Here is a 58,447-nt window from a genome sequence, read left to right as displayed (position 1 = left end):
GGATTTATCAACTCTACAAGCAACACTAGATTATTATTGGTGGGAGATTTTAATACGGTGTTAAATACCTCTATGGACCAGAAAGGAAATCACACTACAAACTATTACCCTCAGGCTCTTAAGGAAATCACACTACAAACTATCACCCTCAGGCACTTAAGGAAATCACACTACAAACTATCACCCTCAGGCACTTAAGGAAATCACACTACACACTATCACCCTCAGGCACTTAAGGAAATCACACTACAAACTATCACCCTCAGGCTCTTAAGGAAATCACACTACAAACTATCACCCTCAGGCTCTTAAGGAAATCACACTACACACTATCACCCTCAGGCACTTAAGGAAATCACACTACACACTATCACCCTCGGCACTTAAGGAAATCACACTACAAACTATCACCCTCAGGCACTTAAGGAAATCACACTACAAACTATCACCCTCAGGCTCTTAAGGAAATCACACTACACACTATCACCCTCAGGCACTTAAGGAAATCACACTACAAACTATCACCCTCAGGCACTTAAGGAAATCACACTACAAACTATCACCCTCAGGCACTTAAGGAAATCACACTACAAACTATCACCCTCAGGCACTTAAGGAAATCACACTACAAACTATCACCCTCTGGCACTTAAGGAAATCATGGATATATTGGAATTAGTGGATATATGGAGACTTAAATACCCTGATCTAGTGAGATATACATGGCGGAGGATTAATCAAGCTAGTCATCTTCACTACTTTCTTATGCCATTCTCTCTGGCACTAAAAGTTTAAAAAGTGTTGATGGGGGGACAGAATGTGGTCGGATCGTCACATAATTGGCATATGTATTACTCTTACAGAATTTCCACGTGGGCGAGGATATTGGAAATTGAATCAAAGCCCACTAGATAAGTTGTTTAGAACAAGGACAGAATAATTTATAATTGCCTTTTTCAGACATAACATAGGTACAGCAGATCCCCTTACTGTATGGGACACTTTTAAATGTGCCTTTAGAGGCCATGCAATTCAGTACTCATCTATAAAACAAAATCAATTTAGATCAAGAGTCTATATTAATAAAAGAAATTGAAGGATGAACAGTACAGTTAGATAGCAATAAAATTGTACCATAGAGGCTCAGAATAAGTTAGAGGAAAAACAAAAAGAAGTGGAGGAACTGATTCCAGAAAGATCCAGTGTAATATATTATAAAAATAAAGCAACTGGATGGAATATGGGGAAAAATGAACCAAATTATATTTCAATCTTCAATATAGAAATGCTACAAAAATGTTTTTGTTGAAACTTGTTACAAATGGAGTCACACATGATTCACCAAATGATATTTTGAAAGAGGAAGTAAAGTTCTTTAAGAATATGTTTTCGTTTCAGTCTCCTCCATCTCCACTAACTGAAAGTAATTGCATGTTTTTCCCCTAATAATGTAAAATTAACATCTGTACAGAAAGACTAATGTGAAGGCCATATTACATAGGAGGAACTTTCTTGATGCAATTAAAGTATTTAAGTCTGGGAAAACTCCAGGGCTGGATGGCCTACCATTTTAAGTGTACAAAACTTTTTTTTGATATACTCAGAGAATCATTATTAGCATGTTTTAACCACGCTTATATAAATGGTAGATTATCAGACACGCAACAAGAAGGTCTGATATCATTATTACTGAAACAGGACCCAAGTGGTAAATATAAAGATCCAGTCCATTTTAAAACATTGGAGACCCTCTTACACTTCAGTGTTGTGATGCAAAATGCTTGGCACATAGAATTAAAGTATTGTCAGGTATTATTCATCCTAATCAGACAGGTTGTTTTACATGGACGATACATTGGAGATAATAGAAGACAAGTACTGGAAACAATAGAATACTATGAAATATCGGGGACACCAGGCCTGGTTTTCATAGCTGATTTTGAAAAGGCTTTTGATAAAGTACGACTGGAGTTTATATATAAATGCCTAGAATATTTCAATTTTGGGGAATCTCTTATAAAATGGGTTAAAGTTATGTATAGTAACCATAGGTGTAAAATAGTAAATAATGGCTACATCTCAGAAAGTTTTAAACTCTATAGAGGAGTAAAACAAGGTTGTCCACTATCGACATATCTATTTATTATTGCCATCGAATTGTTAGTTAAGATTAGATGAAACAATAATATTAAGGGATTAGAAATCAGTTTTTAAGCCACAAAGGTGTCATTGTACGCTGATGATTCATGTTTTCTTTTAAAACCACAATTAGAGTTTCTCCACGGCCTCATAGAGGATCTAGATACTTTTGCTATTTTCTCTGGATTAAAACCCAAATTATGATATTGGATCAGTAAAAAATGCAAATTTTACATTACCGTGTAGTTAACCAATTAAATGGTCTGATGGAGATGTGGACGTACTCGGTATACAAATCCCAAAAGAAAGAAATTATCTCACAACAATACATTTTTATAGAAAGTTAGCAAAAATAGGTAAGTTCTTGCTACCATGGAAAGGATAATACCTGTCTATTTGTGGAAAAATCACCCTGATTAACTCCTTAGTCATATAACAGTTTACCCTGATTAACTCCTTAGTCATATCACAGTTTACCCTGATTAACTCCTTAGTTATATCACAGTTTACCCTGATTTAACTCTTTGGTTATATCACAGTTGACCTATTTGCTTATGGTTTTGCCTACACCTAGTGACCTGCTTTTTAAATTATATCAACAAAAAATATTCAATTTTATTTGGAATGGCAAGCCAGACAAAATTAAAAGGGCCTTTTTTATATAACGAATATGAATTCGGAGGGCAGAAATTATTAAATATTAAAGCATTTGACCTCTCACTAAAGGCATCAGTCATACAAAAGTTATACTTAAATCCAAAATGGTTCTCTAGTAAATTAGTACGAATGTCTCATCCTATGTTCAGGAATGGCCTTTTTCCCTTTTCAGATTACACCGGCCCACTTTCGGTTGTTTGAAAAGGAAATAATCTCCAAAATATCTTTATTTTTTAAACAAGCCTCATTTTGTTGGTTGAAATTTCAGTTGAATCCACCTGAAAAGACAACAAATAATACAGCAAATATTGTGGTAAAACTCAAATATACTAATTGATTAAAAAAAATGTATTTTTCAAATACATTTTTAAAAAGGGTATATTTTTTTGTGAATGATATCATAAATAGGACTGATGGAGTTTTGTCACACATGCAGCTAACACAGACATATGGAAATGTCTGCTCTACCCAAAATTACAACCAACTAATTGCAGCATTACCACAAAAATGGAAGAGGCAAGTAGAAGGGGGAAAAGTAAGGAACTTGTATGTCGGCCCTGTATTAAAGAACATAAATGGTTAAAGAAAAGTGTGATAAATAAAAACATGCCAATTTCATTTAAGGACCAAAAAACTGACAGCTGTACCATATAAATTGCAATATAGTTGGGAAGAGATTTTCGATGTAGCCATTCCATGGCACGTGGTTTATGAATTGGTACGCAAAACAACGCAGGATTCAAAACTTCTAATTCTTCCATTTAAATTACTATACAAAATTATTGCAACCAATAGAATGTTATATATATGGGGGATACAATCTTCCCAGCTCTGCAGATTCTGCTGTGAGGAGGCAGAGTCATTAGATCATTTATTTTGGTATTGTCCATATGTAGCTCGTTTTCGGTCACAGGTCCAGTAATGGCTGAAGAATTGCAACATTTGCCTAGAACTAACGCTGCAGACAGCAATACTGGGTGATTTGAAAAGCCCTAGTCAATCAATCAATAATATAATAATTATTTTAGCAAAAAAATATATTTTTAATTTACAATCTGTAGAAGCTATGAGAATAGAAAGGTTCAGTACTTTTGTGAAGCATCACAGCACAGTTGAAAAATATATGGAAAATAGAAATCTGAAATGGATGATGTTAAGAGATAGATGGGAGGGGTTGAATGGAGCTGAAGGGTGGGACTAATAACAAGATAACTAATGTAAAACATACAGGGTCTGTAAAATGTATATAGGTTCAGAAATGTTGCGAAATAGCACAGTTACAAATCTAAATCAAACTGGATGGACATCAGAAATAGAGGAAGGACTAAGAACAAACAAGAGAGAACTATTGTAAAATAGATTGTCTGTTAAATGTGTATGTGTATATATGTGTATGTGTATAGATGTGTATGTGTATATACAGTGGGGCAAAAAAGTATTTAGTCATTATGTATATACAGTGGGGAGAACAGGCATTTGATACACTGCCGATTTTGCAGGTTTTCCTACTTACAAAGCATGTAGAGGTCTGTAATTTTTATCATAGGTACACTTCAACTGTGAGAGACGGAATCTAAAACAAGGCTGGCCCTTGGATCTTCACGCAGAGCTAACATTAATGATATGCATGTCAATCTCTCATGGCTCAAAGTGGAGGAGAGATTGACTTCACCATTTGTATTCAGGCCTCTTTCACTCAACAATGAGTTGTTTGCAATGAATCAGTGTTGAATGCACCAAGCTACTGGCACACAGCTCGGACACAAAAAGACATGCCACAAAAGGTCTCTTCACAATCCCAAAGTCCAGAACAGACTATGGGAGGCACACAGTACTACATAGAGCCATGACTACATGGAACTCTATTCCACAGTACTACATAGAGCCATGACTACATGGAACTCTATTCCACAGTACTACATAGAGCCATGACTACATGGAACTCTATTCCACAGTACTACATAGAGCCATGACTACATGGAACTCTATTCCCCATCAGGTAACTGATGCAGCAGTAGAATCAGATTTAAAAACCAGATGAAAATACACCTTAAGGAACAGCGGGGACTGTGAACACACACACACAGGTACAGACACAAATGCTAGCATTCTACACACATACATTAAAATAGCGTTGTATGGTGGCATTATACATTTTGTATTGTAGATATGTAGTGGTGTAATAATGTTATGATGTACTGTTTTATATGTAATGTAAGTGCCTTAATATGTTTGGACCCCAGGAAGTGTAGCTGCTGCTTTGGCAGGAACTAATGGAGATTCATAATACAAATGTACACATTTATGATTGCAATGTTGAGCATCCCCCAAAACACATACTTCCACCATCTTCTGCCTGCCTGTGTCCAACATTTAATAGCTCCCCGCCCATGTTCTTGTTGTAAACAGGCAGTGTAGCTGCTTTTGCAACAGCTTATGGGGATCCAACTAAAATACCACACCATTTTTTTTTATAAAACGTATCGGTGCTCATCGGCCATTGGACATAAACATTACACAACAAGTTGAAAATCGTAAATTCAACAATGAGTGGTTTGCAATGAATCAGTGGCTAACTGCAAGCATTGCAAAGCATCACCAGCCTGCTATTCAGTGGAGTGGGTGTGTGGTCCCAAGTCTGTGTTTAAGGGTCTCTTTTCCAAGCTTAAAATGATAAACATTCAACATTGGCCATGCTGTCAATCCAGCATGACTTCTGCCGACCTGAAGATCACTGACGTCATCATGATTCAAAACAACTGGAAACTTGGAACTAGGAAATCTGATTTCAAGACAACTGGGAACTCTAACAACAAAAAAAACGAGCTCCACTGGGAAAATACGTTTTGAACGGTCATCCAATTTGGGATTACAAGCTGAAGATCACTGACGTCATCATGATTCGACCTTGTTTTTCCTCAGAGTTCCCAGTTGTCTTGAAAGCACCATGAATCCAGAGAATGACAGACCACACCACCTTCCTGTTTAAGTGAGCACAGCACAAGGTGAGTCCAAAAATGCATTGTATGCTGCTGCATAAATTATGTAATATGCCAGGGAGATATGTAAACTGTAGTAAAGAAAGTAATACTAAGTGTATGTGGTGTAGTAAGCTGTTAGTAGCCCATGTGTCACACCCTAATCATTTGGTCCCTTTTCCCCTCTTAATTTCACCTATGTGCCAGCCTAGTAGTGAGGAGCCTATAAAACGTAGCTAGCTTCATAAACATATTTTGGGGAATTCTGTAGTGTGTTGGAATAAATTACCAAACTGTAAAACTAGCTAGCCAGCTATTTGGATCTGTAGCTAGCTACGTTAGCTTGATTGGTACAGTAATTAACATTTTTAAGCTCAACTTTAAGATTTTCACCGAGGACGTTGCCTCTCGAATCATCACTCCCTTCTTATTATTCTCCTGTAGGTTTTATGGCAGACTACACCCAAAAAGGTGTATTGCAGCTAACTGGATGGTTTGAAACCAAAATGTTTTAAAAATCCATACGTAATAGTGAAGCTAACTTAATCTACCCCAATAAAAATAGTACATTGCCAAAACAAACAAACTCCCACTTCTTCCTTTTAGTTCTCCATATCACCCTTCTCAGGCTCTAGAACCTGAGAGGGTGGTACGGCTCTAGAACCTGAGAGGGTGGTACGACTCTAGAACCTGAGAGGGGTGTACGGCTCTAGAACCTGAGAGGGTGGTACGGCTCTAGAACCTGAGAGGGTGGTACGACTCTAGAACCTGAGAGGGTGGTACGGCTCTAGAACCTGAGAGGGTGGTACGACTCTAGAACCTGAGAGGGTGGTACGGCTTGTGGCAATATTGCATGTAACTCCTTCGCTGAGAAATCTTTCAGCCCCAGGAACCGCTCTGCCACAGACACTATAAATTCTATCTTCCTGGACCTTCTCTCCACCTCGGCAGTGCCATTAATTACCACAGCTATACATGCCACAAAGTCCACCTTCTTAACATTTAAAATGTCAGGACCTGCTGGTGAAAGGCAACCCCTGCAGCCTGCAGTGTAGGCCAATCTACCACCATGGACTCTTCTGATGCACCATTCAAACCCTCAACCCTTTTCACAGCTGCTGCATACAGTATGAAATGCTCTGTATAACCCTGGCTTTGGCCACCTGATTCTCTTTCCCCCTTGTGGGGCATTCAGAAGACGTGGCTTCATGGTTCCCACCACAATTGCAATGTCACATATTCATCACTTTTATAACACATATGATCCTTTCCACAACTTGGACATCTCCGTTTCTTCCTTCTGCAAACACTTGCTACATGACCAAAAGCTTTACAATGATCACATTGCATTGGTCTTGGGATAAATGCTCGGACTCTGTAGTTCATATACCCTAACTGCACTTGAGTAGGGAGAGACTCCATATACATTTTTTTATAACTGACAGACTTCACTTTTCCACCATTTCATCGACACGATTCCACACGATTCATCGACATGCTTCAATCACGACATGCTTCATCTCTTCAATATCAACCCTGTCAACCCTGTTGAGGGGTGCCCTGTTCCGAAGAGACACACATGACACTTCAAACTTATGAAATCGGTTAAGATACAACGCACGTTCCTTCTGATCCGCAGAGGCACAACAACAACTACAAAAAAGCCTGCATCTCGTGATCCTCACAGCCTTCACTTTACCCAGCACTCTCTCTACCAGTTTGGATAACTCATGGTTTCTTCCAGATTGGTACTCTGCCCACTGCTCCTCATTTACAAACAGTATTCCTACTAGATACGAAGGGTCATTCTCATCACTGTAAACTATTTTTCTCCATTTTCCATTATTTTTGACAATATTCCAATTCTCCTTGGTTCTATCGCCATTGTATTCAGAATCCACTTCCATCATCCCTTTTCTTTCTTTCTTTTCTTTCTTTCTTTCTTTCTTTCTTTCTTTCTTTCTTTCTTTCTTTCTTTCTTTCTTTCTTTCTTTCGTACTCCTCATCACTCCCTTGCTTGGGGAAGGGACATTTATTACTCCCTACAATAGGTACACTGGGATGTGACGACGTAAAGCGTCATTGAAGCGACGTAAAGCGTCATTGAAGGGCCGAGGACAGCTGACTGGATTTCAGGGCTTCCTGCTGACCGCATCACGTTGTAGTTGTTAGCGGAGAGATACTGATGGCCTTTTGATTTTAAACCACAGAAATTAATGCTCTATTTGGCTTGTGTGTTTTAACGGTAGGAAGATTGTATTGGAATATTTCTTTGAGATAGGTTCTGTATTGTGTGTTATATCGTTAGAATATCTTGGCATTGATGCTAAATTAAGCTATCGTTAGCTTGCACCAGGGTATTGACATTAGCCAGTTAGCTCACTTAGCTGGCGAGACGACTCAAACGCATTCAGTAACAACACTAATTTCAGGATTTGTTGACAAGTGCTGTCGTTGTAACTAAATCATACACATGTTTGGTCAGTAACGTTACTGCACCAACATGACATTGCATTACATTAGCCAAGTTAGCTAGCTACTGGGTAATGTTGCGTTAGCTAAAGCAGCTGATCTGGTTACAGAGTTGGTCATGAGCTCTACCTGCAGAATTAGGTTATTATGAAAAATGAATGATGCGAAATCTCCCTATGTTTGTATGTATATATGTGTGTGTGTATCCCAATGACGTGTTGATTTATGACTATTATTATTGATTTATCAATCAAACCCACCTGTCTCCTTCCTTCCAGGTAGTTATTCATTCTTGTCCAGAGAGGTAAACTACAGGTGTATCAGGATGGATATCCGCGGGGCGGTGGACGCTGCAGTGCCCACCAACATCATCGCTGCCAAGGCAGCTGAAGTCCGAGCCAACAAGGTCAACTGGCAGTCATACCTGCAGTAAGTACACCTTCGCCCTACTCCTCTTCCTCCACCCCTCTTCATGGCATTTTTTGAGCTCCCTCATATTTTGTTCATAGGGCACTATGCCTGTTCGCCCTTTAAAGCTGCAATATGTAACGTTTTGGGTGACCTGACCTAAATTCACATAGAAATGTTTGTTATCGATCTGTCATTCTTATTGAAAGGAAGTCTCTAAGAAGCGGTAGATCTGTTCTGTGCGCTATTTATATGCTTCCCGGTCTGAAGTTGAGTTTTTGCGTCTTTTGGTTTTGTACACCAGTTTCAAACACTTAAAAATTCAATATTTTGGGTTATGGAAAATCTTCTTTTTTTTTTAGATGGTACAATGATTCTCTTCTCTATAGTGCACCTTTCATTTTGTAATTTTCATGCTGGACACTAGGCTTAGTACTAGTTGAAAGGTTATTTTGGTATTTCTCTGGGCTGTGAGTCACAGTCTTGTGGATATGAGATATTCATGGCTGTCCATTCATAGCACTACACTGATTCTTTTCTAATCATGGTATTTTAATAAGAAGTTGAATCAGCTTGTATAGTGCTGGGACAAAAGGCCACTTCACTCTGCTCTTGTAGTATTTCCAGGGGTAATGCCAGTGTTGTCAGCTACTGTAAGCTGCTTCTGTAATTAGGAAGGACTGTTAGTGTTAAACAGAAGTCAAAAAGACAGACAGAGAAGTGAATCACAGTGTCTTTATCTAAAGCAGAGCTAGGCCCATAACCCTGGGATTTACTGCTCCGTCTAAAGCAGAGCTAGGCCCATAACACTGGGATTCTAGTCTAATTATGTTTACCCCAGGAAGAGTAGATGATGCTTTTGCAGTGGCAAATATATACCAAATTAAATAATAAATACCAAATTAGATTTTTCTTTATATGTTCTCATTGTATGTCTAACATGTATTTTAATAGTCATCAATCATACTGTGTGTATCTTGTCTCAAAGGGGTCAATTGATTTCAGCAGAGGTCGGGGAAAAACTATGAATATCTATTATGTATATAATATAGGCCTATCAATTTGTATGTGTCTCAAGGTCATATGATGGGGGTCAGGTGACTTCAGGAGTGGATTACTGAATGAACATTTGTAGTTCAATAATCATGCTGTGTAGCCTATGTTTTATGGGTCAATCATTTAGCCAGATATTATGAGGATTATAAATATGTGAAGGAGTAAACTGTGAGCTTTGTCTGCGTAATCAAATATCATACAGCTCAGAACTCAAGCACGACTACAACACCATCATAAAGTTTGCTGACGACACAACAGTGATAGGTCTGATCATCGACAACGATGAGACATCCTATAGGGAGGAGGTCAGAGACCTGGCCGTGTGGTGCCAGGACAACATCCTCTCCCTCAACGTGATAAAGACAAAGGAGATGATCGTGGACTACAGAAAAAGGAGGGCAGAGCACGCCCCAATGCGGTAGTAGAGAGAACAGTCTATGACTGGGGTGACTGGAGTCTTCAGGGCCTTCCTCTGACACCGGCTGGTGTCGAGGTCCTGGATGGCAGGCAGCTTAGCCCCAGTGATGTACTGGGCCGTACCCACTACCCTCTGAAGTGCCTTGCGGTCGGAGGCCGAGCAGTTGCGTTACCAGGCAGTGATGCAACCGGTCAGAATGCTCTCGATGTTGCAGCTGTAGAACCTTTTAAAGATCTCAGGACCCATGCCAAGTCTTTTTAGTTTCCTGAGGGGGAATAGGCTTTGTCGTGCCCTCTTCACGACTGTCTTGGTGTGTTTGGACCATTCTAGTTTGTTGTTGATGTGGACACCAAGGAATTTGAAGCGCTCTCCCTGCTCCACTACAACCCCTGGGGTCTATGATAATTTTTAGGGCCTTCAACTGACACCGCCTTCACCGTAATGCACAGCCAAAGCCATGGATCGCAACAAATTCCTTTTCCTCTCCATTTATTCAAGTAACAGCAAAATTATCTTAAAACAACAAACCTCGTGGCACAATGGGGACTGAAATGACAGAGACACTGTCTCACACTCTTAACATGTTGTTCTTTAGCTGTTTTGTTTGTATTTGGTTGTTTTAAATGTGACTGTTCTTGTTGTCATGCTGTATTTTGTGTGGACCTCAGGAAGAGTAGCTGGGGATCCCAATAAACCTAGTAAATATTAAAGCTGATCCACCCCCTAGAAAAAACTTGTAATTGAACAACGTTTTGCAGTAGCTTGGTGGCAGTTGAACTACATTTAAATATAGGTAGTGTTTTCAGTTGTTAATTCCTTTTCTGCCATGTAGTAGTCTACTCAGGACTGATTTCTTCATCCCTCTCCCGCTGCCTGTCATCCCTCTCCCGCTGCCTGTCATCCCTCTCCCGCAAGAACTGGTCCCATACCCGACTGCAGCCCTTCAGTGTTATTTTAGGCTTATGTGACGCAGCTCACTTTGCAGCCCCAACCCCAGCTATTTATCCAGCCTAGTCAAGAAGAAAATGCACAAAAATATCCTAAGAAATAGGTAAAAATAACAGATTCTCACCTGGCCCATTTATATTAGGCTAAATTCAATTGTTTGGACATGATTTGAAAGGCACACACCTATCTACAGTATATAAGGTCCCACAGTTGGCAGTGCATGTCAGAGCAAAAACCAAACCATGAGGTTGAAAGAAATTATCTTAGAGCTCCGAGACAGGATTGTGTCGAGGCACAGATCTGGAGAAGGATACCAAAAAATGTCTGCAGCATTGAAGGTACCCAAGAACACATTTGCCTCCATCCAGAAGACATTTGGAACCACCAAGACTCTTCCTAGAACTGACCACCCGGCCAAACTGAGCAATCTGTGGAGAAGGGCCTTGGTCAGGGAGGAGACCAAGAACCCAATGGTCGGCCTCCCGAGTGGTGCAGCGGTCTAAGGGACTGCATCACAGTGTTTGAGGCATCACTACAGACACGGGTTCAATCCCAGGCTGTCACAACCGGCTCTGACCAGGAGTCCCATAGGGCGGTGCCCAATTGGCCCAGCACCCATTGGGGAGTTGCAGCGAGGAGACAAGATCGCAATTGGATATCATGAAAAAGGGATAAAAATATATGTGTGACACGTGTCACACAAGTGCTGTGAAATATACACTTTTTACACGTTCAGCCATAGTGGTACGTTGACCCTTGAGCAAATTGGGGTTAAGTGCTTTGCTCAAGGGCACATCGACAGATTTTTCACCTTGTTGGCTCGGGTATTCAAACCAGCAACCTTTTTGCTTACTTGCCCAACGCTCTAACCGCTAGGCTACCTGCGGCCATTTAATGGGCCTGCTTCTCCACCCATATAACCTAGTCTACAGGCTATTTAATTGCGACCACACATAGGCGCACTTGATCTGGCATGCCCAACAAAAGAGACGGAAGGTAGCCTACTCAATGTAAATCAGCAAGATTTAGGCTATTAATTTGTGAATATTGTGACAGAAGTGCTTTTAATACAACAAGGAATAGGCTACAAAACGGAACTGTTTTGAAAACCAACTTTGATAGGAGCGGGACAATTTGCAGACCGACAAATATTTTATCAATATTTCCAGTCAATGTCAGAGACTAGATTAGCCAATAATATTTAGGAAGTACATTTCCATGGAAAGACAACTTCTTCTCTACCCATGTGCCTGCAGGCTCCAGCATACAGCCTTTGAGACATTTGATCTGGCACGCCCAACACGAGAGGAGCGATAGGCTACTGAAGCTTTACTTCCCTATTAGAGTTTGTGAATAGTGTGATATGGGTGCTTTTAAGACAGTAGATAAAGCATACAAAACAGAAAGACAACCCTTTTAATTTGCTAAATTACTCATTCGGTTTTAACATATGATTCCAAAGTGTTCCTGCAATTTTTGTATATGATAATTTATCAACAAGTAGTTTGAATGTAGTGAACTTCCTTTTCAAAGTAACTTTAGTGTAGCGTCACTTCCAGTGGGAAGTAATTGACAGCTTTTAAAACTATTTTCAGAGTAGCTTCCCCAAGACTGTTGTATAATTATCATCCTGTGTGTCTCATAGACTGTTGTATAATTATCATGCTGTGTGTCTCATAGACTGTTGTATAATTATTATGCTGTGTGTCTCATAGGGGTCAGATGATCTCTGCCGAGGACTGTGAGTTCATTAAGAAGTTTGAAGTGGCTCATTCTGAGGAGAAACAGATCATCCTCACCAACGAAGGACATCAGGTACAACACACACACACAATAAACCAGCTAGCTGTTACTGCACAGTTGCATTTTAATGTAGCTTCAGATGAGATTCTCCATGACTAGGGTTGGGCATTATCCAGATTTTCATACAGTCATATCTTTTATCGTCAAGTTGTGAATGATGTTTGCTACGACAAACAGTACCTGTAATGGAGAATTACATCTGTAGCTACATTTACTGCTATATGCATATCTTCCAAGATTACTTTTCACATTAGCCGGTCTTCATTTAATGCATGACGTTTTCACAAGTATTCCTTGTGTGCTGTCTTCATGTGAACTGACTATCCTACCGATCCTCGACTTCGGCGACGTCATTTACAAAATAGCCTCCAACACTCTACTCAGCGAACTGGATGCAGTCTATCACAGTGGCATCCGTTTTGTCACCAAAGCCCCATATACCACCCACCACTGTGACCTGTATGCTCTCGTCGGCTGGCCCTCCAGGTCATCTACAAGTCTTTACTAGGTAAAGCCCCGCCTTATCTCAGCTCACTAGTCACCATGGCAACACCCACCCGTAGCACGCGCTCCAGCAGGTATATTTCACTGGTCACCCCCAAAGCCAACTCCTCCTTTTGGCCGCCTTTCCTTCCAGTTCTCTGCTGCCAATGACTGGAACTAATTGCAAAAAATCACTGAAGCTGGAGACTCATATCTCCCTCACTAACTTTAAGCATCAGCTGTCAGAGCAGCTCACAGATCATTGCACCTGTACATAGCCCATCTGTAAAAAGCCCATCCAACTTCCTACCTCATCCCCATATTGTTTTTATTGACTTTTTTTGCTCTTTTGCACACCGGTATCTCTACTTGCACATCATCATCTGCTCATCTATTACTCCAGTGTTAATCTGCTATATTGTAATTACTTTGCCACTATGGCCTATTTTTTGCCTTACCTCCTTACTCCATTTGCACACACTGTACATATATTTTTCTATTGTGTTATTGAATGTACGTTTAAGTGTAACTCTGTGTCGTTTGTGTCGCACTGCCATGCTTTATCTTGACCAGGTCGCAGTTGGAAATGAGAACTTGTTCTCAACTGGCTTACCTGGTTAAATAAAGGTGAAATAGATAACATATTTAAAACCCAGCTTCTGGGGGACAGGTTATATAATGTGTGTATAGTGTGTCTGTGGTGTTTCTTTTTGTTTCAGTGAATTCGGAAAGTATTCAGAGCAACTTTTTCCACGTTTTGTTACGTTATGTCCTTATTCTAAAATGGATTAAATTCATGTTTTTCCTCATTAATCTACACACCCCATAATGACAAAGCAGAAACAGGTTTTTAGACATTTTTGCAAATGTATTATAATCCAAAATAAAAAACACCAGAAGTATCAGACCCCTATGACACTCAAAATGGTGCTCAGGTGCGTCCTGTTTCCATTAATCATCATTTAGATGTTTCTATGGCCATCTATTGTATTTCATGAACACGTCTAGACAATAGTGACCCATCCACTTAGCTAGATGTGGCTGGGGGTGATTACGGCATTTCCTTCACATGACCCATCAATTTAGACAAGTGTGTCAGGTAAGCTTTGTCTAATAATTATAATTGACACGTTCTGCTTTTGATATTGCTACTATGCAAGCAACCATTTCACTGTACTGTTGTCACCTTCACAGGACACAGGTGTTATTTTATTTGATACAGTGCGTGTTTACCAGAGACGTTAATGTGAAGAACAACCTGACCTGCACCAAAGTCAGATGAAGTGTATTTTAGCCTGGAGTTTTTCCTTATTGTAGGCTACTACTTTTACCACTTTTAGTCCTGAAGTCTTTGGTTGTTTACTACACTACTCCCTCTGTTTAGCACATGGCCTCACATGTGAATCCTTAGAGATGGGTGGGGCTAAGGCTTAAGAGGGTGTGAACGATGCTGAATGGGTGAAGACAAAGAGCTCTCCAGTAGGTACCAAAACATTCAAGGGCCATTTTATCAAGTGGCATTACGAGTTTATCAATTGTCAAAGCAGTATTACATTCCCTTTGTTCTTAAACTGCATTGCATGATATACCATTTTCTAGCTCATTTCATAACATCGAGGCGGTCGGTCACATTTTGAGGGGCATGTCACCAGCAAAGTCATTTGTATCACTTTGCGTGTGAGATCCATTTAGCACAGGCAAGGCTGATTAGGCTTAGCCAGTCATTTATTTCTTAACCCAATGAGTCCCACCGTAATGCCGGATCCCGACGGGTCCCTCGGCCGGGTCTTTTTACAAAAACGTCTGAGCTACCTATTAAAAGCTATATATGAAAAGCGGAGACTCACGCACATGTACACGTTTTGCTCTATGAATCAAAATAAATACATAATTATTTAACCTTTTATTTAACCAGGTAGGCTAGTTGAGAACAAGGTAATAATCTCACATTTGTTGTCACAAACTCCATACAGTTGTCACTGACTGGTTGGATATTAATTTCCCACTGAGCGAACAATGTCAGTACTTACAGCATTCATATAAATAAATACAAAATCTGTTTTTTGCTTTGGCGGACAAAATTTATTTTGACATTTGGCAATAAAATAAAACATTCAACTTGTAACCCTGGTTTTCCTGAAAAGAAAATGGTAAAATCCTTAATATAAGGATTTTACCATAGTGAGCGACTTCTTCAACCACATGTTCTGGAGGTGGGGGGAATAGTGAGCGACTTCTTCAACCACATGTTCTGGAGGGGGGGGGGGGATAGTGAGCGACTTCTTCAACCACATGTTCTGGAGGGGGGGGGATAGTGAGCGACTTCTTCAACCACATGTTTTGGAGGGGGGGGAATAGTGAGCGACTTCTTCAACCACATGTTCGGGGGGGGGGGGGGAATAGTGAGCGACTTCTTCAACCACATGTTCTGGAGGGGGGGGGGGGATAGTGAGCGACTTCTTCAACCACATGTTCTGGAGGGGGGGGGGGATAGTGAGCGACTTCTTCAACCACATGTTTTGGAGGGGGGGGAATAGTGAGCGACTTCTTCAACCACATGTTTTGGAGGGGGGGGGGGGAATAGTGAGCGACTTCTTCAACCACATGTTTTGGGGGGGGGGTGAAATAGTGAGCGACTTCTTCAACCACATGTTTTGGGGGGGGGGGTGAAATAGTGAGCGACTTCTTCAACCACATGTTTTGGGGGGGGGGTGAAATAGTGAGCGACTTCTTCAACCACATGTTTTGGGGGGGGGGGGGGGGGGGGGGTGAAATAGTGAGCGACTTCTTCAACCACATGTTTTGGGGGGGGGGGGGGGGGGGGGGGGTGAAATAGTGAGCGATAGCATCGTATATCACTGTTTTAATCACTTCATAATCAATTTAGGATGACAGTTGACATCTCCCAACCCTAGTATGTCTGTATAGTGTTAGTAACGCGTATATATTGTGTATTTCCAGTGTGCCAAGACGTTCCTGAACCTGATGGCTCACATCTCTAAGGAGCAGACTGTCCAGTACATCCTCACTCTGATAGATGATACCCTGCAGGTAACACACGTGTTCACGCTTACCTAGAGATCCAAAGATACCGTAGCGCCCTTTTCTGAATCATCTGTTTTTACTTCCTCCCTGAATCACCCTGCGGTGGACAGATGTTACTGTTAGTTCTTCACTTTGGTCTGGGGATGTGAATGTAGAAGAACGGGTCCAAGAAGTTAATATAGAGACCTGTTCCGAAATGGACCCGAGGACAACTTGACCCATTCCGTATAGACCTGGTTGGGTCCAGACCCGGTCTGACTGAGGGAATCAGCAGAAAAGTAATTTTAAGCTACTTTGTCAGCTCCGGTTAATAAAGAGTGATGCCGCTCTAGGAGGGGGGGAGGAGGGGCCATACTCTGAGCTAGTGACATGGGGAGCAGGGTGGAGCGAGACAGTAACCAACCAAGCAAACTCGCACTGCAGTAGAGTAATGGCTGCCATAGCGAGGTTATTTATTATCAAATATGATTACGAAGTACTTGTCTTGACTGCATCATACCGGGAGAACCTAGTTAAGCTAGCTACCGTTAGCTAGCTAGGCTAACAGAGGCTGCAGTGCATGTTTTCTAATCCTACAGTTCCAGACAACAACAACAACTCCATTCAGAATATAAGGTAGCAGCCTGCCTGTTGGCTCTTGGTTGTAGCCCATCCTTCTCCTTTAACTTTTAATTCCATCTTCCATTGATTAGATATCTCCTAACTTTTAAAACGCGGAAGCTCTATCACTGTCGCCTACTGCAGCTCTGACTCATGATTGGAACAGTGGGTTAACTTCCTTGTTCAGGGACAGAATGACAGATTTTTAACTTGTCAGCTTGGGGATTCAATCTTTTCCCGTTGGGGAACTAGAGCTCTCCTAGCTGGGGCCGTTGGGAAACTAGAGCTCTCCTAGCTGGGGCCGTTGGGGAACTAGAGCTCTCCTAGCTGGGGCCGTTGGGGAACTAGAGCTCTCCTAGCTGGGGCCGTTGGGGAACTAGAGCTCTCCTAGCTGGGGCCGTTGGGGAACTAGAGCTCTCCTAGCTGGGGCCGTTGGGGAACTAGAGCTCTCCTAGCTGGGGCCGTTGGGGAACTAGAGCTCTCCTAGCTGGGGCCGTTGGGGAACTAGAGCTCTCCTAGCTTGGGGCCGTTGGGGAACTAGAGCTCTCCTAGCTTGGGGCCGTTGGGGAACTGTTCTGTTGTGTTCCTTTAGAACCACCGGAGGTTACAACACTGTATTGTTATATTTCTGTAGGAGAATCACCAGAGGGTGAACATCTTCTTCGACTACTCCAAAAAGACCAAGAACACCGCCTGGTCCTACTTTCTGCCCATGCTCAATCGCCAGGACCTGTTCACCGTCCACATGGTTAGTATGACTACGCCACACACTACCTTACAGTTAGCACTGAGGGAGAGCTGGAGGAGAATAAGAGATGGAGTGGAGGGAGAAAGGGAGAGATGGCGGAGAGAAGCAGAAAAAAGAGGACAAGAGACAATTCAAAGGCAGATTTCTCATGTCTTCAGAATGACCAGCAGGTTATTTGCATGTTGATTGGATTTCCATCTTGTGGCCTTTTTGTTTTAAAATATTATAAATGGAAGGATAGTTTTGGTCTCTCTCTGGGAGAGATGCATTTATATATAGTGGAATGTCTAATGCATTAACATGACTGTGGAAATGGGAAATGGAATTTGAACAATAAGCCATACCATCAGCATTGAATAGTGAGTGACTTTAATATTGAGCCTGGCTCAGGCTGGGCTTTAGGGTCTGACTTGTAGTCTCTCCCAGGCGGCCAGGATCATCGCTAAGCTAGCAGCCTGGGGTCGTGACCTGATGGAGGGAAGTGACCTCAACTACTACTTCAACTGGATCAAGACCCAGCTCAGCTCCCAGGTATATGACCCTTCAACCCTCTGAACTAAAACCACATGTATATCAGCCCCAGCTCAGCTCCCAGGTATTTAACCCTCTGAACTAAAACCTCATGTATATCAGCCCCAGCTCAGCTCCCAGGTATATGACCCTTCAACCCTCTGAACTAAAACCACATGTGCAGTGCCTTTGAAGTATTCAGACCACCCACAGGAGGTTGGTGGCACCTTCATTTGGGAGGATGGCCTCGTGGTTAAGGCTGGAGCAGAATTTGTGGGATGGTATCGAATACATAAAACATGGTTTCCATGTGTTTGATGCCTTTCCAGCTATTATGAGCCGTCCTCCCCTCAGCAGCCTCCACTGACACCACTGTCTTCAAAAATAATGTGGAGAACCCTGGGAGATCACACTGTTCCTTCCTGCTGTATACCGTGCATTCGGAAAGTATTCAGACCCTTTGACTTTTTCCACATTTAGGCTACAGACTTATTCTAAGATTAAATCAATCAATCTACAAACACTACCCCATAATGACAAAGCAAAAACAGGTTAGTAAAATTTAAACTGACTAGTGTTCTGTTATTTATATATATATAAATAATCTAGCTCTAGTTCCACTTATATATATATATATACACACACACACACACACAGTGGGGCAAAAAAGTATTTAGTTAGCCACCAATTGTGCAAGTTCTCCCACTTAAAAAGATTAGAGGCCTGTCATTTTCTTCATAGGTACACTTCAACTATGACCGACAAAATTAGGAAATAAAATACAGAAAATCACATTGTAGGATTTTTTTATGAATTTATTTGCAAATTATGGTGGAAAACAAGTATTTGGTCACCTACAAACAAGCAAGATTTCTGGCTCTCACAGACCTGTAACTTCTTTAAGAGGCTCCTCTGTCCTCCACTTGTTACCTGGTATTAATGGCACCTGTTTGAACTTGTTATCAGTATAAAAGACACCTGTCCACAACCTCAAACAGTCACACTCCAAACTCCACTATGGCCAAGACCAAAGAGCTGTCAAAGGACACCATAAACAAAATTGTAGACCTGCACCAGCAATAGGTAAGCAGCTTGGTTTGAAGAAATCAACTGTGGGAGCAATTATTAGGAAATGGAAGACATACAAGACCACTGATAATCTCCCTCGATCTGGGGCTCCACGCAAGATCTCACCCCGTGGAGTCAAAATGATCACAAGAACGGTGAGCAAAAATACCAGAACCACACGGGGGGACCTAGTGAATGACCTGCAGAGAGCTGGGACCAAAGTAACAAAGCCTACCATCAGCAAGGGCATTGAAGATCAAACATGGCTGGGTCTTTCAGCATGACAATGATCCCAAACACACCGCCCGGGCAACGAAGGTGTGGCTTCGTAAGAAGCATTTCAAGGTCCTGGAGTGGCCTAGCCAGTCTCCAGATCTCAACCCCATAGAAAATCTTTGGAGGGAGTTGAAAGTCCGTGTTGCCCAGCAACAGCCCCAAAACATCACTGCTTTAGAGGAGATCTGCATGGAGGAATGGGCCAAAATACCAGCAACAGTGTGTGAGAACCTTGTGAAGACTTACAGAAAACGTTTGACCTCTGTCATTGCCAACAAAGGGTATATAACAAAGTATTGAGAAACTTTTGTTATTGACCAAATACTTATTTTCCACCATAATTTGCAAATAAATTCATTAAAAATCCTACAATGTGATTTTCTGGATTTTTTTTTTCTCTCATTTTATCTGTCATAGTGTACCTATGATGAAAATGACAGGCCTCATCTTTTTAAGTGGAAGAACTTACACAGTTGGTAGCTGACTAAATACTTATTTGCTCCACTCTGTGTGTGTGTGTGTGTGTATATATATATATATATATATATATATCACACACACACACACACACACACACACACACACACACACACAGTTGACGTTTCCATACACTTAGGTTGGAGTCATTAACTTGTTTTTCAACCACTCCACAAATTTCTTGTTAACAAACTATAGTTTTGACAAGTCGGTTAGGACATCTACTTCGTGCATGACACAAGTAATTTTTCCAACAATTGTTTACAGACAGATTATTTCACTTATAATTCATTGTATCACAATTCCTGTGGGTCAGAAGTTTACATTAACTAAGTTGACTGTGCCTTTAAACAGCTTGGAAATTACAGAAAATGTCATGGCTTTAGAAGCTTCTGATAGGCTAATTGACATTTGAGTAAATTGGAGGTGTGGAGATGTATTTTAAGACTTACCTTCAGACTCAGTGCCTCTTTGCTTGACATCATGGGAAAATCAAAAGAAATCAGCCAAGACCTAAAAAAAAATATGTTTGTAGACCTCCACAAGTCTGGTTCATCCTTGGGAGCAATTTCCAAATTCCTGAAGGGACCACGTTCATCTGTACTAACAGTAGTATGCAAGTATAAACACCTTGGGACCACACAGCGGATGTGGATATACTGAAGCAACGTCTCAAAACATCAGTAAGTTAAAGCTTGGTCGCAAATGGGTCTTCCAAATGGACAATGACCCCAAACATACTTCCAAAGTATTGGCAAAATGGCTTAAGGACAACAAAGTCAAGGTATTGGAGTAGCCACACAAACCCCTTAACTCAATCCTATAGAAAACTTGTGGGCAGAACTGAAAAAGTGTGTGCGAGCAAGGAGGCCTACAATCCTGACTCAGTTACACCAGCTCTGTCAGGAGAAATGGGTCTCAATTCATCAATTTTTCCATTATTGAAGTGGCTGGAGTAACTGTTTAACAGTCTGATGGCCTTGAGATAGAAGCTGTTTTTCAGTCTCTCGGTCCCAGCTTTGATGCACCTGTACTGACCTCGCCTTCTGGATGATAGCGGGGCGAACAGGCAGTGGCTTGGGTGGTTGTTGTCCTTGATGATCTTTATGGCCTTCCTGTGACATCGGGTGTTATAGGTGTCCTGGAGGGCAGGTAGTTTACCCACAACCCTCTGGAGAGCCCTGTGGTTGTGGGTGGTGCAGTTGCCGTACCAGGCGGTGATACAACCCGACAGGATGCTCTCGATTGTGCATCTGTAAAACTTTGTGAAGGTCTTAAGGGCCAAGCCAGATTTCTTCAGCCTCCTGTGTGTTTGTGGACCATTTCAGATTGTCAGTGACGTGTACACAGAGGAACTTGAAGCTTTCCACCTTCTCCACTGTCGACGTGTATAGGGGCACGTGTTCACAGAGTCCATGCGAGAGTCCGTGCCCCTATCCACATCGACGGGCCGATCTGAAATGGTCCACCCACACAGACAGTGTGGTGAAGAAGGCACATCAGCATCTCTTCAACCTCAGGAGGCTGAAGAAATCCGGCTTGGCCCCTGAGTCTTTCTCTCTCTCTCACACACACACACACACACACACACACACACACACACACACACACACACAGTACTTCATCCAGAGCCCAGTCATCTAAGCCAGCCACATGGCTCCTTGTCTGTGTTTTGTCTTCCATTAGAAGCTTCATGGTACAGGTCCAGATTCCTCAGGACAAGGCACTATATCCCCCAGTGAAGTGAGTATGACAGAGTGATGAAGACGATGATGATTCATCTTAACGCTGCTATCTCTCTAATCAACTCTATTGGGCTCTTTGCTGTCTCTCTCTGCTGCTTCTGTTCTGTTATAATACTGTTACAATGGAGGTGCGGAGACATCAGCCAGTGAGGCTGGAAACGAGGCGTATGTCGCGTCACTAATTCACAGGAGAGAATTATTATATATATATTTTTTAATGCTTTTTTTTGGCATAAATGCCTTCTGGAGCATGTGAACTTCATGTGCCTTAATAACAAAATTGTATTATCCTTCAATACGAATAAAATTGTTAAATTACGAGCCTCGTTGGTATAGCCACGGAAAAAGTCAGGAACCTTCCCGCTAGCCATGATTGGCTGAGAAAATGGATGGGCTGGACATGCCTAGAGATGAGTTCGGATTGGTCTGCCATGTAGCATGTTTCTGTCTATAATATGAGTTGTTTAGCATGTGTAGGTAATCCTTTCTATAGCAGCTTTTTTGAAAGACAGGAAAACAGCAGTGTCCCTATCGAATCCAATTTCTGGAGGACCGAGTTTTGAAATCAGTGGAATGCCTGGTGGAAGCAGAGTTTGATGGCTAAAGAGATGGAGACAATTCAGGCGTTTGATTGTAAATGCGGATGGAGTCGAAAATAGAACAGAACGCTGTTAGCCCGTCTCCTGATTTTTTTTTTTTCTTCTTCAACCTAACGGCAACCGTGACAGAGAGGGAGAAGCATTCATCCAGAGTCGAGCGAGCTACATTTTTAGATATCATGCGTTAGCTAGCTAACGTTAGCTAGCGAGCCAACCAGCCAGCTAACGTTACGTTTATGATCTGTGTAGTAAAATTATTGGTATCTTCGAGCCATTTGCATTGCCAGTGACATTGAATTTAGCTACCTGTATATTCATGCACGGTAGTAACGTCATGAGTTGGGGATTATGGTTCATTGTTTAGCTAGCTAGCTACATGTCTAAACAGAAGACTCCACTATGCAAGTTACCATTTCACTCTAGCGTTTACACCTTCTGTATCCTCTGCATATGACAAACAAACTTAGATTTTATTTTATATAGTGTGTTTGCCAGAGACTGACATGGGAAGAACAACATGACCTGCACCAAAGTCAGATTTGGACATATCGTTAGACAGTGTCCAATTTCTAAAATTCTCTGGTAGAATGCCGTTTTTATTTTGTCTCACTCACATTCGTAAGCTATTTTCTCTAATTAGCTTGCCATTAACTTGTGAACATTGATCTTGTTGAGTTTCTTTTCCAGTAATAATGAATACAAATTAGCTAAGACATTGTCAGCTATATGATGTGGTCATTATTTGAACTGGTTAGCCAGCTAATGTAAGGTTAGCTACCTATCTAACACGCTAGAAACGAACCAAAACATTGTTGAGAAAGTTGCTTTTAGTTGCCTGGTTTTCTAGATTGACATATACTAAATACATTTTAAACTGATGGGTTTATTGCTGTTAAAATACACCAGTTATGCTATTTTGGACCACCAGGCTGCTGATGACAACGACAAGTTTGATGGCCAAAATCAAAATTGCACCTAACCTGGAATAGTACATTATGGCCTTTCTCTTGCATTTCAAAGATGATAAAAAAAAAAAAAAAATCTTTGCCCTCTTCTACCAGTTCTAATGTGTTATATTCTCTTGAATTTCACATTTCCAATAACTTCAATGTATTTCCTTTCAAATGGTATCAAGAATATGCATATCATTGCTTCAGGTTATGAGCTACTGAAAATGGGGGGGAAAAGGGTCAGATCCTTTTAAAGAGATGTGTCGGGAAAAGGCTTAATAGCCTTAACCCTTATCTTATGTACTACGACATCTACTATTATTGCTGCTATTAGTGCTGCTGCTATTATTACTACTATTGCTGCTATTTCTACTGCTTCTGTTGCTCTCAGGATGTCTCCTCAGTTTCTCACTCCCTTTCTTCCTGATTCTTTTTTTTGTGTTGCTTTTATGAAACGCCTCTAACAGATTAATTGGATCTATTTTCTCCTCAGCTTTCTTTGCTCAGGTCCTTGAGGGGACACGTCCTGTCTGTTCTGTGATGATACTCTCTTTGTCTAGCATGGTTCTGCATGGTGCTCGTGGTTGCAGATGCCAGTTACTGTTGAGCAGTTACTGTCAAGCACTGTGGCTGTTTTTGTTAAATGGGCTATATAAATAAAGATGGATTTGATTGAGGTTGGTGATGTTGAACACCTGTTTCAGAATGGAAGAGCAGGTACAGTGGGGCAAAAAAGTATTTAGTCAGCCACCAAAGTTCTCCCACATCAAAAGATGAGAGGCCTGTCATTTTCATCATAGGTACACTTCAACTATGACAGACAAAAGGAGAAAAAACATTCCAGAGAATCACATTGTAGGATTTTTAATGAATTTAGTTGCAAATTATGGTGGAAAATAAGTATTTGGACACCTACAAACAAGCAAGATTTCTGGCTCTCAAAGACCTGTAACATCTTTTTTAAGAGGCTCCTCTGTCCTCCACTCGTTACCTGTATTAATGGCACCTGTTTGAACTTGTTATCAGTATAAAAGACACCTGTCCACAACCTCAAACAGTCACACTCCAAACTCCACTATGGCCAAGACCAAAGAGCTGTCAAAGGACACCAGAAACAAAATTGTAGACCTGCACCAGGCTGGGAAGACTGAATCTGCAATAGGAAAGCAGCTTGGTTTGAAGAAATCAACTGTGGGAGCAATTATTAGGAAATGGAAGACATACAAGACCACTGATAATCTCCCTCGATCTGGGGCTCCACGCAAGATCTCACCCCGTGGGGTCAAAATGATCACAAGAACGGTGAGCAAAAATCCCAGAACCACACGGGGGACCTAGTAAATGACCTGCAGAGAGCTGGGACCAAAGTAACAAAGCCTACCATCAGCAAGGGCATTGAAGATCAAACATGGCTGGGTCTTTCAGCATGACAATGATCCCAAACACACCGCCCGGGCAACGAAGGAGTGGCTTCGTAAGAAGCATTTCAAGGTCCTGGAGTGGCCTAGCCAGTCTCCAGATCTCAACCGCATAGAAAATCTTTGGAGGGAGTTGAAAGTCCGTGTTGCCCATTAACAGCCCCAAAACATCACTGCTCTAGAGGAGATCTGCATGGAGGAATGGGCCAAAATACCAGCAACAGTGTGTGGAAACCTTGTGAAGACTTACAGAAAATGTTTGACCTCTGTCATTGCCAACAAAGGGTATATAACAAAGTATTGAGCAACTTTTGTATTGACCAAATACTTATTTTCCACCATAATTTGCAAATAAATTCATTAAAAATCCTACAATGTGATTTTCTGGATTTTTTTCTCTCATTTTGTCTGTCATAGTTGAAGTGTACCTATGATAAATTACAGGCCTCATCTTTTTAAGTGGGAGAACTTGCACAATTGGTGGCTGACTAAATACTTTTTTGCCCCACTGTATCTCCAAATCCCTGCCTGTGTTTCCCTGACCAGTCTTAATAAAAGTTTGTGTGTCTCTGTTCTCCCCCTGCAGAGTTCTCAGTATGTGCAGTGTGTAGCAGGCTGTCTCCAGCTGATGTTGAGGGTGAATGAGTACAGGTTTGCCTGGGTGGAGGCTGACGGGGTCAACTGGTGAGTCTCTGTATACTATTACTACATCTAATACTACTGACTACTAGTCTCTGGATACTATTACTACATCTAATACTGCGGACTACTAGTCTATGGATACCATTACTACATCTAATAATATTACTACATCTACTACTACTAGTCTATTCATACCATTACTACATCTAATAATATTACTACATCTAATACTACTGGTCTCTGGATACTATTACTACATTTAATACTACTGACTACTAGTCTCTGGATACTATTACTACATCTAATACTACTGACTATTAGGCTCTATTACTACATCTAATACTATTACTACATCTAATACTGCGGACTACTAGTCTCTGGATACTATTACTACATCTAATACTACTAGTCTCTGGATACTATTACTACATCTAATACTACTAGTCTCTGGATACTATTACTACATCTAATACTACTAGTCTCTGGATACTATTACTACATCTAATACTACTAGTCTCTGGATACTATTACTATATTTATTAACAAGGGTGGTTTCCTGTATCTCAAATCCAGGCTGTATCACAACCGGTTGTGATTGGGAGTCCCAAAGGGTGGCGCACAATTGGCCCAGCATCGTCAGTTTTGGCCGTCATTGTAAATAAGAATTTGTTCTTAACTGACTTGCCTAGTTAAGTAAAGGTTTAAAAAAAACTTTAGGAATCTGTGGCATGGCATTGTGACAAAACTGCACATATTAGTGACCTATTGTCCCCAGCACAAGGTGCACCTGTGTAATGATCATGCTGTTTAATCAGCTTCTTGATATGCCACACCTGTCAGGTCGATGGATTATCTTGGCAAAGGAGAAATACTCACTATCAGGGATGTAAACAAATTTGTGCACAACATTTTTGAGAAATAATAATTTTTATTCATATGGAACATTTCTGGCATCTTATTTCAGCTCATGAAACATGGGATCAACAGTTTACATGTTGCGTTTATATTTTTGATCAGTATACTTCTGTTAGTTATCATTGTTACAATCACTGGATACTTCTATTACTACTAACTTCTATCTGTTAGCATTACATCATTAGTGTGTTTGGGGTTGTCTGATGCTTTATGCTGCTTGACTACACTACAAGAGGAAGTTAGACTAACTGCTGTTATCTGTAACTCAAGCCATAAACTCCCTAACCAAAACCATGCAATGAAACCACGATGCACCATAAAACTGCTGTGATCGACAAGTGTGGTGTCCTGTACCACCTGACCCCTGACCCTGTTCTCTCTCCTCCCTCTAGCATTACCACCTGACCCTGTTCTCTCTCCTCCCTCTAGCATTACCACCTGACCCTGTTCTCTCTCCTCCCTCTAGCATTACCACCTGACCCTGTTCTCTCTCCTCTCTCTAGCATTACCACCTGACCCTGTTCTCTCTCCTCTCTCTAGCATTACCACCTGACCCTGTTCTCTCTCCTCTCTCTAGCATTACCACCTGACCCTGTTCTCTCTCCTCCCTCTAGCATCACGGCTGTGCTCAGTAACAAGTGTGGTTTCCAGCTGCAGTACCAGATGGGGTTTTGTGTGTGGCTGCTGGCCTTCAACTCTCAGCTCTGTGAGCAGCTACGCCGTTACAATGTGGTACCGGCCCTGTCTGACATCCTGCAGGAGTCTGTCAAGGAGAAGGTCACGCGCATCATCCTGGCTGCCTTCAGGGTACGTACTGCTAGTTAGTTACGGCACCCTGTTCCCTATAGGTTGTCTTCAGGGTACGTACTGCTAGTTACGGCACCCTGTTCCCTATAGGTTGTCTTAAATGATCTGTCAAAGGAATCTAAGCAAATGTACATAATATTGATGCTACCGTCTCTTATGACCGAAAAGAGCTTCAGGATATCAGAACAGCGATTACTCACCTCGAACTGGATGAAGATTTTATCTTTAATGAGTCTGACAGGAAGGATATAATGTTGTCCCCAGACAAGGCCCAAATCCCTGTCATCCACATGAAGGAGGCGATCATGTTGTCCCCAGACAAGGCCCAAATCCCTGTCATCCACATGGAGGAGATCATGTTGTCCCCAGACAAGGCCCAAATCCCTGTCATCCACATGAAGGAGGAGATCATGTTGTCCCCAGACAAGGACCAAATCCCTGTCATTCACATGAAGGAAATGCAAGGGGCGGAGGTCATGGTGCCTTGTGAAAATTTGTCGGTGAGTGGGTAACCTGCCTCTACCATTCGTTCTATTAGCCAAAGTCTAATCACTGGAGAATAAACTGGAAGAGCTCCGTTCGAGACTATCCTATCAACGAGACATTTAACGGTAATATCTTACGTTTCATGATTGAACGATGTCATAGATAATAATAGTTGGCTGTTTTTTTCCGTGCATCGGCAGGACAGAATAGCTACATCCAGGGGTGGGGGGTGTGTCTGTCAGTAACAGCTGGTGCGCAATGTCTAATATTAAGGTAATCTCGAGGCATTTGTGTTAATTATGGATCCCATAACTCTTCCTGGGGTCCAGAAAAATTAAGGCAGTTAATACAATTTTAAAAACATTACATTTCACAATACATTGTGTGCCCTCAGGCCCCTACTCCACCATTACTACATATCTACAGTACTAAATCCATGTGTACATGTGTGTGTAGTGCGTATGTTATTGTGTGTATGCATGTCTCTGTGCCCATGTTTGTGTTGCTTCAGTCCCTACTCTTCCATAAGGTGTGTATTTTTTTAATCTGTTTTTAAATCTAGTTCTACTGCTGCTTCAGTTACTTGATGTGGTATAGAGTTCCATGTAGTCATGGCTCTTTGTAGTACTGTGCACCTCCTATAGTCTGGACTTGGGGACTGTGAAGAGACCTCTGGTTGCATTTCTTGTGCGGTATGCATGGGTGTCCGAGCTGTGCGCCAGTAGTTTAGACAGACAGCTCAGTGCATTCAACATGACAATACTTCTCATAAATACAAGTAGTGATGAAGTCAATCTCTCCTCCACTTTGAGCCAGGAGAGTCTGGGAACAACATTATCTCCTCCTTTTCTCGCACATTGACCCGGTACAGGTATCCCCTGTATATAGCCACTTTATTGCTACTTTTTTTCAATAATTCTTTACTATTTTCTTAACTCTTTCTTGAACGCGTGTGGGAGCGGCGTGTAGCTGTGCAGTTGGAGCAGTGTGGTGGGAGCAGTGTGGAGTTTGTCGCTGTAGCAGTTTGAGTTGTGCATTCGGAAAATATTGCAATGCCTTGACTTTAAGCGGCAATCTAATTAGCATAATACAAAATTCCCCATAAAAATCTGTCCGTTTAAGCTAGAGATCTGTTTTATTTCATTGGATGCGTCTCAATCCACCACATCCTCCGATATTGCCCTTCTGCGGTGAAGTTGATAAAATCATCTGATTTCATTGGTCCTCAACTCGTGGCTCAGATACTTCGTTCAGGATAGAGTTTGCCTGCCCGGAAGAAGATTACTTCTGAAGGATTTGTTGCCGTAGAAATGTACCTGGCTAAAAGCTGATCAACTTTCGTGGTACTTGTTATCCAGAGTCGAACTCAGGGTTGACCAAATTTACCTTTCTATCTCCTCAAACCACGTACGTAGTAGAGGGTTCTGGAGAAATCGACTGAGTGGGAGACCCATCAGGAGTATGCTCTGGCCATGATACATGTTAATATTATTATTCTAGAACCTGTTGGAGAAGTCAGCGGATAGGGAGACCCGTCAGGAGTATGCTCTGGCCATGATCCAGTGTAAGGTTCTGAAGCAGCTGGAAAATCTGGACCAGCAGAAGTATGATGATGAGGACATTACGGAAGACATCAAGTTCCTGCTGGAGAGTCTGGGCGAGAGCGTTCAGGACCTCAGGTAGGTTACCTTTGACCCCTAACCCTAACTTCTCCATGTCCGAACCTAGAGTCTGGGAGAGAGTGTCCAGGACCTGACGGGTAACATTACTGCTAACCTCAGCTACGCTAGCAGGCATTACTGTGCTTTTACATGAACCTGGAGAAACTAGGCGCTATGCTAACAGGCATTACTGTGCTGTTACATGAACCTGGAGAAACTAGGCTGTTCTGCTAGGTGCTACACTAGCATGCATTACTGTGCTGTTACTTGAACCTGGAGAAACTAGGCGCTATGCTAGCAGGCATTACTGTGCTGTTACTTGAACCTGGAGAAACTAGGCGCTATGCTAGCAGGCATTACTGTGCTGTTACTTGAACCTGGAGAAACTAGGCGCTACGCTAGCAGAACTGTGCAGATCTCTTAAACCACACTGGACCTGTCCTGGAATACCCCTCAAATTGAACTCTCCCAACAGGTCAACATCTCTCTATATTAAGGACTGTCGGGACTGAGGCTGTTCTTCAGCAAAGTTTATCTGCTAGTTTGTTTGTTGCTTGTTATTTAAGCTTGTTTTCTCTCACTCTCTTTCACTCACACACAGTTCGTTTGATGAGTACAGCTCAGAGCTGAAGTCGGGTCGCCTGGAGTGGAGCCCGGTCCACAAATCAGAGAAGTTCTGGCGTGAGAACGCTGTTCGCCTCAACGAGAAGAACTACGAACTCCTCAAGTAAGCAAAGAGCACTACCTAGTGTCGGATGGTTCGGTAAGACACAGAGCACTACCTAGTGTGGGATGGTTCGGTAAGACACATAGCACTACCTAGTGTGGGATGGTTCGGTAAGACACATAGCACTACCTAGTGTGGATGTTAGGTAAGACACAGAGCACTACCTAGTGTGGATGTTAGGTAAGACACAGAGCACTACCTAGTGTGGATGTTAGGTAAGACACAGAGCACTACCTAGTGTGGATGGTTCTGTAAGACACAGAGCACTACCTAGTGTTGGATGTTAGGTAAGACACAGAGCACTACCTAGTGTGGATGTTAGGTAAGACACAGAGCACTACCTAGTGTGGATGGTTCTGTAAGACACAGAGCACTACCTAGTGTGGATGTTAGGTAAGACACAGAGCACTACCTAGTGTGGGATGGTTCGGTAAGACACATAGCACTTCACTACCTAGTGTGGATGTTAGGTAAGACACAGAGCACTACCTAGTGTGGATGTTAGGTAAGACACAGAGCACTACCTAGTGTGGATGTTAGGTAAGACACAGAGCACTACCTAGTGTGGATGGTTCTGTAAGACACAGAGCACTACCTAGTGTTGGATGTTAGGTAAGACACAGAGCACTACCTAGTGTGGATGTTAGGTAAGACACAGAGCACTACCTAGTGTGGAGGTTAGGTAAGACACAGAGCACTACCTAGTGTGGAGGTTAGGTAAGACACAGAGCACTACCTAGTGTGGATGTTAGGTAAGACACCGAGCACTACCTAGTGTGGATGTTTGGTAATGAGTTTGCATCCCAAATGGCACCCTAAGTGTAAATAAAATAACATAAGAATACAATCACTTATTAAAGGCCTGGCTAAAAAGGTTGATTTTTAAATGTTATTTAAATAACCTCAATGGAGTCTGCATCTCTTACCTGACAGGGCAAGCTGTTCCGTAACTGAGGGGCTTTACGAGAGAACGCTGTTCTGTAACTGAGGGGCTTTACGAGAGAACGCTGTTCTGTAACTGAGGGGCTTTACTAGAGAACGCTGTTCTGTAACTGAGGGGCTTTACTAGAGAACGCTGTTTTGTAATTGAGGGGCTTTACTAGAGAACGCTGTTTTGTAATTGAGGGGCTTTATGAGAGAACGCTGTTTTGTAATTGAGGGGCTTTACTAGAGAATGCTGTTCTGTAACTGAGGGGCTTTACTAGAGAACGCTGTTCTGTAACTGAGGGGCTTTACTAGAGAACGCTGTTCTGTAACTGAGGGGCTTTACTAGAGAACGCTGTTCTGTAACTGAGGGGCTTTACTAGAGAACGCTGTTCTGTAACTGAGGGGCTTTACTAGAGAACGCTGTTTTGTAATTGAGGGTCTTTACTAGAGAATGCTGTTCTGTAACTGAGGGGCTTTACTAGAGAACGCTGTTCTGTAACTGAGGGGCTTTACTAGAGAACGCTGTTCTGTAACTGAGGGGCTTTACTAGAGAACGCTGTTCTGTAACTGAGGGGCTTTACTAGAGAACGCTGTTCTGTAACTGAGGGGCTTTACTAGAGAACGCTGTTTTGTAATTGAGGGGCTTTATGAGAACGCTGTTTTGTAATTGAGGGGCTTTACTAGAGAATGCTGTTCTGTAACTGAAGGGCTTTACTAGAGAACGCTGTTTTGTAACTGAGGGGCTTTACTAGAGAACGCTGTTTTGTAATTGAGGGGCTTTACTAGAGAATGCTGTTCTGTAACTGAGGGGCTTTACTAGAGAACGCTGTTCTGTAACTGAGGGGCTTTACTAGAGAACGCTGTTCTGTAACTGAGGGGCTTTACTAGAGAACGCTGTTTTGTAATTGAGGGGCTTTACTAGAGAACGCTGTTTTGTAATTAAGGGGCTTTATGAGAGAACGCTGTTTTGTAATTGAGGGGCTTTACTAGAGAATGCTGTTCTGTAACTGAGGGGCTTTACTAGAGAACGCTCCACACCCGTCTTGGTTTTGCATCTAGGTACTGTAGACAGACCAGCTCCTTAGCTGAGAGTTTGTCAGTGATTCTAATATTTTTGAAAGACATGGTGGTTTATAAAGGTATCTGATGTTAGTGTGATGACGTTTCTAATGTTCGGGTTAGTTAGGGTGATGAGGTAGCTGGTGTTAGGGTGATGAGGTGGTATCTGATGTCAGGGTGAAGAGGTGGTATCTGATGTCAGGGTTTGTTATGTGTTATATGTTCTCCCTCCTCAGGATCCTTACTCGGCTGCTGGAGGTATCTGATGACCCTCAGGTTATTGCTGTAGCTGCTCATGATGTTGGAGAATACGTCAGACACTACCCTCGGGGGAAACGGTAAGGACACACAGTATACACTGAGTGAACAATACATTATGAACACCTGCTCTTTCCATGGCATAGACTGGACAGGTGAATCCAGGTGAAAGCTATAATCCCTTATTTATGTCACCTGTTAAATCCACTTCAATCAGTGTAGATGAAGGGGAGGAGACGGGTTAAAGAAGGATGTTTAAACCTTGAGACGTGGATTGTGTGTGTGTCCTTCAGAGGGTGAATGATTAGGACAACATATTGAAATGCATTAGAACGGGGTATGGTAGTAGGTACCAGGCGCACCGGTTTGTGTGCCAAGAACTGCAACGCTGCTGGGTTTTTTACACAACAGTTTCCTGCATATATCAATAAATGGTCCATCATCCGAAGGACATCCAGCCAACTTGACACAACTGTGGGAATGTTTTGTCCACTCTGTGTTTATATAACCAGTGTTTCTCTGTGTCAGGGTGATAGAGCAGCTTGGAGGTAAACAGCTGGTGATGAACCACATGCACCATGACGATCAGCTGGTCCGCTACAACGCCCTGCTGGCCGTGCAGAAACTCATGGTCCACAACTGGTATGTACTACTACTATACTACTAGGTACTAGTTTAAACTCATGGTCCACAACTGGTACGTACTACTACTACTACTACTACTACTACTACTACTACTACTACTACTACTACTACTACTACTACTAGGTACTAGTTTAAACTCATGGTCCACAACTGGTATGTACTACTACTACTACTACTACTAGGTACTAGTTTAAACTCATGGTCCACAACTGGTACGTACTACTACTGCTGCTACTACTACTACTACTACTACTACTACTACTACTACTACTACTACTACTGCTAGGTACTAGTTTAAACTCATGGTCCACAACTGGTACGTACGTACTACTACTACTACTACTACTACTACTAGGTACTAGTTTAAACTCATGGTCCCCAACTGGTATCTACTACTACTACTACTACTACTACTACGACTGCTAGGTACTAGTTTAAACTCATGGTCCACAACTGGTACGTACTACTACTGCTAGGTACTAGTTTAAACTCATGGTCCCCAACTGGTATGTACAACTACTACTACTACTACTACTACTACTAATAGGTATTAGTTTAAACTCATGGGCCCCAACCGGTACGTACTACTATTATTACTACTACTACTACTACTACTACTACTACTAGGTACTAGTTTAAACTCATGGTCCCCAACCGGTACCTACTACTACTACTACTACTACTTTACTACTACTACTACTACTACTACTACTAGGTACTAGTTTAAACTCATGGTCCACAACTGGTACGTACTACTACTACTACTACTACTACTACTACTAGGTACTAGTTTAAACTCATGGTCCCCAACTGGTACGTACTACTACTACTACTACTAGGTACTACTAGGTACTAGTTTAAACTCATGGTCCCCAACTGGTACGTACTACTACTACTACTACTAGGTACTAGTTTAAACTCATGGTCCACAACTGATACGTACTACTACTATATTACTACTATTACTACTGCAACCGGTATGTACTACTACTACTAGGTACTAGTTTAAACTCATGGTCCCCAACCGGTACGTACTACAACTATATTACTACTAGGTACTAGTTTAAACTCATGGTCCCCAACTGGTACGTACTACTACTACTGCTAGGTACTAGTTTAAACTCATGGTCCCTAACCGGTACGTACTACTACTACTACTACTACTAGGTACTAGTTTAAACTCATGGTCCCCAACCGGTACATACTACTACTACTACTACTACTACTACTACTGCTAGGTACTAGTTTAAACTCATGGTCCCCAACCGGTACGTACTACTACTACTACTGCTAGGTACTAGTTTAAACTCATGGTCCACAACTGGTACGTACTACTACTACTAGGTACTAGTTTAAACTCATAGTCCCCAACTGGTATGTACTACTACTACTACTAGGTACTAGTTTAAACTCATGGTCCCCAACTGGTACGTACTACTACTACTGCTAGGTACTAGTTTAAACTCATCCGGTACGTACTACTACAACCGGTACGTACTACTACTACTGCTACTACTAGGTACTAGTTTAAACTCATGGTCCCCAACCGGTACGTACTACTACTACTACTAGGTACTAGTTTAAACTCATGGTCCCCAACTGGTACTACTACTACTACTACTACTACTAGGTACTAGTTTAAACTCATGGTCCCCAACTGGTACGTACTACTACTACTACTACTACTACTACTACTACTACTACTACTACTACTACTACTACTACTAGGTACTAGTTTAAACTCATGGTCCCCAACCGGTACTACTACTACTACTACTATATTACTACTAGGTACTAGGTACTAGGTTGGTACGTACTACAACTACTACTATACTACTACTACTACTACTACTACTACTGGTACTAGTTTAAACTAATGGTCCAACTGGTACGTTTACTACCCCAACCGGTACGTACTACTACTACTAGGTACTAGTTTAAACTACTACTACTACTACTACTACTAGGTACTAGTTTAAACTACTAGGTACTAGGTCCCCAACTGGTACGTACTACAACTATATTACTACTAGGTACTACTACTACTACAACTATATTACTACTAGGTACTAGGTACTAGTTTAAACTACTAGTACTAGTACTAGTACATGGTCCTACTGCATGGTCAACTGGTACGTACTACAACTATATTACTACTAGGTACTAGTTTAAACTCATGGTCCCAACAACTGATACGTACTAGTTTAAACTCATAGTCCCCAACTGGTATGTACTACTACTACTACTAGGTACTAGTTTAAACTATGGTCCCCAACTGGTACGTACTACTACTACTGCTAGGTACTAGTTTAAACTACTACTACTACTACTAGGTACTAGTTTAAACTCATGGTCCCCAACTGGTACGTACTATGGTCCCCACTACGTACTACTACTACTACTACTACTACTACTAGGTACTAAACTACAACTATATTACTACTAGGTACTAGTTTAAACTCATGGTCCCCAACCGGTACGTACTACTACTACTACTACTACTACTGCTAGGTACTAGTTACTACTAACTAATGGTCCCCAACCGGTACGTACTACTACTACTACTACTACTGCTAGGTACTAGTTTAAACTAATGGTCCCCAACTGGTACGTACTACTACTACTACTACTAGGTACTAGTTTAAACTCATGGTCCCCAACCGGTACGTACCACTACTACTACTACTAGGTACTAGTTTAAACTCATGGTCCCCAACCGGTACCTACTACTAGGTACTAGTTTAAACTCATGGTCCCCAACTGGTACGTACTACTACTAGGTACTAGTTTAAACTCATGGTCCCCAACTGGTACGTACTACAACTATATTACTACTAGGTACTAGTTTAAACTCATGGTCCCCAACTGATACGTACTACAACTATATTACTACTAGGTACTAGTTTAAACTCATGGTCCCCAACTGGTACGTACTACTGCTAGGTACTAGTTTAAACTCATGGTCCCCAACCGGTACGTACGTTACTACTACTACTACTAGTACTAGTACTACTAGTACTAGTACTAGTACTACTAGTACTAGTACTAGTACTACTAGTACTACTACTAGTACCACCTAGTACCTAGTACTACTACATGGTCCCCAACTGGTACGTACTACTACTGGTACTAGGTACTAGTTTAAACTCGTGGTCCCCAACTGGTACGTACTACTACTACTAGGTACTAGTTTAAACTCGTGGTCCCCAACTGGTACGTACTACTACTACTAGGTACTAGTTTAAACTCGTGGTCCCCAACTGGTACGTACTACTACTACTACTACTAGGTACTAGTTTAAACTCGTGGTCCCCAACTGGTACGTATGGTCTTCAACCGTTTGTTATTATACTTTATTTAACTAGGCACGTCAGTTAAGAACAAATTCTTATTTACAATGACTGCCTACCCTGGCCGACGCTGGGCCAATTGTGCGCCGCCCTATGGGACTCCCAATCACGGCCGGGTGTGATACAGCCTGGATTCGAACCAGTTACTGTAGTGACGCCTCTTTCACTGAGATGCAGTACCGTAGACCCCTGTTCCACTTGGGAGCTAATACTATAAAGTCTTAGTCAATAACTGGTACTTACTATATTAATACTATACATTTATAGTCAACTGGCAGCTTCATTAAATAATACCCGCAAAACATCAGTCTCAACGTCAACAGTGAAGAGGCGACCCCCGGGATGCTTCTTGCAATGAAAAAGCCATATCTCAGACTGGCCAATAAAAAGAAACGATTAAGATGAGCAAAAGAACAGACACTGGACAGCTTTTTCTTTGCAACTCTGCCTAGAAAGCCAGCATCCCGTAGTCGCCTCTTCACTGTTGACGTTGACTGGTGTTTTGCGGGTACTATTTAATGAAGCTGCCAGTTGAGGACTATTTCTCAAACTAGACACTCTAATGTACTTGTCCTCTTGCTCAGTTGAGCACTGGGGCCTCCCACTCTTTCTATTCTGGTTAGAGCCAGTTTGCGCTGTTCACAGCGTTGTACGAGATCTTCAGTTTCTTGGCAATTTCTCACATGGAATAGCCTTCATTTCTCAGAACAAGAATAGACTGATGAGATTCAGAAGAAAGTTCTGTGTTTCTGGCCATTTTGAGCCTGTAATCGAACACACAAATGCTGATGCTCCAGATACTCTAAAGAAGGCCAGTTTTATTGCTTCTTTAATCAGCACAACAGTTTTCAGATGTGCTAACATAATTGAAAAAGGGTTTTCTAATGATCAATTAGCCTTTTAAAATGGTAAACTTGGATTAGCTAACACAACGTGCCATTGGAACACAGGAGTGATGGTTGCTGATAATGGGCCTCTGTACGCCTGTGTCTATTCCATATAAAAGCAGCCGTTTACCAGCTACAATAGTAATTTACAATATTAACAATGTCTACACTGTATTTCTGGTAAATGTTGTTATTTTAATGGACAAAAAATAGCTTTTCTTTCAAAAACAATAACATTTCTAAGTGACCCCAAACTTTTGAACGGTAGTGTATATATATACAGTACCAGTCAAAAGTTTGGACACACCTACTCATTCAAGGGTTTTTCTTTATTATTATTATTTTCTACATTGTAGAATAATAGCGAAGACATCAACTATGAAATAACACATGGAGTCATGTAGTAACCAAAAAAGTGTTAAACAAATCTATGACTGCTTTGCACACTCTTGGCAATTCTTTCAACCAGCTTCACGAGGAATGCTTTTCCAACAGTCTTGAAGGAGTTTCCACATATCCTGTGAAGCTTTTTCTTCACTTTGTGGTCCATCTCATCCCAAACCATCTCAATTGGGTTGAGGTCGGGTTATGCAGCACTCCATCACGCTCCTTCTTGGTGAAATAACCCTTATACAGCCCGGAGGTGTGTTGGGTCATTGTCCTTTTGAAAAACAAATGTTAGTCCCACTAAGCGCAAACCAGATGGGATGGTGTGTTGCTGCAGAATGCTGTGGTAGCCATGCTGGTTAAGTGTGCCTTGAATTCTAAGTAAATCACCAACAGTGTCACCAGCAAATCACACCACCTCCTCCATGCTTCACAGTGGGAACCACACATGCGGTGATAATCCGTTTACCTGCTCTGCGTCTCACAAAGACACGGCTGTTGGAGCCAAAAATCTTAAATTTGGACTCACCAGACCAAAGGACAGATTTCCACTGGTCTAATGTCAATTGCTTGTGTTTCTTGGCCCAAGCAAGTCTCTTCTTTATTATTGGTGTCCTTTAGTGGTGGTTTCTTTGCAGCAATTATACCATGAAGGCCTGATTCACAGAGTCTCCTCTGAACAGTTGATGTTGAAATGTGTCAGTTACTTGAACTGTGGAGCATTTATTTGGGCTGCAATTTCTGATGCTGTTAACTCTAATGAACTTATCCTCTGTAGCAGAGGTATCTCTCGGTCTTCCGTTCCTGTGGCGGTGCTCATGAGAGCCAGTTTCATCATAGCTCTTGGTGCGACTGCACTTGAAGAAACTTTCAAAGTTCATGAAATTTTCTGAATTGATTGATCAGTCAAATTTATAAATCCCTTTTTTTCATCTGCCGATGTCGCAAAGTGCAAAACAGAAACCCATCCTGAAACTCCAAACAGCAAGCAATGTATGTTTTAATGTAATGATGGGCTGTTGTTTCTCTTTGCTTATTTGAGCTGTTTTTGCAATAATATGGACTTGGTCTTTTACCAAAGCGATCTTCTGTATACCACCCCTACCTTGTCACAACACAACTGATTGGCTGAAACGCATTAAGAAGGAAAGAAATTCCACAAATTCACTTTTAGCAAGGAACACCTGTTAATTGAAATGCATTCCAGGTGACTACCTCATGAAGCTAGTTGAGAGAATGCCAAGAGTGTGCAATGCTGTCAAGGCAAAGGGTGGCTACTCTGAAGAATATATATATATATTAATTATTATATATTTTTATTTTTTTAATTTAAAGCCTATTTCATAGTTTGATGTCTTCACTATTATTCTACAATGTAGAAAACAGTAAAAATAAAAACCCTGCAATTAGTATGTGTCCAAACTTTTGACTGGTACTGTATATATGAACCTGTTGGTTTACGACACGCTCACTATATACTGTTCCTTGTGAAAGTATTCAGACTCCTTGACTTTTTCCACATTTTGTTAAGTTACAGCCTTATTCTAAAATGGATTAAATATTTAAAATATTCTCAGCAATCTACACACAATACCCCATAATGACAAAGCAAAACAGATTTTCAGAAATTGTGCCAAATTTAGAAAAAATTAAAAAGATGACTTATTTACATAAGTATTCAGACCCCTTGCTATGAGACTAGAAATTGAGCTCAGGTGCACCCTGTTTCCATTGATCACCCTACAACTTTTTTGGTGTCCAGCTGTGGTAAATTCAATTGATTGGACATGATTTGGAAAGGCACACACCTGTCTATATAAGGTCACACAGTTGACCGTGCATGTCAGAGCAAAAACCAAGCCATGAGGTTCCTAGACTGGATTGTGTCGAGGCACAGATCTGGGGAAGGGTACCAAAACATTTCTGCAGCATTGAAGGTCCCCAAGAACAGTGGCCTCCATAATTTTTAAATGGAAGAAGTTTGGAACCATCAAGACTCTTCCTAGAGCTTGACCCGGCCAAACTGAGCAATCGAGGGAGAAGGGCCTTGGTCAGGGAGTTGACCAAGAACCAAATGGTCACTCTGACAGAGCTCCAGCATTCCTCTGTGGAGATGGGAGAACCTTCAAGACAACCATCTCTGCAGTACTCCACCAATCAGTCCTTTATAGAAGAGTGGCCAGACGGAAGCCACTCCTCAGTAAATGGCACATGGCAGTCTGCTTGGAGTTTGCCAAATGGCACCTAAAGACTCACAGACCATAAGAAACAAGATTCTCTGGTCTGATGAAACCAAGATTGATCATGCTTTGGGAATGTTTTTCAGCGGCTGGGACTGGGAGACAAGTTAGGATCGAGGGAAAGATAAACGGAGCAAAGTACAGAGATCCTTGATGAAAACCTGCTCAGGACCTAAGACTGGGGGGAAGGTTCCAACAGGACAACGACCCTAAGCAAAAAGCCAAGACAGGAGTGGCTTCGGGACAAGTCTCTGAATGTCCTTGAGTGGCCCAGCCAGAGCCCGGACTTGAACCCGGTCGAACATCTCTGGAGAGACATTAAAATAGCTGTGCCGCGACGCTCCCTATCCAACCTGACAAAGCTTGAGAGGATCTGCAGAGAAGAATGGGAGAAACTCCCCAAATACAGGTGTGCCAAGCTTGTAGCATCTCACCCAAGAAGACTTGAGGGTGTAATGGCTGCCAAAGGTTGTTCAACAAAGTACTGAGTAAAGGGTCTGAACTTATGTAAATGTAATATTTCATTTTTTTTTATTTTATATATAAATTAACATTTAAAAAAAAAACATTTTTGATAAGTGTTTTGTCATTATCGGGTGTTGTGTGTAGATTGAGGGGAAACAACTATAATACATTTTTGAATACGGCTGTAACCTAACAAAATGTGGAAAAAGTGAAGGGGTCTGAATACTTTTCCGAAGGCACTGTAGTTTAGTAGAACCCCTCCCTCTCCCCTGTTTCAGGGTGTGCTTAGACTGTTGAGTGCCGAAAACAAGGGGTTAAATACACTACATGACCAACAGTATGTGGACACCTGCTCGTCGAACATCTCATTCCAAAATCAAAAGCATTAACATAGAGTTGGTCCCCCCTTTGACGATATAACAGCCTCCACTCTTCTGGGAAGTCTTTCCACTAGATGTTGGAACATTGCTGCTGGGACTTGCTTCCATTCAGCCACGAGCATTAGTGCGGTCAGGCACTGATGTTGGGTGATTAGGCCTGGCTCGCAGTCGGTGTTCCAATTAATTCCAAAGCTGTTTGATGGGGTTGAGGCCAAGTATGGTAGATTTTGGATTATTGATGATATACTCCTCCTCTCCTCTACAGGGAGTATCTGGGGAAGCAGCTCCAGTCGTCTGACCAGCAGCAGCAACCGGCTGTGGCCACCAGGAGCTGATCTCCTAACTCCTGACCCCTGCATGGAACCCACTCTGTGTCTGGGTTTGCATACATGTACTGGGGTATACATGCATACCAGTGTATGTGTGGCTGAGTGTGTGTATCTATGTACATCATCCAATGAAATTACCTGGATCAACTGTCCAGTTTATGTCAGGAGTTGATGTGTAAATGGTGTCTCTTTTCTTACCTGTCAATTCTCCTCCACTCTGGCTGTATGTTGATTTCCTGGTCATGCTACAGTATATTATGTCATGTGTCCTCACGCCTATGTGATGTAAGGTGATTTAAATAGCACTTTGTGTTGTGATCAATTTTAAATGGCTGAAGTTATTTGTGTCATGTGTAAAACGTTGTGAGTATGCATTCCAATAAAACTAATCTAGAGGGTCTGGTGGGCTGTGTTTCTTCGCAGGTTCTTGACTGCTGTCATCTCTCATAACTGTAAGGTAAAGTCTCTCAGGTAGTTTAAGATGCATTTTGAAAAACATGTCAGATTGAGAGACCGACCACAGCAAGTCCAGCATTGGACTCTGGATCTTCTGTTGCCTCTCACAGGAGAAGAGTTGTTGGAATAGAAAACTAAGACCTCCGCTGTGTTTGTGCGTGGCACCAGGCTAGCATACAGCTGCGGAGTTGTGATGAGTCAATATTTATGTATTTGTTCCCCGCTCCACTGGGTTCTCTCACACACAGACAGCACACGCAAATAAACACACAAGATCCCCTGTTTAGATGAACACTGAACCATGCATGAGAGCGTCAGCTGTTTTGGATCACGCTGTCTGTAGCCGATGTGAGTAAGACCTTTTTAAACAGGTCAACATTCACAAGGCTGCAGGGCCAGACGGATTATTAGGACGTGTACTCAGAACAACAACCTATCCATCAATGTGAGCAAGACACAGGAGCTGATCGTGGACTACAGGAAAAGGACTGAACAGGCCCCCATTAACATCAACGGGGCTGTAGTGGAGCGGGTCGAGAGTTTCAAGTTCCTTGGTGTCCACATCACCAACGAACTATCATGGTCCAAGCACACCAAGACAGTTGTGAAGAGGGCACGACAAAACCTTCTCCCCCTTAGGAGACTGAAAAGATTTGGCATAGGTCCCCAGATCCTCAAAAGGTTTTACAGCTGCATCATCGAGAGCATCCTGACCGGTTGCATCACCGCCTGGTATGGCAACTGCTCGGCATCTGACCCTAATGCACTACAGAGGGTAGTGTGTACGGTCCAGTACATCACTGGGGCCAAGCTTCCTGCCATCCAGGACCTATATACTAGGTGGTGTCAGAGGAAAGCCCCCAAAAATTTCAGACTCCAGTCACCCAAGTCATAGACTGTTCTCTCTGCTACCACATGGCAAGCGGTACCAGTGCGCATGGGAATAGGACCAGAGGCTCCTAAACAGTTTCTACCCCCAAGCCATAAGACAGCTGAACAATTAATCAAACAGTCATCCGGACTATTTACACTGAACCCCCCCCCCCCCCCTCCATTTGTTTTTACACTGCTGCTACTTGCTGTTTATTATCTATACATAGTCAATTCACTCATGTACAAATTACCTAGACTAACCTGTACCCTCGCACATTGACTCGGTACCGGTACCCCCTGTACAGTGTTGGCCAATGGTTTTGAGAATGACACAAATATAAATTTTCAGTCTGCTGCCTCAGTTTGTATATGTGCATATACTCCAGAATGTTATGAAGAATGGTGCTGGAATCATTGTTCTTCCTCTGTCAACCATGGTTACCTGCAAGGGAACACGTGCCGTCATCATTGCTTTGCACAAAAAGGGCTTCACAGGCAAGAATATTGCTGCCATTAAGATTGCACCTAAATCAACCATTTATCGGATCATCAAGAACTTCAAGGAGAGCGGTTACATTTTTGTGAAGAAGACTTCAGGGTGCCCAAGAAAGTCCAGCAAGCGCCAGGACCGTCTCCTAAAGTTGATTCCGCTGCGGGATCGGGGCACCACTAGTACAAAGCTTGCTCAGGAATGGCAGCAGGCAGGTGTGAGTGCATCTGCATGCACCGTGAGGCGAAGACTTTTGGAGGATGGCCTGGTGTCAAGAAGGGCAGCAAAGAAGCCACTTCTCTCTGGGAAAAACATCAGGGACAGACTGATATTCTGCAAAAGGTACAGGGATTGGACTGCTGAGGACTCAGTCTTGTGTTATGCCAACAGTAAAGCATCCTGAGACCATTCATGTGTGGGGTTGCTTCTCAGCCAAGGGAGTGGGCTCACTCCCAGTTTTGCCTAAGAACACAGCCATGAATAAAGAATGGTTCCAACATATCCTCTAAGAGCAACTTCTCCAAACCATCCAGGAACAGTTTGGTGACAAACAATGCCTTTGCCAGCATGATGGAGCACCTTGCCATAAGGCAAAAGTGATAATGAAGTGGCTCAGGGAACAAAACATCAATATTTTGGCCAGACCTTAATCCCAGGAATCTCCCCAGACCTTAATCCCATTGAGAACTTGTGGTCAATCCTCAAGAGGCTGAGGGACAAACAAAAACCCACAAATTCTGACAAAAAGCATTGATTATGCAAGAATGGGCTGCCGTCAGTCAGGATGTGGCCCAGAAATTAATTGACAGCATGCCAGGGAGGATTGCAGAGGTCTTGAAAAAGAAGGGTCAACACTGCAAATATTGACTCTTTGCATCAACTTCATGTAATTGTCAATGAAAGCCTTTGACACTTATGAAAATGCTTGTAATTATACTTCAGTATTCCATAGTAACATCTAACAAAAATATCTAAAGACACTAAAGGCAGCAAACTTTGAACTTTGAAATATTTGTGTCATTCTCAAAACTTTTGGCCGTGACTGTATATAGCCTCGTTATGGTTATTTGTAATAAGAATTAGAATAATTTTGCACGCCCAATTTTTCAGTTTTTGATTTGTTAAAAAAGTTTGAAATATCCAATAAATGTCGTTCCACTTCATGATTGTGTCCCACTTGTTGTTGATTCTTCACAAAAAAATACAGTTTTATATCTTTATGTTTGAAGCCTGAAATGTGGCAAAAGGTCGCAAAGTTCAAGGGGGCCGAATACTTTCGCAAGGCACTGTATATCTGTGTTTAACCCAACTGTAAAATGACTGTGTTTGAAGCTGAGAGTCCTTCAGTGTGACATTAGAACAGAGCAGCAGCTGTCCCATGCAGCCATGAGCAGAGCAGCAGCTGTTGTCCTGGGTTAGAGCTGACTGACTGACTGCTACTGAGGGCTATCTCTACCCTTCCCCCCACTCCCACACACACACACACACGTATCAAAGATATTTGCTCAGAAAGTTTCTAGTATTGTTTCCTATTACCGACAAGCACCTCTGGAATTAAGATCGGTGATCACACACCACAGAACAGCAGCACCACACATCTGATTTACCAGACCTGGATCCTAAGCAGCATTCATCACAGGAGTGGGCAAACCACCCTCCACTTCCTAGTGTAATACTTGCTAATGTACAGTCTCTGGACAGTGAACTATGTAAGATTAGATTCTCCTACCAGAGAGATATGAGATATTGTAACGTAATCTGTTTTACTGAGACTTAGCTATCGGGGGAGGTGCTTGATACCCCTATAGAAGTTACAGTTGGCCCAGAACAGGGCAACATGGCTGGTCCTTAAATCTACACAGAGCTAACAATCTCTCCTGGCTCAGGGTGGAGGAGGGATTGACTGCATCACTACTTGTCTTTGTGAGAGGTATTGACATGATGAAAGCACTGAGCTGTCTGTTTTAAACTACTAACACACAGCTCAGACACCAATATATACCCCACATGACATGCCACTGTTCTTTTACTTATAGATTTGTGTGTATTGTTGTGAATTGTTAGATATTACTGTACTGTTGGAGCTAGGAACACAATCATTTTCGTATTGTTTGGATACTACAAGGAACTCTATTCCACATCAAGACCGAACGCGTCTCCTTCCTGAGCGATATGACGGCTGCGTGGTCCCATGGTGTTTTTACTTGCGTATTGTTTGGATAGATGAATGTGGTACCTTCAGGCATTTGGAAATTGCTACCAAGAATGAACCAGACTTGTGGAGGTCTACAAAAAATGTGAGGTCCTGGCTGATTTCTTTTGATTTTTCCATGATGTCACGCAAAGAGGCACTGAGTTTAAAAGGTAGGCCTTGAAATACATCCACAGGTACACCTCCAATTGACTCAAATGATGTCAATTAGCCTATCGGAAGCTTCTAAAGCCATGGCATCATTTTCAGGAATTTTCCAAGCTGTTTAAAGGAACATTCAACTTACTGTATGTAAACTTCTGACCCACTGGAATTGTGATACAGTGAATTATAAGTGAAATAATCTGTCTGGAAACAAATGTTGGAAAAATTACGTGTCATGCATAAAGTAGATGTCCTAACCGACTTAACAAAACTATAGTTTGTTAACCAGAAATTTGTAGAGTGGTTGAAATTTGAGTTTTAATGACTCCAACCTAAGTGTATGAAAACTTTCAACTTTCTCCATAGCCCCCCTACACTGCCCAGCGGCTCTCAATAGCCCCCCTACACTGCCCAGTGGCTTTACATAGCCCCCCCTACACCGCCCAGTGGCTTTACATAGCCCCCCTACACCGCCCAGTGGCTTTACATAGCCCCCTCTACACTGCCCAGTGGCTTTACATAGCCCCCTCACCGCCCAGTGGCTTTACACTGCCCAGTGGCTTTACATAGCCCCCCCGTACACTGCCCAGTGGCTCTCAATAGCCTCCCTACACCGCCCAGTGGCTTTACATAGCCCCCCTACACCGCCCAGTGACTCTCAATAGCCCCACTACACTGCCCAGCGGGTCTCATTAGCCCCCCTACACTGCCCAACGGCTCTAAATAGCCCCCCTACACCGCCAAGTGGCGCTCCATAGCCCCCCTACACCGCCCAGTGGCTTTACATAGCCCCCCTACACCTCCCAGCGGCTCTCCATAGCCCCCCTACACTGCCCAGCGGCTCTCAATAGCCCCCCTACACCGCCCAGCGGCTCTCCATAGGCCCCCTACGCCGCCCAGCGGCTCTAAATATCCTCCCTACACCGCCCAGTGGCTTTACATAGCCCCCCTACACCGCCCAGTGGCTTTACATAGCCCCCTCACCGCCCAGTGGCTTTACACAGCCCAGTGGCTTTACATAGCCCCCCCGTACACTGCCCAGTGGCTCTCAATAGCCTCCCTACACCGCCCAGTGGCTTTACATAGCCCCCCTACACCGCCCAGTGACTCTCCATAGCCCCACTACACTGCCCAGCGGGTCTCATTAGCCCCCCTCCACTGCCCAACGGCTCTAAATAGCCCCCCTACACCGCCAAGTGGCGCTCCATAGCCCCCCTACACCGCCCAGTGGCTTTACATAGCCCCCCTACACCGCCCAGCGGCTCTCCATAGCCCCCCTACACTGCCCAGCGGCTCTCAATAGCCCCCCTACACCGCCCAGCGGCTCTCCATAGGCCCCCTACGCCGCCCAGCGGCTCTAAATATCCTCCCTACACCGCCCAGTGGCTTTACATAGCCCCCCCTACAAAGCCCAGTGGCTTTACATAAGCCCCCCTTACACCGCCCGTTGGTTTTTACATAGCCCCCCCTGCACCGCCCAGGGGCTTTACATATCCCCCCTACACCGCCCAGTGGCTTTACATTGCCCCCCCTACACCGCCCAGTGGCTTTACATAGCCCCCCCTACACCGCCCAGTAGCTCTCAATAGCCCCCCCTACACTGCCCAGCGGCTCTCCATAGCCCCCCTACACCGCCCAGTGACTCTCAATCGCCCCCCTACACTGCCCAGCGGGTCTCATTAGCCCCCCTACACTGCCCAGCGGCTCTCCATAGCCCCCCTACACCGCCCAGTGGCTTTACATAGCCCCCCTACACCTCCCAGCGGCTCTCCATAGGCCCCCTACGCCGCCCAGCGGCTCTCAATAGCCCCCCAACACTCCCCAGCGGCTCTCCATAGGCCCCCTACACCGCCCAGCGGCTCTAAATATCCCCCCCTACACCGCCCAGCGGCTCTCCATAGGCCCCCTACACCCCTCAGTGGCTCTCAATAGCACCCCAACACTCCCCAACGGCTCTCCATAGGCCTCCTACACCGCCCAGCTGCTCTAAATATCCCCCCCTACAAAGCCCAGTGGCTTTACATAAGCCCCCCTTACACCGCCCATTGGTTTTTACATAGCACCCCCCTGCACCGCCCAGTGGCTTAACATATCCCCCCTACACCGCCCAGTGGCTTTACATTGCCCCCCCTACACCGCCCAGTGGCTTTACATAGCCCCCCTACACCGCCCAGCGGCTCTCAATCGCCCCCCTACACTTTCCAGCAGCTTTCCATAGCCCCCCTACACCGCCCAGTGGCTCTCCATAGCCCCCCTACACTGCCAAGCGGCTCTCAATAGCCCCCCTACAACGCCCAGTGGCTCTCAATAGCCCCCCAACACTCCCCAACGGCTCTCCATAGGCCTCCTACACCGCCCAGCTGCTCTAAATATCCCCCCCTACAAAGCCCAGTGGCTTTACATAAGCCCCCCTTACACCGCCCATTGGTTTTTACATAGCACCCCCCTGCACCGCCCAGTGGCTTTACATTGCCCCCCCTACACCGCCCAGTGGCTTTACATAGCCCCCCTACACCGCCCAGCGGCTCTCAATCGCCCCCCTACACTTTCCAGCAGCTTTCCATAGCCCCCCTACACCGCCCAGTGGCTCTCCATAGCCCCCCTACACTGCCAAGCGGCTCTCCATAGGCCCCCTACACCGCCCAGCGGCTCTAAATATCCCCCCCTACACCGCCCAGTGGCTTTACATAGCCCCCCCTACAAAGCCCAGTGGCTTTACATAAGCCCCCCTTACACCGCCCGTTGGTTTTTAAATAGCCCCCCTGCACCGCCCAGGGGCTTTACATATCCCCCCTACACCGCCCAGTGGCTTTACATTGCCCCCCCTACACCGCCCAGCGGCTTGACATAGGCACCCTACGCCGCCCAGCGGCTCTCAATAGCCCCCCAACACTCCCCAGCGGCTCTCCATAGGCCCCCTACACCGCCCAGCGGCTCTAAATATCCCCCCCTACACCGCCCAGTGGCTTTACATAGCCCCCCCTACAAAGCCCAGTGGCTTTACATACGCCCCCCTTACACTGTCCATTGGTTTTTACATAGCACCCCCCTGCACCGCCCAGTGGCTTTACATATCCCCCCTACACTGCCCAGCGGCTCTCCATAGCCCCCCTACACCGCCCAGTGACTCTCAATCGCCCCCCTACACTGCCCAGCGGGTCTCATTAGCCACCCTACACTGCCCAGCGGCTCTCAATAGTCCCCCTACACTGCCAAGCGGCTCTCAATAGTCCCCCTACACCGCCCAGCGGCTCTCCATAGCCCCCCTGCACCGCCCCACGGCTCTCAATAGCCCCCCTACACCGCCCAGTGGCTTTACATAGCCCCCCTACACCGCCCGGTGGCTTTACATTGCCCCCCCTACACCGCCCAGTGGCTTTACATAGCCCCCCCTACACCGCCCATTGGCTCTCAATAGCCTCCCTACACTGCCCAGCGGCTCTCCATAGCCCCCCTACACTGCCCAGCGGCTCTCAATAGTCCCCCTACACTGCCAAGCGGCTCTCAATAGTCCCCCTACACCGCCCAGCGTCTCTCCATAGCCCCCCTGCACCGCCCCACGGCTCTCAATAGCCCCCTTACACCGCCCAGTGGCTCTCAATAGCCTCCCTACACGGCCCAGCAGCTCTCCATAGCCCCCCTACACCGCCCAGTGGCTCTCAATAGCCACCCTACACCACAGAGTGGCTCTCCAAATCCCCCCTACACTGCCCAGCGGCTCTCAATAGCCCCAAAACACACCCCAGCGGCTCTCAATAGCCCCCCTACACCGCCCAGAGGCTTTACATAGCCCCCCCACTGCCTACACCGCCCAGTGGCTCTCAATAGCCCCCCTACACCGCCCAGTGGCTCTCCATAGCCTCCCTACATCGCCCAGTGGCTCTCAATAGCCCCCCTACACCGCCCAGTGGCTTTACATAGCCCCTCCTACACCGCCCAGTGGCTTTACATACCTTGCCCCCCCTACACCGGCCAGTGGCTTTACATAGCACCCCCTACACTGCCCAGTGGCTTTACATAGCCCCCCCTACACTGCCCAGTGGCTTTACATAGCCTCCCTACACCGCCCAGTGGCTTTACATAGCCCCCCTACACCGCCCAGCGGCTTTACATAGCCCCCCCTACACCGCCCAGTGGCTTTACATAGCCTCCCTACACCGCCCAGTGGCTCTCAATAGCCCCCCTACACTGCCCAGCGGCTCTCCATAGCCGCCCTACACTGCCCAGCTGCTCTCAATAGGCCCCCTACACCGCCCAGCGGCTCTCCATAGCCCCCCTACACCGCCCCACGGCTCTCAATAGCCCCCCTACACCGCCCAGTGGCTCTCAATAGCCTCCCTACACGGCCCAGCAGCTCTCCATAGCCCCCCTACACCGCCCAGTGGCTCTCAATAGCCCCCCTACACTGCCCAGAGGCTCTCAATAGCCCCCCTACACTGCCCAGCGGCTTTACATAGCCCCCCCTACACCGCCCAGTGGCTCTCAATAGCCCCCCTACACCGCCCAGTGGCTCTCCATAGCCTCCCTACATCGCCCAGTGGCTTTGCATAGCCGCCCCTACGCCGCCCAGTGGCTTTACATAAGCCCCCATTACACCGCCCATTGGTTTTACATAGCCTCCCTACACCGCCCAGTGGCTTTACATAGCCCCCCTACACCGCCCAGCTGCTCTCCATAGCCCCCCCTACACCGCCCAGTGGCTTTACATAGCCCCCCCTACACCGCCCAGCTGCTCTCCATAGCCCCCCTACACCGCCCAGTGGCTTTACATAGCCCCCCCTACACCGCCCAGCTGCTCTCCATAGCCCCCCCTACACCGCCCAGCTGCTCTCCTTAGCCCCCCCTACACCGCCCAGTGGCTCTCCATAGCCCCCCCTGCACCGCCCAGCTGCTCTCCATAGCCCCCCCTACACCGCCCAGTGGCTCTCCATAGCCCCCCCTGCACCGCCCAGCTGCTCTCCATAGCCCCCCCTACACCGCCCAGTGGCTTTACATAGCCCCCCCTACACTGCCCAGTGGCTTTACATAGCCTCCCTACACCGCCCAGTGGCTTTACATAGCCCCCCTACACCGCCCCACGGCTCTCAATAGCCCCCTTACACCGCCCAGTGGCTCTCAATAGCCTCCCTACACGGCCCAGCAGCTCTCCATAGCCCCCCTACACCGCCCAGTGGCTCTCAATAGCCACCCTACACCACAGAGTGGCTCTCCAAATCCCCCCTACACTGCCCAGCGGCTCTCAATAGCCCCAAAACACACCCCAGCGGCTCTCAATAGCCCCCCTACCCCGCCCAGAGGCTTTACATAGCCCCCCCCTACACCGCCCAGTGGCTCTCAATAGCCCCCCTACACCGCCCAGTGGCTCTCCATAGCCTCCCTACATCGCCCAGTGGCTTTGCATAGCCCCCCTACACCGCCCAGTGGCTTTACATAGCCCCCCTACACCGCCCAGTGGCTTTACATAGCCCCCTCTACACCGCCCAGTGGCTTTACATAGCCCCCCTACACTGCCTAGTGGCTCTCAATAGCCTCCCTACACTGCCCAGCGGCTCTCCATAGCCCCTCTACACAGCCCAGTGGCTTTTCATAGCCCCCCCTACACCTCCCAGTGGCTTTACATAGCCCCCCTACACCGCCCAGCTGCTCTCAATAGCCCCCCTACACCGCCCAGTGGCTTTACATAGCCCCCCCTACACCGCCCAGTGGCTTTACATACCTTGCCCCCCCTACACCGGCCAGTGGCTTTACATAGCACCCCCTACACTGCCCAGTGGCTTTACATAGCCCCCCCTACACTGCCCAGTGGCTTTACATAGCCTCCCTACACCGCCCAGTGGCTTTACATAGCCCCCCTACACCGCCCAGCGGCTTTACATAGCCCCCCCTACACCGCCCAGTGGCTTTACATAGCCTCCCTACACCGCCCAGTGGCTCTCAATAGCCCCCCTACACGGCCCAGCGGCTCTCCATAGCCGCCCTACTCCGCCCAGGTGCTCTCAATAGTCCCCCTACACCGCCCAGCGGCTCTCCATAGCCCCCCTACACCGCCCCACGGCTCTCCATAGCCCCCCTACACCGCCCAGTGGCTCTCAATAGCCCCCCTACACTGCCCAGAGGCTCTCAATAGCCCCCCTACACCGCCCAGCGGCTTTACATAGCCCCCCCTACACCGCCCAGTGACTCTCAATAGCCCCCCTACACCGCCCAGTGGCTCTCCATAGCCTCCCTACATCGCCCAGTGGCTTTGCATAGCCGCCCCTACGCCGCCCAGTGGCTTTACATAAGCCCCCATTACACCGCCCATTGGTTTTACATAGCCTCCCTACACCGCCCAGTGGCTTTACATAGCCCCCCTACACCGCCCAGCTGCTCTCCATAGCCCCCCCTACACCGCCCAGTGGCTTTACATAGCCCCCCCTACACCGCCCAGCTGCTCTCCATGGCCCCCCTACACCGCCCAGTGGCTTTACATAGCCCCCCCTACACCGCCCAGCTGCTCTCCTTAGCCCCCCCTACACCGCCCAGTGGCTCTCCATAGCCCCCCCTGCACCGCCCAGCTGCTCTCCATAGCCCCCCCTACACCGCCCAGTGGCTCTCCATAGCCCCCCCTGCACCGCCCAGCTGCTCTCCATAGCCCCCCCTACACCGCCCAGTGGCTTTACATAGCCCCCCCTACACTGCCCAGTGGCTTTACATAGCCTCCCTACACCGCCCAGTGGCTTTACATAGCCCCCCTACACAGCCCAGCGGCTTTACATAGCCCCCCCTACACCGCCCAGTGGCTTTACATAGCCTCCCTACACCGCCCAGTGGCTCTCAATAGCCCCCCTACACTGCCCAGCGGCTCTCCATAGCCCCCCTACACTGCCCAGCTGCTCTCAATAGTCCCCCTACACCGCCCAGCGGCTCTCCATAGCCCCCCTACACCGCCCCACGGCTCTCAATAGCCCCCCTACACCGCCCAGTGGCTCTCCATAGCCCCCCTACACCGCCCAGTGGCTCTCAATAGCCCCCCTACACTGCCCAGAGGCTCTCAATAGCCCCCCTACACCGCCCAGCGGCTTTACATAGCCCCCCCTACACCGCCCAGTGGCTCTCAATAGCCCCCCTACACCGCCCAGTGGCTCTCCATAGCCTCCCTACATCGCCCAGTGGCTTTGCATAGCCGCCCCTACGCCGCCCAGTGGCTTTACATAAGCCCCCATTACACCGCCCATTGGTTTTACATAGCCTCCCTACACCGCCCAGTGGCTTTACATAGCCCCCCTACACCGCCCAGCTGCTCTCCATAGCCCCCCCTACACCGCCCAGTGGCTTTACATAGCCCCCCTACACCGCCCAGCTGCTCTCCATAGCCCCCCCTACACCGCCCAGTGGCTTTACATAGCCCCCCCTACACCGCCCAGTGGCTTTACATAGCCCCCCCTACACCGCCCAGTGGCTCTCCATAGCCTCCCTACATCGCCCAGTGGCTTTGCATAGCCGTCCCTATGCCGCCCAGTGGCTTTACATAAGCCCCCATTACACCGCCCATTGGTTTTACATAGCCTCCCTACACCGCCCAGTGGCTTTACATAGCCCCCCTACACCGCCCAGCGGCTTTACATAGCCCCCCCTACACCGCCCAGTGGCTTTACATAGCCCCCCCTGCACCGCCCAGCTGCTCTCCATAGCCCCCCCTACACCACCCAGTGGCTTTACATAGCCCCCCCTACACTGCCCAGTGGCTTTACATAGCCTCCCTACACCGCCCAGTGGCTTTACATAGCCCCCCTACACCGCCCAGCGGCTTTACATAGCCCCCCCTACACCGCCCAGTGGCTTTACATAGCCTCCCTACACCGCCCAGTGGCTCTCAATAGCCTCCCTACACTGCCCAGCGGCTCTCCATAGCCCCCCTACACTGCCCAGCTGCTCTCAATAGTCCCCCTACACCGCCCAGCGGCTCTCCATAGCCCCCCTACACCGCCCCACGGCTCTCAATAGCCCCCCTACACCGCCCAGCGGCTTTACATAGCCCCCCCTACACCGCCCAGTGGCTCTCAATAGCCCCCCTACACCGCCCAGTGGCTCTCCATAGCCTCCCTACATCGCCCAGTGGCTTTGCATAGCCGCCCCTACGCCGCCCAGTGGCTTTACATAAGCCCCCATTACACCGCCCATTGGTTTTACATAGCCTCCCTACACCGCCCAGTGGCTTTACATAGCCCCCCTACACCGCCCAGCTGCTCTCCATAGCCCCCCCTACACCGCCCAGTGGCTTTACATAGCCCCCCTACACCGCCCAGCTGCTCTCCATAGCCCCCCCTACACCGCCCAGTGGCTTTACATAGCCCCCCCTACACCGCCCAGTGGCTTTACATAGCCCCCCTACACCGCCCAGCTGCTCTCCATATCCCCCCCCTACACCGCCCAGTGGCTTTACATAGCCCCCCCTACACCGCCCAGTGGCTTTACATAGCCCCCCTACACCGCCCAGCTGCTCTCCATATCCCCCCCCTACACCGCCCAGTGGCTTTACATAGCCCCCCTACACCGCCCAGCTGCTCTCCATAGCCCCCCCTACACTGCCCAGTGGCTTTACATAGCCCCCCTACACCGCCCAGCTGCTCTCCATAGCCCCCCCTACACCGCCCAGTGGCTTTACATAGCCCCCCCTACACCGCCCAGCTGCTCTCCATAGCCCCCCTACACCGCCCAGTGGCTTTACATAGCCCCCCCTACACCGCCCAGCTGCTCTCCATAGCCCCCCTACACCGCCCAGTGGCTTTACATAGCCCCCCCTACACCGCCCAGCTGCTCTCCATAGCCCCCCCTGCACCGCCCAGCTGCTCTCCATAGCCCCCCCCACACCGCCCAGTGGCTCTCCATAGCCCCCCCTGCACCGCCCAGCTGCTCTCCATAGCCCCCCCCACACCGCCCAGTGGCTCTCCATAGCCCCCCCTGCACCGCCCAGCTGCTCTCCATAGCCCCCCCTACACCGCCCAGTGGCTTTACAGCTTGTGGGCACCGCTTGTCACCGTTATAGTGCAATTAATGTATTGTTTAGTGTTGTGTAGTGGCTTTGCAGGCATGCATCTAAAATATATTTTGGAGTTTGCCCCACCAAGATTTACATGCTAAATTTGCCTCTGGTTATTTTAAATGTCTTGCTATTTTTATATAGGGACATAAAACAAACTGGGGGGGCTCAAGTTTCAACTTTAGCCCCCGTCGTGTTGCCAGGCACAGCTGTTTTATCCAGACAGACATCCTGTGCTTTTTCATTTGGCGCATAGGGCATACAGACACAGCTTGGCTACATTGTAACCTTGAAGTGGGCACGGCGCATACTCTCACATGGGCCAAGACTGTTACTTTTGTAACTGAATTTTAAAAAATTAACAATGTGATTTAACCGATTGAATTTGGAAAATAGATGGCAAAATGCAGAATGGTGTTCAATGCCTGTAAACAGCTTGTGGTGCTGTTTAAACGCAGCTCAGTGATATGTAACAACACCATTGGATCAACACCATCGGATCAACATTATCGGATCAACATTATCGGATCAACACCATTGGATCAACACCATCGGATCAACATTATCGGATCAACATTATCGGATCAACACCATTGGATCAACACCATTGGATCTACACCATCGGACCAACATTATCGGATCAACACCATTGGATCAACACCATTGGATCAACACCATCGGACCAACATTATCGGATCAACACCATTGGATCAACACCATTGGATCAACATTATCGGATCAACACCATCGGATCAACACCATCGGATCAACATTATCGGATCAACACCATTGGATCAACACCATTGGATCAACACCATTGGATCAACATTATCGGATCAACACCATTGGATCAACATTATCGGATCAACACCATCGGATCAACATTATTGGATCAACACCATCGGATCAACATTATCGGATCAACACCATTGGATCAACATTATCGGATCAACATTATCGGATCAACACCATTGGATCAACACCATCGGATCAACATTATCGGATCAACATTATCGGATCAACACCATTGGATCAACACCATTGGATCTACACCATCGGACCAACATTATCGGATCAACACCATTGGATCAACACCGTTGGATCAACATTATCGGATCTACATTATTGGATCAACACCATCGGATCAACATTATCGGATCAACACCATTGGATCAACACCATCGGATCAACACCATTGGATCAACATTATCGGATCAACACCATTGGATCAACACCATCGGATCAACACCATCGAACATTAACGATACAAATGTAACAGCACAATGAAGTAGATAAACATTGTCTTTAGCAGGTGCCTTTTCTTTTTAACACCAGTGGTGCGACTAGTGCCTTCTAACTGCACTGTGCCAACACAGGCCAACACAGGCCAACACAGGCCAATACAGGCCAACACAGGCCAACACAGGCCAACACAGGCCAACACAGGCCAATACAGGCCAACACAGGCCAACACAGGCCAACACAGGCCAACACAGGCCAACACAGGCCAATACAGTTGAGCAGAAGCAAAGAAAAACTACACTTTTGAGTGATCAAAACCATTCATTTTGAGGTGACGGGGGTACGGGGTGCAAAATGCAATCTGTTCATTATTTCATCATATATAAAATGGACACATCTATTTTAATGTAGACTAGCTCAAAACATTACTAATCACTGAAAATGACACATTTTGATGGATAATTTTCTGGTACAACATAGAGGTGCAAAAACATTCATTCAGGCACAATGGACACAGGCCTATCCCACCTGGACAAGAGGAAGACCTATGTGAGAATGCTGTTCATCAACATCATAGTCCACTCCAAGCTTGACACTAAAGCTCAAGGCCCTTGGTATGAGCACCTACCTCCCTCTGCAACTAGATCCTGGACTTCCTGATGGGCCGCCCCCTGGTGGTAAGGGTAGGCAACAACACATCTTCCACGCTGACCCTCAACACGGGGGCCCCTCGGGTGTGTGCTTAGTACCCTCTAGTACTCCCTGTTCACCCACGACTGCGTGGCCATGCACGACTCCAACACCATCATTAAGTTTGCAGACAAAACAACGGTGGTGAGACAAACTACAGGGAGGAGGTTAGAGCCCTGGTAACAAACTACAGGGAGGAGGTTAGAGCCCAGGTAACAAACTACAGGGAGGAGGTTAGAGCCCTTGTAACAAACTACAGGGAGGAGGTTAGAGCCCTGGTAACAAACTACAGGGAGGAGGTTAGAGCCCTGGTAACAAACTACAGGGAGGAGGTTAGAGCCCTGGTAACAAACTACAGGGAGGAGGTTAGAGCCCTGGTAACAAACTACAGGGAGGAGGTTAGAGCCCTGGTAACAAACTACAGGGAGGAGGTTAGAGCCCTGGTAACAAACTACAGGGAGGAGGTTAGAGCCCTGGTAACAAACTACAGGGAGGAGGTTAGAGCCCAGGTAACAAACTACAGGGAGGAGGTTAGAGCCCTGGTAACAAACTACAGGGAGGAGGTTAGAGCCCTGGTAACAAACTACAGGGAGGAGGTTAGAGCCCTGGTAACAAACTACAGGGAGGAGGTTAGAGCCCTGGTAACAAACTACAGGGAGGAGGTTAGAGCCCTGGTAACAAACTACAGGGAGGAGGTTAGAGCCCTGGTAACAAACTACAGGGAGGAGATTAGAGCCCTGGCACAATGGAACAGCCTCTCATTCAACGTCAGTAAAACCAAGGAACTGATCGCGGACTACAGGAAACGGGGAGGAGCATGCCCCTATTGTCGTTGATGGGCTGCAGTGGAGAGGGTCAAAAACGTGAAGTTCCTTGGCGTGCGCATCACAGCCTCTTCAACCTCAGGAGGAAATTCAGCCCTGCATGGCGCTCAGATCCAATTGAAGTTCTCCAGCTGCACTATTGAGAGTAACCGGCTGCATCACCATCTGGTACAGCAACTGCACACACACACACGCATACACACACACACACACACGCAAACACTGCTAAACTATAAATACTTCTAGGTCTTGGAATATGAGCAATGAGCATTGACTCTTTCAAGAGGTCATGACCTTTAAGTCACAGGTGTAACTACAGGGTTGCTAGTTCCTGTACCATACTCTGGAATTCGTATCTTCACACAGCCAAAACAATGTTCCCTCAAAACATATTAGGCACTGAGAACTGTATGCTGAGCGCAAACTTGAATGTTGTGTACATTCTGTGCAACTTCCAGCGCACGTTTACTGTCAATACGGAGGCTGTACCCACTTTAAGTTAGTTTTAACAGTGGTCAAGTAGGCTGCTGTGGCTATTTGATCCTACTGTAGGTCTAACAGAGTGGTCTACCATTAAAAACAGTGGAGAAAATGCATCCCATAATATTTTAACATGGAAATAGGTTTTAAATGTTTATTTATTTAGATTTTTAACCTTCATTTAACTAGGCAAGTCAGTTAAGGACAAATGTCTTATTTACAATAACGGCCTACCAAAAGGCAAAAGGACTCCTGCGGGGACAGGGGCCTGGGATTAAAAATAAATTAAATAAAAATATAGGCCAAAACACACATCACGACAAGAGAGACAACACTACACTACATAAAGAGAGACCTAAGACAACAACATAGCATGGTAGCAACACAACATGGCAGCAGCACATGGTAGTTGTACAAACATGGTACAAACATAAATGAGCACAGAAAACAGCACAAAGGGCAAGAAGGTAGAGACAACAATACATCATGCGACTCAGCCACAACTGTCAGTAAGAGTGTCCATGATTGAGTCTTTGAATGAAGAGATTGAGATAAAACTGTCCAGTTTGAGTGTTTGTTGCAGCTCGTTCCAGTCGCTAGCTCTGATTGCCGAATGGTAAAGAACATCTAGTCACTGAAGAGTACCCTTACTTGCTGATCTATAAAAGAAATGTCTCCGTAATCTAGCATGGGTAGGAGGGTCATCTGAATCAGGGTTAGTTTGGCATCTGGGGTGAAAGAGGAGAGATTATGATAGAGGAAACCAAGTCTAGATTTAACTTTAGCCTGCAGCTTTGATATATGCTGAGAGAAAGACCGTGTACCGTCTAGCCATACTCCCAAGTACTTGTATGAGGTGCCTACCTCAAGCTCTAAACCCTCAGAGGTAGTAATCACACCTGTGGGGAGAGGGGCATTCTTCTTACCAAACCACATGACCTTTGTTTTGGAGGTGTTCAGAACAAGGTTAACGGCAGAGAAAGCTTGTTGGACACTAAGAAAGCTTTGTTGTTGAACGTTTAACAAAAAATCCGGGGAGGGGCCAGCAGAA

General features: G+C 45.3%; 1 protein-coding gene across 3 annotated transcripts; it reads left to right on the top strand.

Moving 5' to 3' along the window:
- The first annotated feature begins 7,855 nt into the window (after nucleotides 1-7,855).
- On the top strand, nucleotides 7,856-41,363 carry LOC139375759 (V-type proton ATPase subunit H-like). Of its 3 annotated transcripts, none has more exons than XM_071117578.1 (14): nucleotides 7,856-8,019; nucleotides 8,525-8,675; nucleotides 12,792-12,891; nucleotides 16,324-16,413; nucleotides 17,642-17,755; nucleotides 18,182-18,286; nucleotides 21,773-21,829; nucleotides 25,385-25,482; nucleotides 26,970-27,162; nucleotides 29,149-29,327; nucleotides 29,911-30,036; nucleotides 32,259-32,360; nucleotides 32,809-32,922; nucleotides 40,900-41,363. In XM_071117578.1, exons 2-14 carry the CDS (start codon nucleotides 8,572-8,574, stop codon nucleotides 40,967-40,969), a joined length of 1,452 nt encoding a protein of 483 aa, XP_070973679.1. In that variant the 5' UTR covers nucleotides 7,856-8,019; nucleotides 8,525-8,571; the 3' UTR covers nucleotides 40,970-41,363. The 3 variants fall into 3 exon arrangements, with proteins under 3 accessions (XP_070973679.1, XP_070973680.1, XP_070973681.1); XM_071117579.1 differs by having other exon boundaries at nucleotides 7,874-8,019; nucleotides 8,529-8,675; XM_071117580.1 differs by lacking the exon at nucleotides 21,773-21,829 and having other exon boundaries at nucleotides 7,877-8,019.
- The last annotated feature ends 17,084 nt before the right edge of the window (nucleotides 41,364-58,447 follow it).

Source organism: Oncorhynchus clarkii, chromosome 20 (genome assembly GCF_045791955.1).
Source record: "Oncorhynchus clarkii lewisi isolate Uvic-CL-2024 chromosome 20, UVic_Ocla_1.0, whole genome shotgun sequence".
NCBI classification, from domain to species: domain Eukaryota; kingdom Metazoa; phylum Chordata; class Actinopteri; order Salmoniformes; family Salmonidae; genus Oncorhynchus; species Oncorhynchus clarkii.
The sequence above is the reverse complement of the archived record's forward strand: the minus strand, read 5'-3'. Positions and strand labels throughout refer to the sequence as shown.

Coding starts and splice junctions, on each gene's coding strand:
- LOC139375759 (XM_071117578.1), top strand. CDS start 8,572: ATGGATATCCGCGGGGCGGTGGACGCTGCAGTGCCCACCAACATCATC. Junction 30,037..32,258: donor AAGAACTACGAACTCCTCAA/GTAAGCAAAGAG, acceptor CTCCCTCCTCAG/GATCCTTACTCGGCTGCTGG. Junction 32,361..32,808: donor CACTACCCTCGGGGGAAACG/GTAAGGACACAC, acceptor TCTCTGTGTCAG/GGTGATAGAGCAGCTTGGAG.